Genomic DNA, 72,089 nt, shown 5'->3' with positions numbered 1-72,089 from the left:
GCATGGTGCAGGATTCGTGCCTCATCCCTACCTTCCTTTCCACCGGCAGCTAACAAATATTGATCATGCCCCACTCTTTGCAAGCGGGGAACAAACCATACAGCGCTCTCAAGACCTTTTACAGTCCAGCGCTGCTTGATGGCCAGGTCAGTGGTAAACGAAGGGAGGACAACCTTAGCCGAGCCCCGGCAATGTTTGAACCAGGTCAATTCTTCCGGCCTGGTGCACTGTTTAACTCTTGTGGTAGCTGAACTGTTTGCTAGTCCGGGTGCTCAGTGAGCGCTTGAGAGAGCAGAAGGTTCTGGAAAGAAACCCAGACCCCTGGGCCACTAGGACCAGCATGGTGTTTCTCAGAACCGTGAGGTCTTAGAGCTCAGAGCTAAACATACTGAGGCAAGGTGGGTGGCCCAGCTGGGATCCTGCAGCTTGATTCCTGCTGCTACTCACCGCTAACCCGGTGTGTGGCCTTCGGACAAGTCACTTACCTTTCTGTGCTGTTTCCACTTGTCATTTTCTAATTTTTGTGGAAATAAGATCATAGTCTCAGAAAATTTTGAAATGTGACTTTTGCAGTTTACTAAAAATTCTGCAGGCAGAAGGGAGGGAAATAGCCACCAACCCAAAGTGATAACTACTTTTTCTGTTTTTTGTTTTTTTTTTGGTGAGGAAGATCAGCCTTGAGCTAACATCCATGCTAATCCTCCTCTTTTTGCTGAGGAAGACCAGCTCTGAGCTAACATCTATTGCCAATCCTCCTCCTTTTTTCCCCCAAAGCCCCAGTAGATAGTTGTATGTCATAGCTGCACATCCTTCTAGTTGCTGTATGTGGGACGCGGCCTCAGCATGGCTGGAGAAGCGGTGCATCGGTGCACGCCCGGGATCCGAACCCCGGGCCGCCAGTAGCGGAGCGCACGCACTTAACCGCTAAGCCACGGGGCTGGCACTAAATTTAATTTTAAAAGGGGGTCATGATTGTTAGAGAATTGCAAATTAAAACAACAATGAGATACCATGACACACCTATTACAAAATAGTTAAAATCCAAAACACTGACAACACCAAATGCTGGTGAGGGTGTGGAGCAGCAGGAACTCTCATTCATCGGTGGTGGGAATGTGGGTGGTACAGCCACTTTGGAAGACAGTTTGATGGTTTTTTACAAACCAAACCTACTCTTACCATATAATCCAACGTTCGTGCCCCTTGGTATTTACCTAAATGAGTTGAAAAGTTATGTCCACACAAAAATTACACACAGATGTTTATAGCAGCTTTATTCATAATTGCCCCAACTTGGAAGCAACCAAGATGTCCTTCAGTGGGCGAATGGATAAATGAACTGTGGTACATCCAGACAGTGGAATATTATTCAGCTCTAAAAAGAAATGAGCTAACAAGTCATGAGAAGACATGGAGGAATCTTAAATGCATATTATTAAGTGAAAGAAGCCAATCTGAAAATGCTACATACTGTATGATTCTAATTGTATGGTGTTTGGGAAAAGGCAAAACCATGGAGATAGTAAAAAGATCAGTGGTTGCTAGGGGTTAGCAGGGAGGGAGAGATGAATAGGTGGAGCACGAAGGATTTTTAGAGGAGTGAAACTATTGTGTATAATGCTACAATGGTGGGTACATGTCATTATACATTTGTCAAAACCCATAGAATGTACACCAAGAATGAACCCTAGTGGAAACTATGGACTTTGGGTGATTATGATGTGTCAACGTAAGTTCATCGATTGTAACCAATGTACCACTCTGGTGGGGGATGTTGACAGTAGGGGAGGCTATACATGAGTGGGGACAGTGGGTATATGGGAACTCTCTGTACCTTCCACTCAATTTTTCTGTAAACCTAAAACTGCTCTAAAAAATAAAGTCCATTTAAAAAGGGAGGGTGTCATGATATTCATTCAGAGTTTTTAACTTTTCGAATATCTGACATCAAGTTCTTTCAATTATGGTGTGTGTGGGGGGCTTACTTATTCCCGTCATTACCATGTCTTGCGATACTCTTTTAAAATACTATTTTAGTATAGTATAAATACTATATATTTATATAGTATAAAATGCTAGTGTCTAAATGTACCATGATTTAATTATTTTCCAAATTTTGCATATTTATTTCCTTTGTGTGTGGACGTGTGTTGCTATTATAAATAATAGTGCATTTATAGCTAATACTTACTGAGTCTTCACTGTGTGCCCAGCATTCTGTAAGCACTTTACAAGCATTAACAAATATTTAATCCATATAACAGTGCTAAAACCTCTGACAATGCCCATGTGTGTAGATGGGGAAATTGAGGCCCAGCGAGGTTGAACAGCAGAGTCAGGGTTTGAACCATACAGTCTGGCTCTAGCACCTGTTCTCAAATCCGGCGTGCTAGGTTCAAATGTGTTATTCCTTCTATTCTAGAAGAGGACTTTCCAGATGAAAAGAACATGAACATTCTTCTCGTGGCACTTAATACACGTGTTCAAGCTGCTCTCCAAGAGTGGCACAATTCACCGTCCTTCTGCAAGTTCATCCCAAGCAAGGCCCACATCGAATGTCGTTATTTGTTCATATTTTCTAATCTGATAGCTTGAAAAATGAGATTTCACTATAGTTTGAATTTTCATTTCTTTGATTTCAAGTGCAGCTAAGCATTTTTCTTAGGTCTACTAGCCAGTTGTATTTTTCTGTTTCAGCAAATAATCGGATGTGTCATTTGTCTTTATTTTCTGTTAAGATTTTAATGTTTTTCTTAGGGACTTGAGTAATTCTTTATACATTAAGACTAGCAAACTTTTGCCTGTTATATTTATTGCAATTATTTTTCTCAGCGTATGAACAGTTTCATTTTATTCAAGACATTGTTTCACGTTCAGTCATTTTTTTTGTGTGTGGAGTAAAATCTATTGATTTTCCCCGCACTGTGCTTGCTTTATTCCATTACTCCTTAGAAAGCATTGGGCCAAAAAGGGACAGTTTTCCCCTGGGGGCAGGGCTTGTGAAGCAGGTCTGATCCTCCTCTGGATCCACAGGTCCTCCAAGACTCCACACTAACCTCACACACAACCCTCCTCCAGAGGTTTCCGCGCCCCAGAGAAGCCCATGGTTCTGGCAGTGATGGTGAGCTGTAGGCTCCCTTGGAAGCCAGGTGTTTGTGAGTTGGGAACTGCCTATGTTCTAGAAGGGTTTTAACACAGATATTTGAAATGAAAAGGCATTTCCATCCTCTGAGGACCTGGATAGGCATGAAGGCCAGTTACTCCCCTAACTACAGGAGAGGCTCGGAGAGACAGCCTGACCTCATCAGCGGTCTTCTCCTTCCCTCAAGTGATTTCTGCCTCCCACTCGTGTTGGATGGGATTTCCCGAACCTAGGGAGGGAGTCCGGACACTGGGCAGCCAAAAATTCGACAAATGTCCCTTGAGAACAGAGGTCAGCCCCTCAGTCTCTGAGGCTGTGCTCACCGACCGGAGGTGGAAGGTATTTAAGGGGCGACAGTGGGCCTCCAATTCGGAGTAACAGGGTCTCCAGGAGGCAGCAAAGGGGGCTGGCACAGGAAGCTTTATCCTGGTGATTTCTAATCAGGGACAATTTTGGCAATGCCTCAGGACATTTTGGGTTGTCACAACTCAGCTACTGGCAGCTAGTGGGTAGAGGCCACGGATACTGTTACACCCTGCAATGCACAGGACGCCCCCCCCCAAACAAAGAGTTATCTGAACCAAAATGTCAACAGTGCTGAGGTTGAGAAACTTGCTGTACCCAGAGGTCCTCACAGGTCACGTCAGCTCACCAGGCATGTCTGCTCACAGAGGACAACAGCCAGGCACTTGGCCAGAATTCAGGGCCCAACTCCACTCCTGTGCTGGCCAGGACAGGAGAAATGAACAGTGTTTGGAAAGGGCAAAGTAGGCCCCCCATCCTGAGCGACTGGAGCTCCTGGGCGGGTTACGATGACTGAGACTCAGGAACGAGACTGGATAGGGATTTGCTGCTAACTTAACCAAATACGGGATGCTGGAACAGGCCATGCTAGAGAGGCTGGGGTTGGCTGGGACCAGAGGTGGGGGCCTGTACCTTCATCTCTGAGGAGGAGAGAGACAAGGGGTAAGGACCCAGGTGGGACTGCCGGCTTCCAGTCAGACCTTAAAACCCACCACCGTTCAGTCCTTGAGTCTGATCTCAGTTAAACTGGAATCTCCTTAAACACATCATGGCGGGTGGGGCCTGGAGAACAAATCGAGATCTCTAGAGGGGCAGGAATTTGTATAATTGGGAAACAAGACAAATACCTATTTATTTTCATAACGCAACAGGCAGAAATTAGAGATCAGCCTAATCCTCTTGTTTGGTGGGACATTGCTTAAAAAGTATAGAGAAGCCTGGTATGGACTTAATTTCTCCAGGTTCTCTCTGGTTTCTGATCGATACCCAGACGGTGCTAATTTTAATGGCACACCTTAAACGTTTATAAGATGCTTTTTCAAAAACTCTTTCAGGTTCTTAGCAGTGTTTTGCTTCTCAGCATCCCCATGAGGTGGTTGTTAGCATTCCCATTTGACAGGCAAGGAAACCGAGGTGTGGAAGGCCAGGCGGCTCCCCCACGGCCACAAGGCTGGCGGGTGACTGTTCTCTGCCACGTGGGCCCCCATGCTCTCCTACAGGCAACATTTATGTCAGTTCCAAAGGACTTTTTAGAACACTCAGGCACTGTGGCCTGGGCACTTTTCCTTTTCTGTTGTTCCACTTTGTGGTCCGCCCTCTCCTACTTGGGTTTGGCACTCTTTCCCCTTCAGGGAAAAACAACCTCTTAGCAGCCATCTACTTATAATTTGTCTCACGTGGCCAGGAGCTCCTTAGCAGCTGCTGCTCTTTGTGAAAAGCTGGATTAGACCAAAGCAGCAGTTTGCCTTAGACACAAAGATTCAAATGTGGGGAGAAAGCCCCAGAAATTGGCTTCCATTTAAGGAATTGTAGACTGTCCCAAACTTCATTTTACTAAATTGATGCTAATTGCTATTGGGAACATCTGTTTGTTTCATTTTTTTCTTTTTGAGATATATTTCTTGTAATCCTAGGTTTATTGTTAAACTAATGTATAATTATTGTTTGAAATTATTAATAATCCATTAAAGACTATTCAAGGGGCAAGTATTTTAGCATTGGAAAATATCTATATATGTCTTAAGAGTTTATTATTCTGAAAGAGAGTGCTGAAAATATGGATGGTTTTGGTTAAAGTGGGATGTGGGAATTTGGGAATTCAGAGGTGGTGAGGTTCCTGGTGCTGATGGGTGGAGGGCACAAGGAGGTTGGATGATAGGAATTGGGAAGTGGAGGGAAGTGTCACTGCATGGCTTGAGTCTCAAAAGAGATATTCATTTACTTTTACTTTCTTTGGGGAAAAAACACTGAAATTTAGATGTATTTAGACTATTTCCTATTTTTTTATTCATATTTTACTTTTATTCAATGAAATCTATCAATCTTTTCCTTTATGGTTTTGGGTGATGCTTTAGGGTGATCAACCAGCCCAATTTGCCTGACTCTGTCCCAGTTTCAGCACTGAAAGTCCCACCTTCTGGGTAACCTCTCTGTCCTAGGCAAATCGGGGCAGTTGGTCACCCGAGAAGCCGTGGATTCTCTCTTGCTTCAACAATTACAAATAGCCTCCCAAACAGTTCTCCCCTTTCATTCTCGTCTCTTTCCTCACTCTTGAATTCATTCTGAAGCCCAGCTCTGATTGTTCCACTACTTATTATCTGCAATACAAAAGAACAAACCTCACAGACTGGTAGGAACCTACATCTTCAATCCTAGTTCCCATTACTCCCTTCAGGTACCCAACGTTCTAGCCAAATTGATTTAAATATAATTCCCCAAACACTCCCCACCCCAGGCATCTGTTCAAGGTCTTTTCCTTGCCTGAATTGTCTCTCCTTCTCAGCCTGCCTATATCCATTCTTTCTTTCAGACCCTTCTTTGATGCAACCTGGTCCAGGAAGGCTTTTGTGATCTGAAGTCTTCCTCCTTAGATATTCTTAGCACTTCGAGCTCCTCTATTAATTATAACAAAATAGCAAGTGACAGAACATCTGACACCAACTGGCTCAAACAAACAATTAAGCAAAAAGCAGTCCATGGGTAGATCTACACTCAGGGATGGTTGGATTGTAAGAACTGAACCAAACCATCTAGATTCTCTATCTTTTCTTCCATCTCTCACCTCCAGGTGACCTCTTTCCTCAGGCAGGCTCACCCTTCGTGGCTGTAAGACAGCACCAGCAGCGTCGTGGCCTTCCTTATTCCAAGGAGTGGGAAAAGAGTGAGAGTCATTGTTCCAACACCCCCAGAAGTCCCGAGATGCCCTCTGATTGGACCACCTCATTCCATCCCTGTGGCCAGGAGGACGTGTAGGGTCATGCAGATGCGCAGGTGGTGGTCGTGCACTGCACAACTCTGGGAGGCGCCATTCACATAGACTGCGCTATTAGCTCTGGGACCGAGGAAGTCCTTTCGCCTCTCTGGGTCTTAATTTCTTCATTAGTCAGGCAAGGGTGGCAGATCCCTGAGGTCCCTTCTAGTCCCACAGCTCTACCATTCCATCATTCTGTGACTCAGTTGAAATAGTATTTTATTGGCTTGGCTATGTTTCAATGAAGAGCTCATGCAGAGTCTCTTAAGCTCTATTTGGTCTATGGTCATCCTCTTCCAGAAAAGCAAGTGGGTGTGAGGTCTTTTTTAAAAGAAGAAGCAGAGAAGCCCAAAGAAATTAAGATATGAAAGTAGTACATTGTGAAAATTCTCAGTTCCACATGGCCACTGGTTGTATTCTATTTTGGGCAACGAGTGATGATGTGGCCACCATTTAATGAGTGTTCCTTATGTGCTTGGTGTTAGATGTTCTGTGTGCATTATCTGATCTAGTTTCTCCTGGTGACCCCCATGGAATAGGTACTACTGTATTTGTTGTTCCCATTTTATAGATGAAGAAAAAATAAGGCCTGGAAAGGTTATGGAAGTTGCCCAAGGCCACACATTTATTGCATGGCAGCATCTGGATTCAAACCTATGTTTGCTGGGCTCCAAATTTTTGCTCTGAATCAATATGCCAAATCACCATCTGTCAGAGTCTATACTGGAGCTCATAGATTCTCAACCAGGGCTCCTATCCCTAGGGAGGAATACTTCCATGTGTGCAAGAACATGGGTGTTTTTAAAGGAGGATTCAAGCTGACAACATAATTTTATATTTGGAAAGTGTATTTTTACACCAAAAGTACAGAAAATAAAATTCAACGAAATATTCTTGGCAAATGGATATACAGAGATGAGAGGTACTTCTCGACGTATCATAATCTTGGGTGAGGAGTAACCTCGAGATTTTTATCTTGACCTAAAGAAGATACAGTTTTTTAAAAGTTAAGAAACACAGATCTATACAGTCACTGCCAGGTTTTATTTCAACCACTGTATGTGTTTGCCGTCAGTCTCTATTTCGCTGCCCAGGGCTGTGTGTGCTCTACTAACCTTTCACAGGGAGGCCTGGTCTACCAGGACAGCCGGAGGGAGATTTCAGGGGAGGCTGGCCTCTGGAGGCAGCAGTATGTGGCCTGTGATGCAGGCAGCCTCTCCTTCCAGCTTGGTTTCCTGGTCTTCGTCCAACCCTGGTGTGACAGGAAGCACACAATGCAAAAATGATCAAAGAGACCTACCTCTGAGTCCCTGCAGGAGACAAGAGCTTTTTCATCTGAAAATGTCACGTTAAGGAAGGAAGACCGTGCAAGTCAATGGGTGACTGTTCCCATAGCAAAGAGGAACCAAGGTAGTCCACGTCCCGGGCATGGGGCACCACTTCTTGGTGGTGATAGAATCACGGATAATGTTCTTGTATTTCGGCTCACTGGTCAATGGGTGGTTCACTGACCTCTTTATTTGCAGGCCTAGATTTTTCTGCGTAAAAGTGGAGACTGTATTCTGGCCTTGGCTTGACCTGGTGCTTGCTACCCGTAAATCCCACCTGATTCTGTCTATGAACTTGGTGGGAGTCGTGAGTGTGGCCACCAGATACCTTTAGTCCTCCTCCTGGCACATTGGGAGGATTGTCCTTCCCTGCCCCTTGAAGTCGGGTGTGGCTCCATCACTTGTCTTGGTGAGTGAAAGTGAACAGAACCGAGGTGTGTCAGACAGGTGTGCCAGACAGGAGCTTTAACAGCCAGGGCACGACTGATCAATCTTTCTCACTCTGGCAAAGCAACTGGCAACACCTGAGAGGGGTGGCTCCGTCAGCTTGGGACTCTGAGTGAATGTTACGAGCAGAGCCCCGCCTGCTGACCTCTGAAGGACAAGAGGCATGAGTGAGAAATAAACCTTTGTTCCTTTAGGCCACTGGGACATGGAGATTCTTTGTCACCATAGCATAATCTAGTGAATCCTGACCGATACAAACTCCTACTCACTCCAAGACTGGTAACACCACACACCTCAGTAATTAATTATACACTATTTTCCTTTAATTTGCCGTTATTTCTTGCCTCTACAACTGAATTGCCCAGTTGTTTGAAACCAAGCCTCACATCTTACGCTTCTACGTCCTTCACGATAGTTGAGTGTAATGGTTAAGTGTACTAGCTTTAGAGTCAAGCAGAACTGGGTCCAAATCCCAGATCTACTCAGTGTGACCTTGAGTATGTGATGTAACCCGGCTAAGCCTCAGATTCCTTATCTCTAAAATGGGGATAACAAGGTCTTCCTAGAATTACTGGGTGATTGGGAGCTATTTTGTCTCGGGTGCTTTGCAAGGGGCCTGGCATGCAGCAAGAGCTTAATGATTTAATTATGATGGTGCTGAACACACAGGAGGGGCTGAAATGCTGCCTGACTGGTGCCTCCTTATGATTAGCAGGGCATTCTACCTTTGGGTCAGGATCCATAGCAACTTATAAGTCCTCCCTTACAACTGACAAGTCCTCAAATATTTGGAGACAGCTCTCGTGCACACCCTCAGTCATATTCTTTTAATATAATGGCATCAATCAAAGCCACAAGGAGCTACTACTTCATACCTACTAGGATAGTCACAATCAAAAAGGTAATAACAAGTGTTGATGAGGATGTGGAGAAATTGGAACCCTCATACACCGCTATGGGAATGTAAAATAGTGCAGTAGTTTTGGCAAATAGTCAGACAGTTCCTTAATAAGTTAAACAAAGAGTTACTATATGACCCAACAATTCAACTCCTAGGTACATTCATGCAAGAATTATTCATAACAGTCAAGAAGTATAAACAACTCAAATGTCCATCAACTGATGGATGGATAAACGAAAGGTGGTATCTCTGTACAATCGAATATTATTTGACCATAAAACATAATGAAGTACTGACACATGCTACAATGTGGATAAACCTTGAAAACATTATGCTAAGTGAAAGAAGCCAGACACAAAAGATCACATATTGTATGATTCCATTTATATGAAATGTCCAGAATAGGCAGGTCCATAGAGACAGAAAGTCAATTGCTGGGGGTTGGGGGTAATGGCTAAAGGGTGTGGGGTTTCTTCATGGGGTGATGACAATGTTCTGTGAAATTAGTGGTGATGGTTGCAGATCTCTGTGAATATACTAAAAGCCACTACACTGTATACTTAAAAGGGTGAATTATATAGTATGCAAACTTTATCTCAATTAAAAAAATAACATCCTCATCAGCAGCAGCACAGGTGGGCACCTATCTGTGTGGAAGGCTTTTCTACCTGCCTGACATTTAGTTATTCATGTGGCACATATCTTAGAAGCTTGCAACAGAAGGTAGCAATGAATTCTGCAGACATGGGTGACGGGGTAAGCGGCACTTCTCCAGAAGAACCTGCCTGTCAGAAAGGGGAGCTTAGAGCCTCTCAGAAAAGGTCTGGGGGGAGCAGCCCAGTCCTGACCTCAACTGAAAGTCTATGCAAACACACTCATCGCTCGGCCAGAAGGTTCTGAAGCCAGTTTCTTGTGTGGGCTAAAGAGGAGGGCAGGTGGGCTGTTGGAAGTGGGGGGGTGGCAGGAAGGGCAAAGCCAAACTAGCTGACACATTAGCCACACTGAGGTTGTCTCTGCAAGTCAATGGCGATCACTCGCTGAATAAGCCAGGCAGTGTTCAGTGGCGGACTCACCCCCACTCTGCATATTTCACAGTGCTATACCCCAGGGTGGCAGACAATGCCGGTTGCCAGCAGTTCTCAAAGTGTGCTCCCTGGTCACCAGCATCAACTGGGAAACTGGTGGGGGAGGAGGGGAAGGGACAAAATCGGAGTTTTAACAAGCTCTCCAGGTGATTCTGAGGCATGCTTAAGTTCAAAACCACTGGCTTATGTACCATCTGTTCTCATCTTCTTCCTCACCAACAGAGCCCTGGTTTTGTTTGGGGTGACAGATGTATGGACTGTCTTGCAGCTGGCGTGACCATGACACATAGTTCTGCCTAGTGAGATGCAAATTAAAGTCACTGAGTGGGGTTTCTGAGAAAGCCGTGCTGGCCTGTGGCTTTTCCCATTGTCCTTCCTCCTCTTCCTCCCTGGACTGTGGACAAAATGCTGGAGGGCGTGCAGCCATCTTGAGAGTGGGAATACGAGACCACACGCTCAGGGTGGGGGAGCAGATAGACGGAAGGAGCCAGGGCCGCCAAGAACATGAGGGGTCACTGCACCTGCCCTCACCGCATACCTCTAGGCTAGACTTGTGAGGCTGGGAAATTTAAACCCCTCATTGTGTAAGCCACTATTTCCCAGGTTCCTGTTATGTGCAACTGAACCCAATCTCTAACTGGTGTAGCTGGGGACAGGGAGTTCTGAAAACACCGGTTTGTCCTGGTTGGAGAAGAAGTGTGAGACTTCTCTCTTGTTGAGACCAAGCACATGAGCCGTGCTCGTCTAGGTGAGGTGTCAAGGCTAAGAGCTGGATTTCTGGCTTCAGTTCCTCTGTGGGGCTGGGGGGGAAGTGGGCAAGCCCTGCGCAGGGGTTATCCCTGGTGCCCAGCGCCCCGTCCTTCTGTCTCGGCCTTGGCCGCTTTCCCCTACGTCCTGGCAGTTGGCAACTCTCTCACGTGACAAGAAGTGTGGCCCTGGCTGTTCCAGGGTCAGTTCAGTGGCTCAATAGTAATCATCCAGGACAGTGGCTTTTTCTTTTAATTAATTAATTCATTCAATAAAGATTTGTTGAACAACTACCAGGTGCCAGTGTCGGGGTGGGGGAAAATCCCCTTTCTACCCGTCTTATTTTCTTAGGGCTCGACTAATAATAAAATTGACAAAAGAGTAACAGGAGAAAAACCCAGTTTAATATGTACGTATTGGAAACCATAGAGAAACGATGCTCAGGGAATGAACAAAGCAGGTAGTATACATATCTTTTACACAAAGAAACAATAAAATTGTGAGGAATGACAGGACAAAGAAACTTAGATTTGAGGGACATAATTAGTGAGGAATTTAAGCAGGGGTTCGGCTTGAGGTAGTAAATTAGCAAAGTTTGTTTACACAGGCTTCTCGGCTCTGAATTCCCCAGCTCTGGTGAGAAGGATACAGGGAGAGCATGTTTCTCATGGGAGATTTATTTCCTGCTTTCAGGGGAAACAGACAGGAGGGTCAGAATGCCCTTTTTGCTTCTCAAGTAACTTTAATGCAAAATAATCAATATGCTATTGTGGGGTATTTTGGGGTGGCCAGCCCTGGGCCCCAACACCAGGCACTGTGCTAGGTGCTGAGGAATTAAACAGGGTGCTTCTCTCAGGAAGCTCACATTTGTGTGTGTGTGTGAATAAACAGGTCAGAAATAAGTCCATAAAGTGTGAGGTGCCAATATGTGTTCTGAAGAACAATAAAGCCAGCAAAGAGAACAGGGTGATGAAGGTGGGGATGCATTTAGAAGGAGGGTGGTCAGAGAATGCCTGTCTGATGAGGTGACATCTAAACAGAGAACTGAAGGAAATGAGGGAACAAGCCAGGCATCTGGGCTGAGAGCATCTCAGCAAAGCAGAACAGCCAGGGCAGAGGCTCTGAGGCTGGAATGTGCTGGAAAGATTCAAGAATCAGCAAGGATGCCAGAGACTGCCATGGAGGGATAGGGAGTGTAAAAGGATGAGACGAGAGAGGCAGCAGGGAGCCAGGTCACGCTGGGCTTTATGGACGAGGGTAATGACTTGGAATTTTATTCTTGGAGAGGCAGAAAGCCATTAGAGCGCTTTGAGCAGATGAGCAATGAGACCTGACTTAGGAATAGGATCATCCAACTACTGACATCCTCTGCTCTGCCGTTCTCAGTGTATTGGCTTAGCTCTTAGACTTGTGTCCTCATGGTCACAGGACGGCTGCCACAGCTCCAAGTGTTATATGTAAATACCACTCATATTTAGGCTGCTGAGAGCAGCAGATAAAACCACCAGATAACAGTATAGATTAATGTCACTATGAATTCACTGACCCCGACCTTATCCAGTCCCTCAGCATCGCTTAGAAAACCACCTCTGTTTCTCTGGCAAGATTTTTCCCTTTCTCCACAGCAGCTATTTCCAATCATCTTCATTCTCTTCAAACCTCCAACACAACTTCCTCTCCTCTCCCTCTCGGTCAATGGCCAACCCCTTACTTCACAGAGAAGTCAGAAACCAACAGATGGAAATCCCTCGACTGCCACCAAACCTGTAATTATGATCATGTATGCATCTTCCCATGTCTGTCTCCTTCCCTCAGTGAGAGAGGTGACCCCCCCACTGGTGTAAAGGCAGTCCATCCTGCACTCACCCTCACCCCATCCTCCCCAGCACATTCTCAGGGACGCACTTATTGGTTACCTCCTCTTTGTCTCCTGTGTTTTCAACTTCTCCTTCCTCTACTGGCTCCTTTCCATTGTCTCCTGTCTTAAAGAGAAGCAAACATATGCAAAGTGAAAGAACCAGACACAGAAGGTCACAAAATGCAGGACCCCGTTTATGTGAAATATTCAGAATATGTGAATCCGTAGAAACAGAAAGCAGATTAGAGGTTGCCAGGGGCTGAGGGGAGGGGGGAATGGGAAGTGACTCCTTATTGGTTAAGGCGTCTCCTCTGTGAGTGATGAAATGTTTAGAACTAGATAGAGGTGATGGTTGCACAACATTGTGAATGTACTCAATGCCACTGAATTGTACACTTAAAAATGGTTAATTTTATGTTACATGAATTTCACCCCAATAAAAGAAAAGGAAAAGAAAGAAACAAAAGAAGACTGAATCTCACATTACCTTCAGACACCTCAAACCCAACACGTTTAAAACTCCTCACATCCACCGGCCCCTCTGTCCTCTATTTCAGTCAATGGCGTCTAGACCACCATGTGTCTCTTTGTGGGTTGTGCTGAGCACAGATGTCCTCAGCTGGTGGGGAGTGTGGGCAATGGGATCCAGCTTGTTCCACTCACAGGCCCTCACCTTGGCAAGGGCTGCACCTCCCCTGAGGGCCCTTTTCCTAGCTCTCACAAAGGTATCTGTACTAGTCAGGGTTTTCCAGAGAAACAGAACCAACAGAATGTTGAAATGTTGAAATATGAATGTTGAAATATGTAGAAAGAGATTTATCATAAGGAATTGGGTCACATGATCATGGAGGCTGAGAAGTCCCAAGATCTGCAGTCAGCAAGCTGGAGACCCAGGAGAGCCAGTCCTGTAGTTGCAGTCTGAGTCTGAAGGCCTGAGAACCAAGAGAGCTGATGGTGCAAGTTCCAGTCTGAAAGCCGGCAGGCTCAAGACCCAAGAAGAACCAATGGTTCAGTGCCAGTTGCCTTTTCCAAAGGTAGGAAAAGACTAATGACCCAGCTGAATCAGTCAGAGAGGAGGAGTTCCCTCTTCCTTGCTGGAGGGTCAGACTTTTTGTTCGATTCAGGCCTTCACCTGATTGGATGAGGCCCACCCAAATTAGGGAGAGCAATCTGCTTTACTCAGTCTACCAGTTCAAATGTCAATCTCATCCAAAAACACCCTCACAGACACACTCAAAATAACATTTGACCAGACGTCTGGGCACCCCATGGCCCAGAGAAGTTGCATAAAATTAATCATCACCGTACCTTATGGCCTAGCAGTGGGCTGGAAGTGAAACTGAATGACCCCACCATTCCCCTGCCAGTAAAAAACCTGGGCCTCATCCTAGACCTTTCTGTGAGCACACAGAATCACCCTCCCCCCCGCACTGTCCAGTCAGTTACTAAGTCCTGTCCATTCTCTCTGTCCTCCTCTCTCCAACTCCAACACCACCACCCTGGCCCAGGCTGCCATCCTCTCTCACCTGTGGCAGTGGGGAACACTGGTTGCCCATCCTCCTGCTTCTAAGACTAACACCCATGCCCCCTAACCCATTTACTCTCACCTCGGGTGACAGGCGTCCATTGGGTGGAGCTAAACAATGACAAGACCATAATAAGTGCTGGGCTTCAGCCTCTTCTTCCCCTCCTCATCCTGGACCAGAGTGAGGCAGCAGTTCTGCAGAGGAGACCCAAACTGATGCTTGGGTGGGCTGTCTCCAGGTTGAGACTGAGGGAGCAACTGGCTGGGAGGGCTAGGAAGCCCACTTGGCTCTCATGACCAAGGCACGTTCTCTAACAGCTTGATCAGGAGTAAAGGGGATGTCCTACCTCCACCAGGAGGCCTCCTGCGTCTGTCTCTCAAACTGCTTCAGAACAAGGATGGAGAAAAGAAGGGCACTAGGCTTTAACTCTCTAAACCCCAGCAGCCTGGACCACTGCTCTAGACTTCTAACAGGTTTTGATTTCCGTCAGGCATTTATCGACAGCTTGCTGTGGCCCAGCCATGTTCTATTCCTTCCTGTACCTACTGGGGACACGGTAAGGAATAAAGGGTGGGGAGACCAAGTCCCTGCTCTCATCGAGTCTGCTTTGTAGTGGGTAAAAGGGCAATAAACGTATTTTTCAAAACGGGTCCATAGTACACTAGTGAAGACTGTAAGTACTGTAAAGAAAATAAAGCAGGAGAAGGGTGTAGAATAATGAAGGGGGTGGGTTGGGTGGGGATGTATTAGACAGAAAGATCAGGAAAGGCTCCTTTCGGGGAGGTGACATTTGAGCAGAGTCACAAATAACACAATAACACGAGGGAGTGAGTCATGCAGATATCTGAGGGAAGATCTTTCCAGCCAGGGGAGAGCATTCCAGAGAGCAGGAGGGAGGCTGCTGGGGCAGGTGGCCCTCATATGCGCTCCTGCCACACCTCCTGTGTCCCTAGCAGGGCACACGTGTACTAGTTAACACATGTAGGTTCACTTGTCTGCCTCCCCTCCAGACAGTAACTCTGAGGCCGGGGCCCTGCTTGCCAGGATAACAGGTTAGTTCTATATTCCCCGAGCCCGGCACAATGTCGGGGCTCAGTAACTACTGACACTGAATGTGCAATTACGGTCATAGCTATCTGGTAATTGAGCGCTTAGGCGGGCCTGGCTGTGCACTCAAGGTTCTACTGGTATTTTCTCAATATTCCTAAGAGCGAAGTAGGTAGCTTTGTCGTCCCTGGTGTATACGGCCACAGTGGGCCCCATCATGCTTTCTCTGTAGGCACAGAGAGTTTAAGTCACTCACCATGGCTATACAGTTGGAAATGTATAAAAAGTGTCTAAAAAGGGGTTACGTGGGGCCAGCCCGGTGGCATAATGGTTAATTTCGTGCACTCTGCTTTGGTGGCCCGGGGTTCACAGGTTCAGATCCCAGGCACAGACCTATGCACCGCTCATCAAGCCATGCTATGGCAGGCATCCCACTTATAAAGTAGAGGAAGATGGTCACGGATGTTAGCTCAGGGCCAATCTTCCTCAGCAAGAAGAGGAGGATTGGCAACAGATGTTAGCTCAGGACTAATCTTCCTCACCAACAAAAAGGGGGTTAGGCTTTGAACCCAGCCAGGCCGAGCACTTGGCCATCACAGCGGACGGCCTCTGCCATTTCTAACACGACGTGGTGCTGGAAAAGTGCAGCCAGGCGCCCAGCCCAGACGCAGGGAGCACGGCCCCAGCTCGGTGTGATTCCTAAGATGGGCTTCTGACCAGAGGCTCCCAGAACGGCAGGGTCAGGAGGGACCTTTAGAAGATCCACCCCAACCCTCACATACCAGCACACTGAGCCGCAGGGCTGGGATGATTTCCAGGCTGCCTTGCCGTTTGCTCTTTCCGGCTCCCTAGCCTAAGCTAAAACTTGACAGTGAGGACTGCAAAAGCCATCTGATCAGAGGCCTGGCACTGCCCGGCTGAGAAAACATGTTGCTATAAAGATGGTTATGTAAAGAGGATGCGGTTCATGGCCCAGCACTGCCCACGCCCAGCTGGAGCCCTGCCTCGGTGACCTCAGCGTCCTGGCCACACTGGCGAGCCTGGCAGGCTTGCTTGCTCTTTGCCTCAGCATTGTCGTTCCGCTTGCTGTGATGCCAACTGGCTCCCGTGTGCCCACCACTCCCTGTGCCCTTGGCAGTTTCTCTGGTGCTCCTGGTGGTGCCAGGCACTAGGCCGTGGTACAGAAGACCCAGAGTCACTGCAGTGAGAGAGGCTGCGTCCAGCCCTATTGTTTGACAGAAGTGGAAACTGAGTCCCAGAGAGACGCTGTGACTTGCCCAAGGTCCCAAGGCTAGTTGGTGGCAAAGCCTAAGCAAGATCCCCGTCTGTGGTTTCTTCCTCCTTGTCTGACTGCTGCCTCCTATCCAGCTCCCTTCTCCAGTGACCCTCCATGCTGCTTGCCTCTCCGGACCTGGGAGCCATCCCCCTGTGCTTGCCAAGGTCCCAGCACTAGTCCCGCCCACCGTCACTCACGCCCAACCCCAGCAGCAACCTCCTCAATGCCTCTCAGCCTCCACTCCTGCCCCTCCAATCCATTCTCCACCCTGAAGCCAGAGTGACCTTTCCGAAAACCAAGTCAGGTTATGCCACTGCCCTATTAAAAGCCCCCATGACTCCAGCTCACCCCGTGGAGGGATCCACTTAGCGTGGCATCTGGCCCTCCCCAGCCCAGTCCTGACCTGACTCAGCAGGTTTGTTCCTAGCACATCCCTTAGGCACACCTGACATTCCAAGCCGCACAGCTCACCTAACTCAAAGCTCCTGTGAGAATTAAAGAATCTGATTGTGCACAGTAAGAGCCCAGTAACCATTAGCTGCCCTGTAGGCTGGGCACTTCCCCACCAGCTGGCCTCTAGAGCCCACCTGTGCCAGCTGATGGGAGAGCCCTGTTCTGCTCTCTGAGCCAGGAAACGTGCCCTTAGCTGTGACCCCCGCCAGGCTCTCACTCCCCAGGTCCAGGTTACACACCCCAAGAGAAGGGGTACAATGAAAACACCTGCCCTGCCCACTATTTCTCAGGGATTTTTTTTTTGGTAGAAAAAAATTGGGGTAGTGCATATGGAATGACCACACAATTTATTATTATTTCCCATCCCGTGAGAGCAGGGGAGCCGCTGTCCCCTTGGGTCCCTACAGCCGCAGCTGCAGGTCTCAGCTCAGGACTAGGGAAGGATGCCAGGAATATTCACCCCGTGGCACAGGGGGCTGATTGGCAATAGGTGCTCTTTGTGTTCTAACTACTTATTACCACATGTAGGTACTTGTAGTTTGGCGAAAGCACAAGGGGCCTAGTTTCATGAATGCGTTGTATTACATCCAGAGGTGAGCAGCGAGCACTCCCAAAGCCTCAGGGGACGGCCTCTGTGAGCCTTCATGATGAAGGCATATTCCAACCTGCACCGAGAACCTGACAGCCATTGGTTCATTAGGTTTATTATCCATCCACCCATCCTTCCATCCATCCACCCATCCATCTATCCACCTATCTAGCCATTTATCCAAAGGACATTAATTTTGCCCCTCGCCCTTGTTTATTGCCAAATAAGACACGGTAGAAGAAGAAGATAGACTGAAAGTTTGTATCCCCCCAAAAGTCATATATTGATGTGTGTGTGATGGTATTTGGAGGTGGGGCCTTTGAGGGGGTAATTAGGTTTAGATGGGCTCTTGAGGGTGGGGCCTCCAAGGTGGGATTAGTGCCCTTAGAAGAGGATACAGTAAGATGGTAGCCATCTGCAAACCAGGAAGAGGACCTTCCCCAGACACCTTCCTCTGGCACCTTGACTTTGGACTTCCCAGCCTCCAGAACCGTGACAAATAAATATTGGGTGTTTAAGCAACCCAGTGTCTGGTATTTCATTATAGCAGCCCAAACTGACTAAGACAAAGAATAAGAAAAATCGGAGAAGCAAACTACTCTCCCAAACTCATTTTGATCCTTCCTTCCTTCCTCCCTTTTTCGTTCCCACATTTTTTATACCTGGAGGATGTATAGGGAGTTGCGAAGATGATAAGTTACAAATAAGGTATACTCAGTCCTTTTTCTCTTTATTGTAGTTAATGAACTTACGAAATATTTCAAACATATGGAAAATTATGGAGGATAATGTAACAGTCACCTAAGTACCCATCACCCTCTCCAATGAACATTAACCTTTGCCATATTTGCTTTGAGGTTGTTTTCTTTTTAGGAAACAGATGACACAGATCCAGTTGAAGTTGCCTCCCTCGATGCCATTGCACCTCCCTTCTCTAACAGCTCTCTCCAGCTAATGTGGAGCATTTGGGCAGGTTTTGGGCTTTTACAGCCTAGGTATAGCCCCATAAACAATACATAGTATTGCTTTTTGTAGTTTTGGACTTTATATACATGATATCATACTGTATGCATCCTTTTGCAACTTGCCTTTTAATTTTATTGGATTTTTAAAAATTGTATGTGTAATAGATGCTGGTTGTAACAAGTCAAGCAACACAGAGGTGGATAAAGGAAAGTTAATCATCTGCCCCTCCAACCCCACTGCCTGAGGTAACCACTGTTAACAGGCGTCAAACGTCTTTCTGCATCTTTGCTTCGGCTCGCACAAAACGCACAGTAGCTCCAATGCTGAGGGAAGAGCCAGGGAAGGTTCAGGACAGGCTGGAGCAGCCAGGGGTGGCTGCACCAGCAGATTGAGCGGATTGCCTCTTTCGTGCTGTCACGGTGAAAGGAAGGGCAGTCAGAGGCTGCAGAGGGAGATGCGCAACTTCCCTGGCCGTTAACCCACAGCCTGCCGGTTTCGCAACCCGCACTCCTCTCCTGACATGCCCTGTGGTCTGACGGGCGTCCAGGGTCAGCTGATGAGCAGTGTCCTTTCTTTCTTTTTTTTTTTTTTGTGAGGAAGATCAGCCCTGAGCTAACATCCATGCTAATCCTCCTCTTTTTGCTGAGGAAGACTGGCTCCGAGCTAACACCTATTGCCAATCCTCCTCCTTTCTTCTCCCCAAAGCCCCAGTAGATAGTTGTATGTCGTAGTTGCACATCCTTCTAGTTGCTGTATGTGGGACACGGCCTCAGCATGGCCGGACAAGCGGTGCGCCGGTGCGCGCCTGGGATCCGAACCCGGGCCGCCAGTAGCCGAGCGTGCGCACTTAACGGCTGAGCCACGGGGCCGGCCCAGCAGTGTCCTTTCTATTAAGTGTCGTTGGGCTGGGACATGGGGAGGGTCTGCCACTGGCCAGCTGGGTGACCATGGCAAGCCGTGTAACCTCAATAATGAAGGGACCACATGACCTCTGCAGTCATCCAGATTGTTCTAGCTGAGAGCTGGCCTGCTGGTGGGTCTGAGATGTTGGAGAAGCCTTTGGGAGGCCAAGCTGGCTTTAGCTGTGGTGGAGAAGAGGTTCACAGACGATACGTTTTCTGACCACTCCATGAACCTGGAATGAGGACACGGAACGCCAAGAAAGTTTCCAAGCTTTTTTTCTTTAACTTTTTAAAAGTGCACAGGACCAGACATGTTATGCTTAGAGCTGGGCTGGAATGTTTTTTATTTTCCTTGCCAAAAAAAGAGACAATAATTAGAGTTTAAGTTTTTTTTTTTCAACATGAGTTTCTTGTCACTGCAAAGCAGAAGGGGACCTGAATGTGAGATTGGATGCAGCGCCAGCATGGAGGCCTGAGCGACTTTTGACCCTTGGAGCCACAAGAGCTAGAAGAGAAGTATAAAGCTTGCTGGGGCTTAGAAACCAAGATTTGACACTGACCCTGAGGACCCCTCCAGCTGTTAAATTCTATAGTAGTATGTTTTTTCTTTTTCCCATTCATTCAGTCAACAAAAAAAAATTTTTTTTGATTGCCTACTCTGTGTCAGTCATTGTACTAAGAGCTGGGGAAATCAACGAAAAATCAGATAAACCTCGCCCTCATGGAGTTCAGAACTCCTTACAAACAATCTCAAAACACAGAGACTTCCACTCTTTATCAATATTCCAATAATTCATTCATTCATCTTTCAAAGTGAATTGATTCCCACAACACCCTCATACCAATGGATAGGACAGATATTCCCAGCCCCATTTTCCAAAGGGGCAGACCAAGAACTAATAAATCTGAGAGAGGAGCATCAGCATGAATGTGGTAGCCTTTAAGGAAACACAGACAGAGGGGAAGGACCAGATCTCACTTCTTGAGGCCTCTGTCTAGCTCCTCTCACAGGCTGAGAAAATTTGAATATGCACATCTTCTGATTTTTTTTTTTTTTTGCTGAGGAAGATTGGCCCTGAGTTAACATGTTGCCAATCTTCCTCTTTTTGCTTGAGGAACATTATCCCTGAGCTAATATCTGTGCCAGTCTTCCTCTATTTTGTATGTGGGTCATCACCACAGCATGGCTGACAAGTGGTGTACGTCCCCACACAGGAACAGAACCCAGGCCACTGACAGGGAGCACGCTGAACTTAACCACTAGGCCATGGGGCCGGCCCTAACATCTTCTGATGCAACGCCGAGAAGAAACCTTCGTTTCCAGACCTGACTCAAGAAGCTGGTGATGAAATCTGTAAAAATGATACTGGGGTAAGAGAGGTGAGGATTCCTGATTCCTCAGGCAAATAAACGCTCCCTACCTTGCTCCATTTCTCCAAAATGTTTAAAACCCCATTTGGCATCCTAAAAGTTGAAAATGGCTCTCTCTCTTCAATCTCTTCTTTCTCTCCTTCTCCCTGGCCCAGTGTTAGCCCCAATGACACCCACCTGCAGTCCCCATCCAGGCTGGGGTACTGACACCTCCTCAGGCCCCGGTAGAGGGCCTGGTGGCCATTCATTCCCTTCCGCGGATGCCATTCAATAGCCAAGCCAAGGACTCCCTAAATTGCCCACTGGGACTTTTATACAGTGCACTTAATAACTTACCCATGGCTCTGGTTGTCCCAGCTGCAGGCTCCCAGCCAAGTTTTCCAAATTGTTTTCATTAGCAATGAAAGGGCTTTTTAGCCTTGCAGCAGAATGCAGGGCTTTTCTCTCTCTCCCTCGCAGGGCTGTGAAGTCCCTTTCAGGCTGCTGTTCTCCCCCAGCACAGCCCACCCATCAGGTGTCCACATCCTGAATGTGGGCCTGCTGGGTGACAAGGTGGCTCCCAACAAACTTCCCTGGCAGCCTCAAGTTGGCAGCACAGGCATAATGGATTATCTGAATCCCATCTGTTCCTAAAAATATGCTGGGGAGTTTAGAATAGTGTCTATATTTCATTAGTTAAAATGGGGAAAATGATAATGTATCCCCCACCTATCCAAAAACCTCAACCAATATCCTGTCAATCACTAAAACACTCAAACACATATAACAGTCCACCAAGGAGCTCTGAGTAATAGAAATCAATGGTTTCCAATGTATGATCCCAGGCCAACAAGCATCAGCATCACATGGGAACCCAAAAATGCAAATTTGCAGAAGGCCAGCCTGGTGGCATAATGGTTGGGTTCAAGCGCTCCGCTTTGGCGGCCCAGAGTTAGCAGGTTCAGATCCCCGGCACAGACCTATACCACTCATCAAGCCATGCTGTGGCAGCAACCCACATACAAAAAATAGAAGATTGGCACAGGTGTTAGCTCAGGCACAATCTTCCTCAAGCCAAAAAAAAAAGCAAATTTTCAGACCCCATCCTAAACCTACTAAATCAGAAATTCTGGAATGGGGTCCAGCAATCTGAGTTTTAGCAAGACCTCCAGGGAATTCTGATGCTTGCTAAGGTCTAGGAACCATTGATATAAAGCATTGAACAATTACCTAATTATTTAGCATCTAATGAGCTTATTAGTGGGGACCTTTGTATGCAAGACATAATGATACTGGTTTGGATTATTGGATGTGAATTACGTTTTCCTTCTCCATCACAACAATGTAATACAAATAAATAATTAAATTATTTGTTAAAGATCCAAAATTAATGCACAGAATGCACAGAAATAAACTGCACACATGGTAGACGGGATATGTGCATGGGTTATGTCTTATGTTTTCACCTCTCACAATATACTTTATCATTTCTCAACTTCTAAGTTATGGGTTTTTTAGGCCTCGTAGGCTCAACTACTTAATTCACAGGCTTTTCCACTTTCTTACACCTTCACAATCCATATGAACAATGTAGGCATGTGGGGTGCTTCTACTGGGAGAAGACTGAGATGTGTTTATGGCACACCTTCCACTGGGGATTCCAGAAACCTCAACGTTGTTGTTGGATTGATGACAATTCTATAATGGAATGATTCTTGATTCACATAGTGAGTTTTGAGTAAAAGTGTTGCCAAGTCTTTGTGGCAAACATTTGGAGAGTGAGAGTTCCCATGGTGATGGGTATCAAACGATGGAGAAACGAGGGGTCTCCCTTTTTGAGGAAACCTCTGTGGGATAGACAGATGCGGGCCTCGACTCTGGACCTGCCCGTGTCCAGCGGGCCCATTTTAGGAGCTAACTCCCGCTCCCTGGAAGGATTACAGACACTTCCAACCCATTTGTTCACAAAATTCTCCTGACAGTTGCACACCCTCGCCTTGTTTCAGATGCAAACATCACAAATGCTTCCTCCCCACAGGTCCACAGGGAAATGCCGAGCAAAGGTTTATCTTTCACTTTCACTTGGGCACTTAAATGAAGAACACAGAGCAGAAAGAAGTTAATTCACTGAATCATTATGGAGGCCCGTAGCGTCTGAGTGTGTGAGGGCAGAGGTGATTAAAACTGGGAATGCTAACTTCTGTGCGCTTATAATTTAGAGGAGTTGTAATAGAAACTCTGAAAACCCAAGTCTTTTGTCTCCTGGGGAAGGCTGTACCCTCTATGTAATGCCTCTCATTTATTATGCGTTAAAACAAATAATAACTATGATTTAATACTTAACCATTATAGATAATCATTATAAGGAATGCATTGCGTTCTTAGGATGCTTTTACTTTGTCAAAAAAACTCCTGTGTTCACCACTTCCCATAGGAAGCTGCATAGTGAGGGGGTCCTCACCCTGACACTGCTGCTGTCAGGTGACCTCTGGGGGTGAGGTACTTTGGAGGGGTCTTCCCATTCCACAGTCTGGGGTCTGTGATCTGGGTGGACGCCTTCTCCTTTCTGGGGTAGGAAAACCATGAGGGGCTGTGCAAATGGGTGACTTTGGCAGCTTCTCCTGATGAAGAAATCAATGGTGTCCAGTTTTTAAGGCTCATAGAGGAATATGTGGTACCCACCTTCCCACCTGCTCCCCGCCCCCATGCCTCCGTCCTGGAAGTAGGAGCTTTTCTTGCCTCATAGGACAATTAATAGGCCTTTGTTTTCTAAAGCTCAGGCTCAGGTCGCAGACGGGTGAGGTGAAGCTAAAGATTAAAGAGTGGATATGACCTGCCCAGAGGAGCAAAAAGCACTCTGGAGACGGAGGACCTTGGGAAGGAGGGGACGCCACGGTAGCGAGGCCTGCAGGCACCCCTTGCAGAGCCCTGGGGACCTCGAGACCTGGGAGAGGTTCCTTGTGAGCCCCCTAAGTCATGAAAGGTTTCTCTGAACCCACTCAGGGCAGCAGGTGCTGGGACCAGCTCGGCAGCCCATCCCGCAGCAAAGGGAGCAGCTGCACTGCTGGCCACTCCCCTGGATCAAGAGTCAGGTTCCTCACAGCTCTTGGCATCACGTAAACTCCAGGATCTCCATTGGGTCCCGTGGAAGTGGGGGCCGTCTCCAGTAATGGCCACGTTCGACTTCCATCAGTTGGCAGCTGGGCACTCACAGTTGGAGGGATTAGTTTGATTTTTTTAAAGGAAGAAATATGTTTTTTGCACCTGAATGTTGCAAAGCAAATTTATACCTATTAGACTTGACCATGAATAAATGTGACCCTGCAACTTCCTGGCAACTCAAAGGCATTGCAGGAAGGGCCGCAGGGAAGAGGCCTGCAGAGGCTCAAAGAACAAAGTCGTCTAAGAAGGTGAAGAGACTCTCTCCTTGGCCAAAAATTAACAGAGGGAGACATACAGGGCACAGGTAAAAGGGAAAGGACTCCCTTTATCTCAGGAAAGTCTGCCAGTGCCATGTGGGGTCTGTGGGATTCAGAGAAAGGAAGGCAAGCAGTCAGGACTGTGGACTACAGACTTACAATCTACTGTGCTCCCCTCAGGGCTGGAGCTCGACAGAGGACTGGGCTGGAAACAAAACACTCCAAGAATACTGTCCACTTCTCCAGCCTTTATGAGTGAGGTAACAGGCTCTCCCAAGATGGAGAATTTGGCTGAATAGGAGGAGGAAGTGACCCTGATTCATCTACTAACCACATAATTCTTATCATTGTATATTCTTTTATGTTCACTAAACTTAATGTGACTGCGTGCCAAGAGCTTGAGGGAAGAACATCTGGTTTAGCGTGATAGATATTCCCAAATGTTAAGATACTGTTTGAGGTATATGCTCAGCCACTCCTCTCTCAGAATCAACTGTGTTTGTACCACTCCTTGCCCAGGCCCGATTGGATCAGGGGAGGTCACCTGACCAAGGATGTGCCAATCAGCTTCCCTTTTGTGGGAATATGGAATTGGAAGTGAGAGACTGCAAGTCATTCTCAACATGGGATTATAACATGTCAAGTAAACTCGGGAGCCATGGAGAGAGGAAGGCAATGAGCATATTCCACTTCATGGGCCAGAGAGAAAGAGAAACCAGGCTGTAGAGAGAATGAGGGTGAAGTAGAATCACAGAGAAAAGCAGAGACGAGAAAGAGTCCCAATGGCCTTCCAGTTCCTGATTCTAGTCCTCCCTGAGACCTCTTAGCATTCCTGCTCTTGGGTTCTGAGATACACTCCCGCATCCTTACAATTCTTTTTTGCTCAAGCTAGCTGTTATTGGTTCTGTAACTTACAACCATAGAGTCTTAACTAACAACCAAGAATAATACATGCCAAACTAAGAAAGTCAGTGATCACCATATTGGTTTTTTTTTATTGTGGTAAAATATACATAACATAAAATTTATCATTTTAGCCATTTTAAGAATATAGTTCTGTAGCATTAAGTGCATTCACACTATTCTACAACCATTACCACCATCCTTCTCCAGAACTTCTTGCCATTTTCTTAACCACGGTCTTTCATGATGCAAGGGTTGATCATCTAAGCTTATGAGCATGAGTGAGGTGGTGATATATGCCAGCACTGTGAGATGGCTTTGGGATTCCTTCGTTTTAGTTATATTCCTAATTTGAGTTTTTTGTCAGGAGACTTGCTTATTCCTCATAATTTCAGAGTTTAGAAAAAAGTTGTGATTACTTGGGGGTTCCAGGTAACCTAGTGTTTATTATAAAAATTTTGGCTGTTGTTTGGTAAAATTCATTGACAATGCTTTGATTTAATATCCTTTTGCTAAACATCACAAACGGCTTTACACCTAGATCTACACCCATATGATCCCCATTTTGCATAACACTTTCCCTCAAGGAGTTTATCAGCAGTCCCTTAGTTTTATGCTCCTTAAAACTATGCTAAAATATACAAAATTTGTATATTTCCAGGGATTTCAAAATAATATACAAAAATAATATTTAAATATTCTCAGGGATTTAAAAAGTATAATACCCCTTGTCTTTTGAACATAATTTTGAAGATAGATTTCCACTGTGTGATGGTTAATTTTATGTGTCAACTTGGCTGGGCCATGGTGCCCACATATGTGGTCAAACATTATTCTGGATGTTTCTGTGAGGGTATTGTTGGATGAGATTAACATTGAAATCTGTGGACTTTAAGTAAAGGAGATTACCTGCTATAATGTGAGTGGGCCTCATCTGATCAGTTGAAGGCCTAAATAGAACAAATGATCAATCTTCCTTGAACAAGAGGGAATTCTGCTGGCAGATGGCCTTCAGGCTCGAACTGCAACATTCGCTTTTTCCTGGGCCTCCGGCCTGACAGCCTTCAGACTTGAACTGCAGATTTTGGACTGACCAGTCTCCATAATCTCATGAGCCAATTCCTTAAAATAAATCTCTCTATATACACACATCCTATTGGTTCTGTTTCTCTGGAGAACCCTGACTAATACATCATGTTACACTTTTTTTTTTTCATTTTGCTCTTTTCCTTCACAAACACAAAAGTCAGCTACCATAAATAGAACAAATATCCAAACCGAGGTTAACTATTCCTAGCATTCAGCATGCCTAACGATTTCCATCTTTGCCTTAACTGAATCAAGTTTGAGCTCCTCATTTTTTATCACCAGGATGAGCATATTCATTTTTCCACTTTATATTTGTTTTATAAAATAACCACTGCAGACATAATAAAATATTTAAATAATTGTCCCCAAACTGCCACGCTGACAAAAATGATGCAAATGCAGAAGAGAGCAGTTGGCTGGCAAGCAGCTCTGCTGTGTGAGCTGGAAATGTTCATTTTTGTCAGCTGATGCCCGAGGGCCAGAATTTGGCACATAACTCTCAGCTTGAAAGTGTCAGAATATAAAAAGGAAGTTTAGGTTATTTTAAAGCTCAACCATTAAAGCTGAGAACAAGCTATGCTATGTAGCAGTGAAGTATAATAAGTACACAGCTAACTCTAAAGCCGAATTTGACAAGCAACTGAAAAGGAGAAAAGGCAGGGCAGTGAGAGGGTGGACACATCAGGTCTTCTTCCAGCGGGAGGGGTTCCAGGGAGGGCATTTGGTCTGTGCCTTAAATGAAGGGGGATATTTTGACACATAAATAGGAATTATTGGGGTTTTAGGAAGTCAAAGAAATAATATCCTTTTTTCCCTCCCCCCTGAGTTTTGAACTATTTGAGATGCAGACATAGGAGTCTGCAGACGGAAATTAAAATATCACTCTTATTATCTATAAAGCCGTTAAGATAACATGGCTAAGGTCTATGTCAAGTGGGTTTATGAAGGCTCACCCTCTGAATTAGACACACTCCGCAGTCTGGGGCCCAGTTGGGTGAACGCTTTATACTGCACAGTAGAGGCATCGACCAGAACACAGGCCTATCCCAAAAGAGGAAGAGGCTGGGGCCAGTATGCCCAGGTCTTTCTCTCAGAGCCACCTACCAGATGTCACTTCTGAGGAAGATTGAGAGAGAGGAGGGCAAAAGGCCAGGAGTGTGGCTCTAGGTAGATGCCTCCGCAGGAAACGTGATGAGTGGGGAAAAAGTGTCCCCCATAACAGTATCCAACTATTTGTTCTCCCAACGTGTTGGGTTTCTCCATCAAGTCAGCCATCACCTAGGCATGTGGCAATCTCTCAGGAAAGACGAAGCAGCAAACTACCTAGACGGTCTTGCTCCCACCTTCTGGCACTGTGATCCTCCCAGGACTGCCAACAGGCAGTGTACATTTTACCCCCAGAAGGCTCTGGAGTGGGTCACATGAACACATTAAGTCAACTGTGTTCCAGTTGTGTGTTGCTGCACAATAAACCACTCCAAATTTAGTGTCAAAAAACAACAGTCTATTCTTGCTCACAGTTCTAGAGTTGACAGGGCTCAGCAGGCAGTTCTCACTTGGGGTCTCTCATTTGATCGTCTCTCAGACAGTGGCTGGGGCCAGAGTCATCTCAAAGTCTTCCCACTCACATGACTGGCAGCTGCACTGGGAAAACTCACACAGGTGGGGCTCCTTGGGCATCTCCCTATCTCTGTGTGACCTCCTCACATGGTCTCTCCCGCAAGGTGGCTTCAGCATAGCTCAGGGCTCCAAAGGTGCATGTCGAAATAAACAGAGCACCAGACAGAAGTGGTATCCTCTTCTATGACCGAGTCTTGGAAGTCACCCAGTATCACTTCTGCTGTCCTCTGCTGGTCAAGGCGGTCAAAAGAGCTGTCGCAAGGCAGAACACAAAAAGTTCAAGGGGAGCGGACACAGACTCCACCTCTTAACGGGAGAGTGGCAAGGTTCAGAAAGACTGGAAATAGTGTTATGGGGCCATTTTCTTTCTTTCCTTTTTTTTTAAAAATTGTGGTAAAATATACACAACATAAAATTTACCACTTTAACCACTTTTTTTTTTGGTAAGGAAGAGTAGCCCTGAGTTAACATCTGTTGCCAATCCTCCTCTTTTTGCTGAGAAAGATTGGCCCTGGGCTAACATCTGTGCCCATCTTCCTCTACTTTATATGGGACGCCGCCACAGCATGGCTTGACAAGTGGTGCATCGGTGCACGCCCAGGATCCGAACCTGCGAACCCTGGGCCACCACACCGGAGTGCACGCGCTTAACTGCTACGCCACCGGGCTGGCCCCTTTAACCACTTTTAAGTACACAATTTAGTGGTTAAGTACATTCACGTTGTTGTGGAACCATAACTACCATCTGTATTCAGAACTTTGTCATCTTCCCCAAACTGAAAATCTGCCCCCATTAAACAATAACTCTCCTTTCCCTCCCCATCCCAGACCCTGGTAACCTCTATTCTACTTTCTGTCTGTATAAATTTAACTATTCTAGGTACCTCATATAAGTGAAATCATACGATATTTGTCCTTTTGTGTCTGGTTTACTTCACTGTGGGGTCATTTTTATAAAATATAATTTGCCACATGCTCCAAAGTCAAGTTGTGCCCACAACTTGAAAATTCACTCCTTATTCTATTTCCCATCTAAAATTATGTCTAGTCATGCTGTCTAATACTGCCTATCATTGGTTCTGCAATGAAATGAAATAATCACTAAAAGATGCTCCAATAATAAAATGCCAAAAAGTAAAGAAGGCTCAAATTTGAATTCAACCTTCCTGCCGTTATCAATTGCCTAGGGAAAAATAATTCCCTTAAAAATTGACTCACTTTTGGGGGCTGGCCGGTGGCACAAGTGGTTAAGTGCGCGTGCTCCGCTGCGGCAGCCGGGGTTGCAGGTTCGGATCCCGGCACGCACCCATGCACCGCTTGTCAAGCCATGCTGTGGTGGCGGCGTCCCATATAAAGTGGAGGAAGATGGGCATGGGTGTTAGTGCAGGGCCAGTCTTCCTCAGCAAAAAGTGGAGGATTGGCAGATGTTAGTTCAGGGCCGATCTTCCTCACACACACACACAAAAAATTGACTCACTTTTCAGTCCAAAGAACCTAAGTCCAAAATTGTTAAGCTAACTTCTAAAGGAATTAGAGTCCAAAATCAAATCATCATGCCCTTGTGAATTCAAGTCCAAAATTCTTAAATGAAGTCGAAGTTCAAATAAATCCCTCCTCACTTTTAAACTCTGCTCAAAGTGATTCAGAGACATCCTTGATACCTGGATAAAGCTGGGGTTTCTTCAGTCACTCCAGGCTCAGATGTCTCTCCCAAGAATGGACCTCAGAAGTTAATAAGACACTGGAGATTATTCCAGCACCACCTATAACACTTTGGGCTTTAAAAAATGTTCCTAGAGAGAATGATGTTCCCAGAACCCAATATTTGGTAGAATTTAGACTCAACTACTTTGTCAAAGTCTAGGACAGAAACTCAAGGTGTTCTGAGGGAAGGAGAGTAAACAGAGAGAAGGCCCTCTTGGGTCAGCCTTGCCAGGATGACACTCAGTCATCCTGGGCACTGATACTCCATGGCCTGCAGTGGTGAGACAGTTGTGTAAAATTATTACCTTCAGATACCTGTAATAAAATGTCTATAGAACACAGGGCTCTGGGTGATGCAGTATTTGATGCTGTAGATTATTTTAATGAAATAAGGAATATAATGCTTCTAACTGGGTTGGAGAACATAGGGAAAGAAAATGATGAGTTTGAGACTTCAAATTCCCAGCTCAAGGTCCACATTAAGGATCTGGAAGCACCAATGACTGCCCTGAAAGAAGTCCTAATCTCCTGTAGCAGCAGGGAAACTAAATCCAAAGTCCAGTCCTGTGAGTAGCTAAATTACAACACAAATTGAATTCCCAACCACGTAGTACCTCTTTTGTTAAAGCTAGGGCATTGATTGGGATGGAAAGGGCCCTGAGAACTAGGATGGTGATATATGAGCAGATTCTAGTGAAGCTGGGGCCCCTGAACCCCAAATTCTGTTGAGCCCTCTTTGCCAGTAGAAGCACCCCTTCTACCATCAGAGGAAGCTGGCCCTCCTTGTAATGATCCTGTAATGATCTCCAAAGGACCGACCTGTACCACCTCTCCTTCCTAGATCCATAACTAGACTCAAGTCTCCGAAAGTCCCAGAGGGTGAGGTACAAATTATGATCCATGAGGAGGTGTGATATGCACCGAGAGAATTGTATGATTTTGCCAATTTATATAGAGACAAACTTGGGGGATACGTATGAGAATGAATCTTAAGGATATGGGATCACAGTGGAAAGAGCATAAAATTGGATCAGGTTGAATTTATTGACATAGGCTCAATATACAGAGATTCCAGATTCAATGTTAGCTTGAAGGGCTAGGAATAACTTTAACAATTCATTTGTTTGATTGGATGACCGAAACCTGGACCAAAATATGACCTACACTAAATAAGTAGAAATGCTACAGCTTGCTTAGAATGGTACAGAGCAGGAGTGGGCAAACTTTTTGTAAAGGCTCAGATAATAAATATTTTAGGCTCTGGAGCCAAGAGGCAAAATTGAGGATATTATGTAGGCACTTATATAACAAGAGAGAAAATTTCTGCCTCAGCCCTCCCAGTTTGCCTGGGGTGGGCCCACCCAGGTAGTGAGCAGCTTTGTGCCCATTTGCCAGTTCAACATAGACATTTTGGAAGGAAAAGCTGCTGGCCCAAGGGGGAGGGACCTGGGAGTGGGGAAGGACACGGGGTTGATGCACCATCTGTTTTACTCTATTTCAGTAACACCCAGATTCCTGCCTCTTGGAGAACTGGCCTTGTCACCTGGAATACCTCATGAGGAGCAAGGTGACTTGCCAAGTCATCAGCTCCCAGACTGAGATTCTACTGCTCGTTGCCAGAAATTACCAACAGTAGAGTCCCCAACACATAGATAGTAACCAGTGGGCCCTGGGCAGCAGCAAAGTGTGGCCCCTGGCCAAGGAGGCAGACTCTGGGAGTAGAGTGGGGAACACGGGCAGAGAGGGATGCAGCAGTGGCTGGCTCTAGCAGTCCCCACTGGTATACGGCTGGATTTGGCCCATGGGCGGTAGTTTGCTGGTGCTCATAAGCTCCCAGTTAAATTCTGCACATAAGCGGGAATGGTTAAGAGTTTAGATCTGGAGTCAGATGGGCTGGGTTTGAATCCTGGCTCTACAGTCTACTAGCTGTATGATCTGAAGAAGTTAGTTAATCTCTCCAAGACTCAGTTTTCCCACCTGTAAAATGATGATCATAAAGGTGTCTATCATATAGGATTGTTGGGAGAATTAAGCCATATAAGACTTGGTACCTTGTACACTGTAAGGCCCCTGTGAAAGCTAGTCATTATTATTAATAGCTCTGATATGTGGGTCATATTGGAAAAATGGTTAAGGATTTGCTGTTTTAGGGGACTATATGTCAACATGAAATAATGAATGTGGTAAGATAACTAAATAACAAAGAAAAATAGGTTAAGATGGAACTTTATTCAAATCTTCTTAAATTATTATGGATAATAATTGGATAATAGTTGAAAAATTTAAGAAATTATTCAGCAGAGATTCCTCAGAGGGGCTAAGAACCAAAATATCAACAATGGAATACAGAAAGTTTTCAGCCAAAATCACCATCAGCAGTTTGCAGCTGCTAAGGAACTATAAGGCCTGGTCAACATAACACTCCACTTGGAATCACATCCCGTCATTAAAGAAGCCTGATATTATTAATGATAATGCTTTATATGAAAGGAACAAAATATGAAGGCTCTCTCCATTCCTGCACAAAGTCCCCCACCACTAGGCAGGCCTCCATTTGCCTGGGCCAGGCAGCCATAAGCATCTAGAAGGCCTACAGGACACAGAGCACTGGAGCTGAAGCAAGGACTTGACCAAGCCTTGAACCTCAAACTTGACTGAATCCACTGATGTGCTAAACCCGAAACCCAATGCCAACACTGCCACGCCTCATTTGCCTCTCATTTGGGGAGGAGATGTGATGTGGGATGTAATTTGTAATGTAATTTAGGGCTTTACTCCTTGTAAAGCCCTAAAGCTTAAAAAGAAGGTTCAATCATTTTGGATGAATTTTTTTTCCCTTAAATATCTTTCCTATTTTCTCGCCGTCTCAAATACACCATAAGAAACCTATTCAATTCCTGTTGGCATGGATGTATCATCACCCTGCACGTCCATGCCATCAATATAGGAGGTGAGAGTATTAAGGCTACTTTCCTTTATACTAACGGCCCCAGAATCCTGTTAGTTTAGACATCCTTTTCCTTAGTTTATGCTCACCGTTTTACTGTTTCCTCTTTCATTGACACCAACCAATTATTATTCTCCAACCTAACCAATACCCTGGCTTTCACTCCATCTCATTCCCATATTTCAATAAAATGGTGACATCAGGTTTTATTCCTCTTCATTGAAGATGTATTTGCAGGATCACGACAGACTCCAGGATCCTGATGTAGAAGTGAGGTTTGATCCCAACCCCCATCTCGATAATAACAGCCATGTAACACGGGTGTTAGCTGTTTAGTATTTGCCTTTTTGTTTGTCAAGCCTTGACAAATATTCAGAATTGAACCATTTCTCACCACCTCCTGTGCCACCACCCCGACCTAAGTCACCACCACCTCTCACTTGGATAATTACGATAGCCTCCCAACAGGACTTGCTGCTTTATTCTAGTATCCCCATTGCAGTCTTATTCTTAACACAGCAGATCATTTTAAACCAGTCAAAGCAGACCCCAAGCCCTGCAGCAGCTCTCCGTTTCACTCACGATAAAAGCCAAAGTCTTTATAAGAACCTACGAGGCCCTGTACAAGGTGGTTCTCTGACCACAGCTCCTATTATTCTCTTCTTGGTTCATTTCCTTCCAACCACACTGGCCTCCTTGCTATTCCCTGAATACACCAAGTACATTTCCAAGTTAGGCTTCTGCTGTGGCTAGTCTCTGTGCCTGGGATATTCTTTGCCCAGATACCCACCCGGTTAACCTCCTCATCTCCTCCAAGTTTTTATTCAAATCTCGCTTTCACAATGAGGCCTACCGATTTAATACTGCCCACCTCTGCTTCTCCCGAGCCTTTTTATTCTGTTCTCCTTTTTCTTTTTTCCATAGCATTTACCACCCTCTATGCAGTCTACTTCTTCATTAGGCTTATTGCATACTGAATCTCTTAGCTAAAACATAAGCTTCATGAGGACAGATTTTTTTGTGTTTTATTTTCTTTGCTGTTGTATCCCAGGTGTCTGGAATAATGCACATAATAGGCACCCAATAAATATTTATTGAAATAATTGGCTGAATTACTGAAGACATGAATTACTATTTAGGACTGGAACACAGGATCAGATCTTTCTAGGATAATCTTGTCCCAAGCAAGTATTTGTTGGGCTAAGCTGAATTGTTACTGCCTGGTTTTGACTAACGGTACTTGGGTGCTAACTAAATCTTACTGTTGGGTGCATATGTTTGCTTTGGCATAAAGAACATTTTCTGCAAACATTATCAAAACTGATAATTGCCTTTCCTTGAATGTACTGTATTTTAGTTACTCCTTTTGAGTATCACTATGCACTCATGTTTTGCACAGAAATGTTTTTTTTTTCTTTTCAATGCTTGAGTTGTCACAATCTGGCCAACGAGAGTCCCAGAGATTGTTGCAAGCATTTTTGCTTTTTCACAAGATTTTCTAACCTATTTTGCTTTCTGTGCCGCAAACACAGAGTCATAGAGCCAGCTACTCTCCCAGGAGCCCTGGTTATTTTAGTAGAAAATAATAGTAGAGACCAAAATCAAGCTGATATAGGGATCCATACCAGATTGTTCCCTAGGAACACAGGTGGAGGCAACATCACTACCAGACCACTGTATTGACAGACAGATGTGGTATATCTTTAAAAGATTTCATTAGTCAGGATCCAGTCAGGAAAACAGAAATTATACTAGGAATTTCCACCAGAAGAGAGATAATACAGGCAATTGATTACCAAGGAGTTAGATAGCTGGGGGGAAAAGCAAAAAGGAATGGTGAGGTAAACCAGAGATTAATAACTGAGAGACTAATAATCCAGCAGCTACCACTGGGCTGGGGAGCAAAAGTGAAGAGGTGGTATTACTAGAAACAGGATGTCAGAGGAGGGCTGGGCAGGGCTGATGCCCAGATTTCTCTCCACACGTGAGCTCTTAGTCCCCCATGAGGGATGCAGCTCAGTGGAAGCTCTGGCTTCTGAGGAAGGTGTGGCCTGGCTGACACTGGCACCTCTGAGGGGCTGTGTGAGGCTAGTGTTGGGACTGCAGAAAGAAGCTAGAAGCTAGAAGCTGGAGCTAGAGCTGTCTGCTGCTGCCAGCCATCTCCGGACAGGAGGCAGGAGCGGGAAAGAAGCCCTCTTTCCTTTCTTCCGCCCTCCCATTTCCCACCAGTGCCTCCCAGAACCATAGAAAGCCAGCTGGCAAGGGAATGTGGGAAATGTGGCTCAGCCGCAACATCACAGAACCGAGAAGGGCGGCCTGGAGCGGGACCATAATAGATGGTTAACCAGCACAAAGGTCATGAGGTCACCCAGACTCTCCGATTAAACTCCAACTTCTTTAAGTCCTCTTTTCTAAAAAAAATCTTGTTCTGATATAAAGTATTTCCTGAGTTACCAGTTTCTCCATGGGTCATATCATTTCTTTTCAATTTTAATATGATATCAAATATATATGTACACGCGTTCATATAAACCTATATATTTAAATATCAATATAACATTAATGGAAACTATTATTTAGTAGTATCCATTTATATTTTAATCAGAGTCTGACCTAGGCTGGAATTACATTCCCTTTCTCTCTCTTTCTTTGTTTTATTGTGGTAAAATATACATAACATAAAAACCATTTTAACCCTTTTTAAGTGTACAGTTCAGTAGTGTTAAGTATATTCATATTGTTGTGCAACCAATCTCCAGAACTCTTTGTATCTTGCAAAACTGAAAATCTATACCTATTAAAAAACAACTCACCATTCCTCCTCCCCCCAGCCCCTAGCAACCACCATTCTATATTCTGTCTTGACGAATTTGCCTACTCTAGGTACCTCCTATAAGTGGAATCATACAGTACCTGTCTTTTTGTGACTGGCTTATTTCACTTAGCATAATGTCTTCAAGGTTCATCCCTGTGGTAGCATGTCAGAATTTCCTTCCTTTTTAAGGATTTTTAGTATTCGGTTGTATATATATATACCACATTTTGTTTATCCATTCATTTGTCAATGGACACTTGGGTTGCTTCCACCCTTTTGGCTATTGTGAATAATGCTGCTATGGATACGAGTGTACATTTCCCTTCTCTTTTATAATCTTTCTATAGCTTTTTGGCCCTCATTCTACAGGAGTGGTTCTTAACCATGTCAGACCTAGCAACTTCTTTCATCCTAAAATGAGGTTTGTAAGTAATATAGCCTACCTACCACATAATTTCAGGAAAATTAATATAATAAAACCACATGTGTTTCACTATGAGCAAATACCTGGGAATGACCACCCAGGGAATATAATGAAATAATCGAATGTTTACATACCGTATATGGTGGCCACAGCTACAAATGTAGACTATCTTAGGAGCATTGTATTGGTGATTCACATACCACAAGTAGTGTTGCCTATGGCATGATTTCCGAATATGGGTAACCAACACTCAGTAAAGTTTGAAACAAAGAAATCTTTCTTGAATGTCCACAACAATTGTAATCTTAGAAATGCAGTGCATATTCATATTGGGCAAAAAATATTTGATGTTTCTGTGTAAAACAGAATTAGCTTCTTGGCTTAAATAATTCTGAACAGATTATTCCCCTTGTGGATATCATATAGGATAGTGAAAAGTTGTGAAGGACCTGGGATGGTTTGTTGTGCAAGATGGTCCAGTGCATTGCAGGACGTCTGGCATCTTTGGCCCATGCCCACTAAATGCCAGTAGCACCCCCCAACATGATGACAGCCAAGAAATGCCCCCAGACATTTCCAGAATGTCCCCTAGGAGGAAGTACCGCCCATATTAAGAACTGCTGTTCTACAGTAATAGAGACTCTATGCCTTTATCAGTTAAGTCTTACCACAATAACGCTGTGTAACTGTGGCAGCCATGAGAAAAAAACCTCGCAGACGTATTAGTCTAGTCGGCCAGTTAGCGTGCTCTGAAATCCACTGCCCAGTTTGTGCCAAGGCCATGCTTCCCACAGGTTGCTCCCAGGCAACGGTTGAGTGTAGTGGAGATGCTATGGCAGACCTGTTCCTGGAAAGCTCAAGTCTCCTCTGATAGCCAGCTTTGGCTTGAGGTTCACTAGTAGCCTTGCTGAACCTTCCTTAGACTGCACCACAGTCCAGGATGTTTCTAACCAACCTTCCTTCCCTCTCTCCTTCACTTGGGGTCAGACTTGCATTGGCTTCTGACAGCTCACTCCCCATTTTCTCTCACATAGGGATTTCCCAAATACAATCCTTGTATGTTTTATCCCATCTTGGCAGTGGCTTCTTAGAGGACTTGGACGAACACAGTAACAAAGAACCACAAACCTTTTGTGGCACGCAACAATAAATGTTTACTGCTCACGTTTCTGGAGGGGCCGACTAGACAGCTCTGCTGATCTTGGCTGGGCTTGCTCTCATATCTGGGGTTGAATGGCTGGTAGTTGATGCAGGATGACCTCCACTACGATGACTGGGGACTCAGCTGTGCTCCACGTGTCTCTCATCCTCCAGCAGTCTAGCCCAGGCATGTTCTGAGGGCAAAGGCATGGGCACAAGAGAAAAGCCCAATGTATACGCCTATTTCAAACCTCTGCTTGCCTCGAGTCAGCTATACCCATTAACTAAAGAAAATCCTATGGCTGAGCCCAGACAGAGTTGGAGGGCCCTGAAAGTAACGGGACAGAGGGTCAGGACACAGGGAGAAGTGAAGAATGGGACTATTTTCATAATCTGCCACAATGTCCATGCATTCTTCTTATTAGTGAAGCACCACTCTTTCTTGTTTTTTTTTAAAAAATTGTAACTTCTCTTAAATTTTTCTATAATGACATCATTGCAGAGTCACTTACTGATAGAGAGGAAGTCTGAAATGCTGAGTATTTACCAAAAGACTCTGAATTATCCACATGAGGCTATTTAAACTGGAAAAGCCTTCCATTACATTCTCTGTCAAGTTAAAGCCATTTTCTCCCTGCAATAACCCAGTGCTGTGACTGCCCATGACGAAGATGGGATCAGTTACAGATAGCAAACAATCTACATTTTCTTTGTACAACAGAGTGATTTATTGAATTTTCAAACCCCTCCCACACAAAAGTAGAGAAGTTCAGACATTATTATTTTTAAAATAAATCTGAATGAATTAGAAGTTATCCTTATGATAATGTCACTTACTTGCAGGTCAACATTCTTTCTTAAGTAGGAGGGAAATCTGTTGTGCTACAGGTGGGTAGCCAGGAATTACATCAAAGCCTAGGTCCACCTGTGGCTGTGGGCACTGTGTATAAGCATTATTTGTCATGTGTGTCCTAGCAGAAGGTGAGTGGAGAACCACAGTTCTAGCCACAGTGATCTCTCATGGCTCCAAACTTCTGTAATCCATATCTTTCTACTAAGGTTGCTCAAATCTGTTGTGCAACAAAACCAAAGTTGGAGGCTGTTCCCCTCATGATTTATTCTCTCTTGTAAAAAAAAATAATGTTTTGTAATTTTGAAAAATTTTTAGCCTACGGAAAGATTTCAAGAACAAAACAATGAACACCCATATACTCCTCATCCAGTTTTACCAGCCATTAACATTCTGCATTGCTCTCTATATTTACACACATTTCCCCTTTAGCAAGCCATCCAAGAGTCGTGTGCAGACACCATGACACGTCACCTCTAAATACTTCTCCATACTCTCCCAAAAATGAGGTCATTGTCCTATTATGCAGAACATTGTTGCCACACCTAAGAAACTCAACATTAAGTTCAACATACAATCCCCATGAAATTTCCCTAGTAGTCTCAAAATTATCCTTTATTTTTCTTTTAATCCAGATGCCGTTACATTTGGTTATTATATTTTATTAATCTATTAACTGGAAGAATTAAAAAAATATGGATGCATACCTGGGTTCCTACCCCAGAGCTACAAAACCAAAGTTTCTAGGGTTGGAGTCCTAGAATCTATCCTTTTTAAACTCTTTCTTGATGACTCTGATGGGAGTCAAGTTTGGGGACCACTGAGTTCTACTTGTAAGGTTAGTTATCTTTTCAGGAGTCCAGGGCTGTTTCCCAAACAGACTTCAGTGAATTCTAGTGCCAGGCATAATAAATTCTTGAGAGAACTATAACTCATTCTAGTTGATATCCACTTCGCTACCCTCGCCAATCCCCCTCCCCGCCAATCACACCTGCTTCCACCACTTAGCATTGTACTCAGTAAGGAGGACTTGATTGACAGGTTTTGAAGGTCTAGCCTAGATCTTATCTTGAACTTCTTTAATTCTAAACTCTGTGAATTCAATGCCCTTGTAAATACTTTTGATTGAGTAATCTGGGGGGTTGGGGGGGTGGTTGGGTGGGAATGCAGGAAGGGAGGATTGGTTTGTTGAAATGCAGGTTCCTAGGCCCTCCTCCAGGCTCAGGAATATGCATTTTAATCAGCTCCCCAAGTAATCCATGCTCCCCTTTTTTGTATTTCACTCTATGGGCCTTGCAGAGTGATTTACTCTTAGTAAGAAACTCAGTAAACATCTGGTTGTGTCGATGACTTAAATCACTATCCTTAGAACCCTTGCCCACAAAACAGAGACACCAAACTAACTGATATTCTCATCTTTGAACTCATCTTTTTCGATGCTTCTATTTTACCAGTCCTCTCTAAGAAGAAAATATCAGTTAATATAGCTTTAGCTTTTCTCTAAAACCATAGAAACAGACATCGTAGTTCTGTTTCATCCTGCCTTTTACTCCCACTCTGACCAAATTCCCTTTCAGTATTGACTCAAATTGTTTATCTGAGTCTGGGCCTGACCTTTTGGTTCTTGGGGCATTTATGGCCCCCTTTCTTTTCTTTTTTTGTCTTTTTGGTGGGTAGAGATGATACTGGGGGGAGCCTAGGGGAAGGATTGCAGACTACACACTCACCAGTATTTTGATTCCGGTATGCTACTATGCACCAAGTTGGCCACCACAGAAGAAAAAGAACTTTATTATTTTGGATTTTCACCTTGTTTGCTCTGTTTGCTCAGTAACCTGATCTATTTGAAAGACAAATATTCGTTTTTAAAAATCACATTGCATTGTCTGCAAAGCTGTCTTTTGCTGACATGGAAAGAAGTAAACTGAAGTTTAACCTTTTAATATGATTGTTAAACTACCTGGTGTCTCTCAGGAAAGGTAAGGAAGTACTCTAGAATCCAAATTTGCCTGTGATGAAGGATACAATTTTCCTTTTTCAGTCTATGCATGGCAGAAAACAATTCCTACTATGTGATTCTAGTGATGCCACAAGTGATTCTAGTGAAATAATGTGGAACATACCAAACTGTCATCAGATGTGAAGTTAGAACTGAGATAAGCAGAAGCCAGCATTTGTGTATAATACAAACCATCCACAGTACGTAAGTACATGGGGAGTGATAAACAGCCACTTTGATAAGGCAGGGAAAACACCATTCTTATCACTTCATAAGTAAAAAATCCATAGGATTGCTTTAATGAGGGAAACTGATTCTTCTTTACCATGGATGATGCAGTCATGGTTTTAAAAACATGACTAAATAATGCCAAAGGAACTTTCTAATAGTGTCTTCCAAAGAGACACTAGAGCTTGGGCACTTCTGGAAGTGGCGACTTATGTGTGCTGCTCTGGTCTAGAACCCATGCACATTTAAGATTTAAGGATGTTACTGTGGATCAAAGACAGCTGCAAATTCTTTGCTACTCCCTCCTCTTAGAGGTGGAGTCTAATTCTCCTCCTTTGAATTTGGGCTGCCTTAGTGACTTGCTTGACTAACAGAATGTGAAAGAAGTGATGTTCTGGAACGTCAGAGGCCAGATCAGACGTCTTGCAGCTTCTACCTAGATTTCTTAGAACACTCATTCTGAGAGAAGTCAACTACTATGTAAGAAGTTTGACTACACTGAAATCACCATGCTGTGAGGAAGCCCAAGCTAGCCACATTGAGAGAGAGAGAGGTGCCCAGCCAGCCCCAGCTCTCCCAGCCACACTAGCCCAGGTACCAGGTGTGTGAATGAAAGAGTCATGTTGGATATTCCAGCCTCAGTAGATGCAATGTGTAACAGAACCAACGATCCCAGAGGATAGCCAGAATCGAGACCACAGGCATATGGCCCCAGTTGAGCTATGTCAGCCACCTCCAGCCATTAAGCCACCCCAGCTGACGCTCTAGTCATTGAGGAGCAGAGATGAGACCCCATGCTGTGTTCTCTCTGAATTCCTAGCCTACAAATCATGAGTGTAAGAAAATGGTTGTTATTTTATGCCACTACTTTTTGGAGCGCTTTGTTATGCAGTAATAGATAACTGGAACAGATGCTGAAGAGAGAATAATGCAGGGTAACGCATGCCTTGAAAACTCAGTGGGTTTCAACAGCAGCACTTCTTTTTCTCACTCATGGGTCTGGGCACTGCATGGGGTGCCCTTCTTTAGGGCTGTGAGGGAGCCGGGCTTGCTCAAGGCTGCAGGCTGGATTCAGACACACTCCTCTGTCTTTGTTCTGGTGCCAGGCTGAAGGGACAACGTCTACCTGGGGCACGCTGAATCACACATATGCAGGAGCCCAAGCGCAACTCTGCAAAAACATTTTGATGTCTCTGCTTGCTTCACATCCACTTATTCCATTGGCCAAGTTGGTCACGTGGTCAAGCTCAAAGTCAAAGTGGTGAGTAAGTGCACTCCCATCCAGGTGGGAGGAAGAAGAGAGGAAATACTTGCTGAACGATACTTTAACCTATCGACAGATTCAAGCATCAGATGATGGTGGTGGTGATGGTGAGTGGTGTCAGACTGGACCATTTTTAAGGTATTTCTAGTGGTATAATGATAAGATATAAGGTATGTTTTAAGGTATAATTTGGTACTTATACATCTAGAACCTAGACAGAACACATACAAGTGTGGTGGGGGAAGGTATCTAAATACAGGAATCGATAATTTTTTTTTGTACCAAATACCTACAAGCAGGAGGCATGTAAAATTATGAAAAGACAGAAGAAATGTGATGGAAAAGCAAAAGGAGAGGGATTTGAAAAAGGAAGAAGGAGAGAAAAAGAAGGCAGAAAGTGAAACGCTTTACCCACTGTTGGGGAGGCCAAGAGTGAACACCTTTTTCCTGGTTTGCCTCACATGTAGGCAGAGCAGCCACAGGGCAGGCTAGTCCCCGAAAGAAGCCCCAAGAGACCAGCTCCTCCTTAAAGAGAGGTTTTGCTAGTTCAATGACAAATACATTTGGCATGGCATAAGGCACCCCCAAACACCGCTCTCCCACTCAGCACCACACTTATGTCCAATGAAAGTGCCAATAGCGCAGGGAGTTCTCCACTCCCAATTGAGGGTTAACTATTAACACAGCTCCGGGGTGCACGGGAACAGCACAAAAAGCTATAGGCAGCAAACAGAGTTGGAGCAAGGGGGATTAAGAAAGGCTTTGGGAGAGAAGAGGTATCTGAACTGGGACTGCATGGAGGAGCCAGAAAATGCGAAAGCAGCACACGGCCCCATTTATGTCGCACGCATAGAGGGCACAAGGCTGGAGAGTGAGCTGAGGCCAGATCACGGTAGGTCTTGAATGCCACGCTGAAGAGCATATTCTTAATGCAGTGCGAGCCACTGAAAGCTTTTGAACGGTAAGTAATATGAAGGACTTGTCCTTCAATATCATTCTTTCCTGCTTCTTTAGTAACAGAAGCCCCAATTTTTAACTGTGTATATGCCTGTGCATAATAAAGATCACATTTCCTAATTTCTCTTGCAGCTAGGTGTGGTCACATGACTAAATTCTGGTTAATGAAATATAAAGGAAATGGTGTATGCAACTTTTAGGAAGTGTTCCTAAAGGGAGAGGGCATTGCTCCTTTTTTCCTTGCTGGATGGAAGCTGAACCTAATCCTGACATGCATATTATTCATTAGGAAGATTGGCCTGGGGCAAGGCAAAATACAGGATGGTTGGAACAAGAGGAACAATGGAAGTGTGAAGGCTAATTAGAACATTTTGATAGTCAAGATAAGAAGGGAGGAAATGAGAACTGAGCCAGTATGGCAGCAGTGGGAATGGATAGGAGGGGTGGATGTGATAAATATTGCGAAAGGAGTGTCTGTGGGTCTTGGCAATTCATCAGATGAGAGGAGACACTAGAGAAGGAAGACTCAAAGGTCACTTTGAGGTTTCAAACAGAGGTGACTGGGAGGTCAATGATGTTGATAACAGAAATAGGGGAGTCAGAAGGATGAGCAGTCTTCAAGAAGGCAAGCGTGTGTTCAGTTTCGGACATGATGAATTGGGATCCCTGCCCAATATCCAGGTGGAGATGTAAAGCAGGCAAATGGAGATTCATTTCTGGAGCATGATTTGAGAGTCCTTTGCATAAAAGTGGTAGTCAAAACAAAGGGAGGGGCTGGTTGGCCAAATAGAGTGTGTCCTGGAAATTCCTCTTCGGTGCCCACAGAGTAACAAACCTCTTTCTGCAAAACCAGATAAAAATATGTACACCTTTTCACCGGACACTAGCTCCCTCCTTCCCTCAAAAAATCCTACAAGCTCCAGCCAATGGCTGGCTTGCTGGCTTCAAACAACTAATCCTCACTGTCTCAAGATTTGGACAGCTCCTCAAGTTCCTTACCAAGGCATTTTGATTTGCACAAATATCTGTCGTGGCATGTTTTAAGATGACTCCTTTTCAGTAAGACATCTATAGTAAATTGCCTTCCTTCTCAGTTCAGGTTAGCCACACACAAAGAAGACTTCCCTTTCACAGAAGTCTTAAAAGAACAATTTCTTTCAAAAGCAGAATGAGAAAATATAAAAATCTAATAAATGTGACAGAGTAAAACGACTCTGCAGAGGTTTCTCTTATATCTGCGGTGACCAGAGCAGATATTAAATAAAAGTTGAAATAAAAAGGAAGTGAGTCGAATGTGAACATTAAGGAACCATCTTTGCAAGCTGACTAAACAGCTGTCTACACTGTTTTCAGGCGACGGTTGAGGGCCGAGGGATGGAACAGGTTCAACTCCAGTTGCTTGTGTGTTTCAGCTGAAGTTACATGGTAGAAACACAACTATAAGCGGTGGAGAGAGAACTTCGTTTCTTCTAGAAGAGTTTTGCGTCTTCAGCCCACATACCGCAGACAGCTGCCAGGCAGCCCCAAGCATGCGCCTCGTAGTGCACTAGTGGGCCCGGACGTCGGGTTTGGAGCCACTGGGGACCCCGTTTCACTTAGGGGTGAAACTTCGTCAGAGCCCTTAATGAGCGTGATTCATCCATCCATCCACCCAGCCACCCACCCATCCATCCTTTGTCTAAGGGCTAGGGCCTGCGCTGAACACCCCTGCGTCCTTTACCGCACGCAACCCCACGGGACTCCTGGAGGAGGGGATTTTACGCAGGAGGGGGATGAGACAGGAGGACGGCCCTGGGCCCCTTCACCGCGCGAGGCCCCTTCGTGAGAGGCCGGCGAGCTCTGGAGCCGCCGCCGGCCGCGGGGGGGCGAAGGCACCAACCCTGGAGTGAACCCTTCCCCTCCCCCAATCCCCAGGACAAGGAACACAGCCGCGTTCCACATTCTCCCGGGCTCTCTGACTCCAAGGCCCCAGACCCCGGCCGGCCTGAGCGGCCACGGCAGGTGCCAACGAGCCGAGGCCGCCGCTCGGGCCGCGCCTCCCTGTGGTCGCCGGGAGCCGACCCCGGTCAGCTGGGCCTGGAGGAGGCGCAGGCGCCGGGATTGGCCGGCTCCGCCCGCGCCCCAGCGGCCTCAGACAGCGCCCCCGGCCCAGCCGCTCCTCCCCGGCACCGGAGGCCAGGGGCGGGCCGAGGGGGGCGCGCGGCCGCGGCTCCCGGGAGCTGATTGGCCGGAGCGGCGGGGGCGGGACTGCGAGTGTGAAGGGGTCTGGCTCAGGCAGCTGGCTGCTCTTTCCTTCCTCCCATCTGCGTCCTCGCTAACTGCTCCCGCGTTGCATCATCTGCAGCCTGCGGCCGCTGTGGGACAACTGGGCGCGGCGCGATCCACTCAGCCCGGCGCTCCAGCCCGCTCTCCCGCGCCTCTCTTGGCCCTCTCTGCACCTGCTTCTGTGCCCAGACCGGGAGCCCCCCGCGGGCCGGCTCCCAGAACCCGCGGGGCACAGCTGGCGAGCCTCGCAAGCTCCGCCTGATCCATTCATTGAGAGCCCTGTCTTCTTCCAGAGCCCAAGTACCCCGCGTCCTCCAGCTCCGAGCGGCGGGCAGCGCCATGGAGAAGAGCAGCGAAACCAACGGCTACCTAGACAGCGCCCAGGCGGGGCCTGCAGCGGGGTCTGCCGCGGCCGGGACCGCTGCGGGACGCGCGCGGCGCTGCGCCGGCTTCCTGCGGCGCCATGCGCTGGTGCTGCTCACCGTGTCCGGGGTGGTGGCGGGCGCAGGCCTGGGCGCGGCGCTGCGCGGGCTCGAGTTGAGCCGCACGCAGGTCACCTACCTGGCCTTCCCCGGCGAGATGCTTCTCCGCATGCTGCGCATGATCATCCTGCCGCTGGTGGTCTGCAGCCTGGTTTCGGGCGCCGCCTCCCTTGACGCCAGCTCCCTCGGGCGCCTGGGCGGCATCGCCATCGCCTACTTCGGCCTCACCACGCTAGGCGCCTCATCGCTCGCCGTTGCTTTGGCGTTCATCATCAAGCCTGGGTCTGGCGCGCAGACCCTTCAGTCCAGCGACCTGGGCCTGGAGGAGTCGGGGCCCCCTCCGGTCCCCAAAGAGACAGTGGACTCTTTCCTCGACCTGGCCAGGTAACGCTCCCCGACCTCGCCGAGTGCGCAGTGGGAGACGCCCGCTCAAATACACTCCAGATCGTACGCACACACATACCCTCATATACTCCTAGGAGTTAATTCTTAATTGGCTGCTAGTCGCCTTTAACGTTTTTTAAAATGCTGACCACACCTTTGCAAACATCAGCCGGGGCGCACCGGACAATCTCAAGGAGCGGGACTGCATCTTTTAGCGAGAACCAGTCCTAACGTTAGGTGGGAGTGTGTCTTAGGGAAGATTGCAGCCGTCTCACCCGTACTTCACTCCTTATATTCTCTGGCTGCCCTCGCCAGTAAAAACGTTACTCCACGCTCTGGTATCTTCATCCCATTTTCTTCCCACAATCCCCGAAAGCTTGTGAGAGCATTGGTTGAATTTTGCCTGTTGGGCCATCCTCACCTGTAATCTATGGTCGTCTCTGTTTCAGCCCTTTAGGAGAAAGCTGGCAATTTTTTGAAGTGTTGTCAGTGGACCCAAGGATAACAAGGCTGGGGATAGTTGTGTGGGGCCCATTGCCCAGAAACATGCCTCTCTTCCAGGCGTGGGGTGTGTTGCTGGCCACCCCACAGTCAAGATCACTGTAGAGCACTGTGAGTTTCAAGGGGCTTTATTTGTGGGAAGGTGTGTTTTAGAGGGGAGGGGAGAGAAGCATATTCACTAAGCTTTGCCTGGTTTTTGTGATTCTCAGAAGTTGCACTTCATCCCTTGAAATGTAGTGTAGTTTCTGTGGATTATTTAAAGCCTCGGCCTGGGCTTTTCTTGGTTTCTCCACTAGCCCAGAGTTCACAGATGGGAAAACAGCAGCCTGGAGGCATCTACTGACCTGGCCAGGTTCAGCTGAGTGAGGAGCTCAGCTGGCTCCCCCTCCAGGTTTCCGATAATTCTGGATTCCGAGCCTTGGAAGTATGTTTTGTCTCGAGTCACTGAGGCAAAGCTCCTCATTCCTGAGGCTGTGAAAAACAGCAAACCCTGGGCAAAATAACTTGACTTCCTGCTATTTCCATTTCTCCCTCTGGAAAATGTGATGACTGTCTGCCACTTAAGAGAGAGAGTGTTCATCTAAAACTACAACAACCAAGGCATTTACAGTGGAAAAAAAGAATCTCTGATGAGGAGGACCAAAAAGTTCTTACCAAAAAAGGCAGATGGAGGTGGTGTATTAGGACTTGGATGAGATCACAGTATTTGTTTAGTGTCTGGCAGCTTGATATTTGGAGTCTTTAGAGATCCTTAAAGTTTTGGGACTCACTTTTAGGTGGGTGCTGAAAACAAAGTCTACTGAGTTTGAGACAGCCTTTCGCTTATTACTTTCAGTGTATCAGTCAGCTCTCCTTAGGAGGGAAGGTGATTATGGGGTTAAAGGATTCTTTTTTACAGGGGTCTGTGGTCTAGGGGAGTGTGGATGCCCAGCCCTCCCATAGGGAGGCTCAGTAGCATTCTTTTATCCCCAGGAGAGGGGCAGTGGCCCAAAAACAGGGGGCAGGGGGTGAGGTGAGGGGATACCTTATTACCACCAGCCCTGGAAGAGACATCTTATTTCCTGATCATGGGTTTCTAGTTTTAGATCCGAGTCTCTTCAGCTCCTGCTTCTGAAGTGAATGATGACCCAGCCTCATGGCTTAGCGTTCAGTGTAGGTGCAGACTTTTCAGTGACTTGGGCTGCAGATACAGGGAAGGACTAAGAGAACCTTTGTCGTGGTTTGTTGGGAATAGGTAGCATTTCTTGCTTCCAATGGCCAACCTCATTTAATCCAGCAGCTCACGGATAAAGGTAGGGCAGGTGGTATGATCCTATTTTATGACTGAGGAAACCGAGACATGGAGAGATTGATTTGCTCAAGGTCACAGAGTGGTTTATCAAAAGAGGGATTAGAAAGTTCAGAGCTCTGTTTCTCCCACTCTCCTCTCCCCCAAGTCACCATGCCATGGTAGTGATGCCATGCTGCTGGGCTAGTCTGACGGTCCCAGAAATGTTTGCTCTGGGCCCAAAGAAGAACCGGGTAAGGGTATGATTGCATCAGCAGAGATGCTATTTCCTCTAAGCAGAGAAGTTGAGCCCCTTCAGTGAAAGAAAGCCTGTGTGCAGCTGCTCAGACTTGGCTTTCACGTTGAGCAGCTTGTGAGAGGAAACTGAGTTCTGAGCCACGTGGAAGTGCTTCCTAGGTCTGGAGACTCTCTAGGTAAAAATTTTAAAGTTGGTTCCTTCAAAGAAACCCCACGGGTGCCAATTTTATGTGACTCTGGGCATGTTCTTTAGCAAAGGCTGGGCACAGTCCTTTCTGCCTGTGGGCACTTGAGTGAAATGAGACTTGGCCAGTGAACACCGCAGTTGTCTAGCAGGCCCTCACCTGGTCTCTGCCCAGAACTTAAACATCTGGAAGGAGTGGGAAAAGTCTCTGGTGACCTAGTGCAGCTGCCACCAAGGCTTTGCTACAAGTCCATGACCTTTCCTGGTGGTGGAGTGCCCCAGAACTCCCACAGGGTTTCTCTGCCATGATTTCTAATTTATTTTTTCAAGATGGAACCACAAGTAAGGAAGAAATGAAGCTAATAGATATTCATTATGCCTTTTAGAAAATTCAGAATGCAGTTGCCAAGTGATTTGATTTCCCAACGCACAAGGGATTAGAAATAACGTAGTAGACTGGGGAGTGGGTGTGAGGCACTGGCACCAGAAGCAGGCCCTTTGATTGCTGAGGAGTGATGGTGGAGAGCAACCGGTGGGTGGGCAAGTCACAGACAGTCTCCTCCTGAGCAGCCCGGACTCTACGCCTGGGAACCTGGAACAGTACAGGACTCTCAGAGCTGGTGTGACCCAAGTGATTTTTCATCAGCAATGAAATGGTTTGGGCACCAAAGAGAGAGACACAGATTGTCAGAAACCCAGTCATTGTGGGACTTCTGGGTCCCCAACAATGCTTACTGATTGTGGGTCCTAGGGCGTGTCCATAGCTTTCTGTGCCTTGGCCTCCTCATATTTATAATGGGGATCATGAGAGCACCTACCTCCTACAGGATGGTTTTGAGGGTTAAATGAGTTATGTCTGTAAAGCTCTTAGAACAGGGCTGGCCCAATATGTGCTTGCTCTTGTTATAAATGATTGGGTTTTTCTGGTTCACGTGAGCTAATGTCAATGACTCTTTTCATAGTCTGAAATACACGAGAGTAAATGGGAATAAAAAGGAATGTTTGGGTGAACCCAAGATGACTTGCAGCTAGTGTCGTCTTTAGGTATATTGGGAACCATGTGTGAGTCGGAGAAAAAGAAGTGAATGGTGACTGACTACGTTTTGGACTAATAGAATCACCACTCTGGGAAATTTGGAAAATGGAGAAAAGTCCAAACTAAACACAGAAGAGCCTTCCGTTCTGAAATGGGGCAGAAGTCCTCACACATCCTCCCTGACATTGCAGTTTCTTTTCCCCTGCTTTACGTGTTTATGGTCTCCAAAGTTGACCTCAGTTTTCTTCAGCTGTAAATGGAAAGGATTGGGGCAACCAGCTTCTAACATTCCTCTGGATGCTAAAATTTGTAGTTTTTGAATGGAAACCCAGAGGCTTATTTGCGAAGGAGGCAGGTAGGGTCAGCTCCTGGACTAGGGCTCTGTGCACTGGCAGCCAGAAGTGACCCTGGGCCACTGTCTTTCGCAGAAGGTAGCAGGGTTCTGCCGTGTGCTTGGTAAACACAATTGAGATTTTGCCTGTTGCCCAATTTTCTAGGCTTTATTGTTTTTTCTTGTGCTCATTTTGTCAACAGTGGACAGTGCTATGAGCCTTTCCCTTCACTGAAGGAGATGTGAGGGACTTACTTTCCTCCCCAAGGACTGGCCTGAATGGGATGCCTCTCAAGCTGCAAAGAACACGTTTCTTTAATAGGTGCAAAGAAACCTAGCGGAGACTGAGAGCTACTATCAGCCCCTAGATCGCAGTCAGAGAGAGAATAGTGAATAATTTCTTTTAAATGTTGGCCATGGCAGGAGATTTGACCTAGGCCTAGGTCAAATCTTGCCTCTTCTGTAGGCAAGATGAAGACTCTTAGCAAATCTGACAAGGATCCAAATTAATGGAGGTTTCTCAGCCTAACTAGTCACTAAAGGGAAAAAATGGCAGCTTGTAATTAAAAAAATGAAAAAGTGGGGCCGGCCTGGTAGTGCAAGTGGTTAGGTACGCGCTCCGCTGCGGCGGCCTGGGGTTCGCCGGTTCGGATCCCGGGCGCACACCGACGCACCGCTTGTCAAGCCATGCTGTGGTGGTGTCCCATGTAAAGTGGAGGCAGCTAAGAATGGTAGCTGCGAATGTTAGCCCAGGGCCAGTCTTCCTGAGCAAAAAAAGAGGAGGATTGGCAGATGTTAGCTCAGGCCTGATCTCCTCACAAAAAAAAAAAAAAAATAATAAGAAAAAGTTTTTAACTTGACACCGTTTCTTCTACCACCCAGGAGAATACCTGAATAGTTCAGAGACTGAAAAGAGCGTAAACCCAGAGAGGCAGCATGGTAGTGACTAAGAGCAGACACTGCAGGCAACTACCCGGGTTTGAATTCGGCTCTACTGCTTACAGCTGAATGGACAAGTCATTTAACCTCTCTGTGCCTCAGTTTCCTTAGCTGTAAAAAACGGCTAATGATAGTATCTACTACCTAGACTTGTTAGGAGGATTAAATGAGTTAATATTTGAGTGTCTTGCTAATATTCTAATGTGTCCCAGCCTCTCAGGGACAGCTGAGGGCTACTTGGTACAGAGAACGAGAGCTCTTCTTAGACTTATTTCCTAAAATGTCCCCCGCCCCAGGGGCTGACGTTAGCTTTTCTGGCTGGAATCTAAAACTGGATATGGGCCTTAAAAAGAGGGTAGATTCCTCCCCCACCCCCACCATCACCGTCGCATGAGCCCACCACCCTCTGCCCTTCCTCTGCCAGCCTTGAAGTGAGTGCCAAGATCCGGAGGGGCACATCCCTGTTAACCGACTCTATCCCAATAAACACTAGGGATAATAAATGTTTATCAGGTGGGCCATATCCTGTTCTGAAGAGTCTTTGAAATTTTCATAAATTCGGTAAAGAATTTTTAAACTTAAATAAAAGGAAATACTTCTGGAACAAAAAATATACATAAGCGAAAGTAAATTGTTTTACATTCTTCTTGTATAGAACAGGGAAATGCATACCACCCTTGACAATAGGATCAGAAGAACAAACAGTACCAGATGTGTAAAGAAGGAACATTTTAGAAGTTTTTCATCGTGTGAGCTGCATGAATCTGGACAGTACCACTAACAGAAGTTCTGCCTTCACCACTTCAACCTGGGCTCATACCAGTTTTTCTGTTTGTTTTAAGTAATGTATCCAAAGATTCCTATAGCACTGGAAAGCTTGTCCATTCTCTCCCAATTTGGATCTCTGGATTCAGTAGTATGGTCTTGGCATTTTTGCAAATGTTTTTGACTTAGAATCATGATAAGAAATACATTTTAAATTATGGCATCCCCACATATACAACTTGAAACATAAATTCCACAAAACAACATTTTAAATGTGATATATGCTGATATTTTCTATTCTGTCTAATGTTTGACATCTTTTATAAAATGCTGGTTAGAGCCAAGAAATTGATTTCATGGCCTAGTAATGTTTGAGAAACTTTGGTCTAATGTATACCTGGTATTATGTAATTCAAGTAAATTTCTCAGAATCAAATAAGAGAAAAAGGAAATATTTGAGGATTTGAATAAGATGGAGAGCTCAGTGGTTAAAAGCACCCTAACACCCAGTGAAATTGATGCTATGCAGAGGTAAACATGAGGAGACCATTGCTCCTTCTGATTTCCAGACTCTGGATCTCAAAACTCCAGATCTGCACTGTCCAATGTGATAGAACTAGTCATAAGTGGCTATTTAAATTTAACTATTTTATTATTATTTTTTTTTTTGTGAGGAAGATCAGCCCTGAGCTAACATCCATGCCAATCCTCCTCTTTTTGCTGAGGAAGACCGGGCCTGAGCTAACATCTATTGCCAGTCCTCCTCTTTTTCTTCCCCAAAGCCCCAGTAGATAGTTGTATGTTATAGTTCCACATCCTTCTAGTTGCTGTATGTGGGACGCAGCCTCAGCACGGCCCGACAGGCGGTGCGTCGGTGCACGCCCGGGATCCGAACCTGGGCCGCCAGTAGCAGAGCGCGCGCTCTTAACCGCTAAGCCACAGGGCCGGCCCCAAATTTAACTAGTTTAAATGTAAATAAAATTAAAAATTCAGATCCTCAGTAGCACTAGCCATATTTCAAGTGCTCAGTAGCCACATGGCTACTGTATTGGACAGCACAAATATAGAAAGTTCTATTGGCCAGTGTTGGTCTAGATGGAGCATGAATGGGAGATGTATCAACTCAATGTCTCTAGGCCTTGGTGTCACCATGGGCTAAATGAGGGGGTTGAACTTGATCACCTCTAAAATCCCTTCCAGCTCAAATGTACCTAATTTTGAAAGCCCACAAAGTTACTGTGTGAATGTGAGGATTTGGGAAAAGTGCCTGAAGACAGAGCTCTGAGAAGCAAAACTGCTTGCATGTTGAGCAACTGATCCCTGAATACAGGAGAGCTCAGGAGTAAGAAAAAACACCGCAGCGTCAGTGTTTAAAAGCCAAAGGAGGGAGGGGTAAGATGAGTGCAGAGAGAAGAACAAAGTTGGAGGACTGACACTGCCTGATTATAAGACTTACCATAGAGCTACAGTGATCAAGACTGTTGGGCCGGCCCCGTGGCTTAGCGCTTAAGTGCACGCGCTCCGCTGCTGGCAGCCCGGGTTCGGATCCCGGGCGCGCACCGACGCACCACTTTTCCGGCCATGCTGAGGCCACGTCCCACATGCAGCAACTAGAAGGATGTGCAGCTTTGACATACAACTATCTACTGGGGCTTTGGGGGAAAAATTTAAAAAAATTAAAAAAAAAAGACTGTAGTACTGATGAAAGAATAGACAGATCAATGGAACAGAATAGAGAGCCCGGAAATAGATCCACATCAATATCAGTGTCAACTGATCTTTGGCAAAGGAGCAAAAGCAACACAATGGAGCAAAGATAATCTTTTCAACAAATGGTGCTGGAACAGCTGGACGCCCACATGTAAAAAAAAATGAATCTAGACACAGACCTTGCCCCCTTCACAAGAATTAACTCAAAATGGATCATAGACCTAAATGTAAAACGCAAAACTATAAAACTCCCGGAAGAGAACACTGGAGAAAACCTAAGTGCCCTTGGGTATGGCAATGCCTTTTTTGATACAACACCAAAGATACCATCCATTGAAGAGTGCAGAGAAATCTTTTGCTTTGCTCCCACAGCCTCAGCTCCTTGTCCCTTGGAGCAGGCGGGAGGGGACTGGTCCTGCTCCCGGGCTGTCTGGCGACCAGAGGGACCAAAGGAAAGGAGTGGGATTTTGTGGGTGGTTGGAGCTTCAGCTCACTGCCCCCAGGCAATTCCTTCCCAGGGATTAACATCTGAGAGCTGAGCTAAAGAAAGTTCAGTCATCCCATTGAAGGTTTTTTTATTTTGGTTATAAAATCTCCTTTCCAGTTAGCACTGCATCTTTTCTTTTTCACTTTTTAAGCAATTTTGAGATATGATTTAGGTACAGTAAAATGCATCCAGTGCAACTATGACGTACAACTATCTACTGGGGCTTTGGGGAGAAAAAGGGAAAAAAAAGAAGGATTGGCAATAGATGTTAGGTCAGGGCCAGTTTCCTCAGCAAAAAGAGGAGGATTGGCATGGATGTTAGCTCAGGGCTGATCTTCCTCACAAAAATAAATAACTAAATAAACAAATAAATAAATAAATGTTAAAAAAAAATGCATCCATTTTAGGTATACAGTTCAATGAGTTTTGACAAATAGATAACTCATTTAACCCGCACCACAATCCAGACACTGAACATCTCTGTCACTCATGACCCTTCTCAGCAATCCTCACTCTCTACCCCTGGCCCCAGGAGGTTTTGGAGAGAAAGTTTTGCTTTCTGTCACTATAGATTAGTTTTGCTTTTTCTAGAGTTTCACATCAATGGAATCATTCAGCATGTACTTGTCTTTGTCTGGCTTCTTTTGCTCAGCACGATGTGGCTGAGATTACCCATGTTGTGTCTATCAGTAGCTGCTTCCTTTTTATTGCCAGATAAGATTCCATTGTATGGATTTATCATAATCTGTTCATTCATCTGTTCATGGATGTTTGAGTTTCGGGCTGTTATGAATAATGCTATTATACATACAGGTCCTTTTTGCAGACATATATTTTCATTTCTCTTGGATAAATATCTAGGAATGGAATTGCTGGGTCGTATGGTAAGTGTATGTTTAACTTTATAGGAACCTGCCAGAATACATCATGTTCTTCTTAGGAACTTGATTTTTTTGGCAGGGGTTGCTATTTTGCCTCTAGTATTATTTGTATCCCTCTACTCCCCTTAAATTTCGTAGACTACATACTGCAGACTATCTGAAAACAGGTGGGTGTGTCCATGGCTGTTTGGTCTAGAATTTCTGGGTTAGGGTCAGGGTCCATTCTGGGTGAGAAGATATTGGGTTATTGCTCATGCTAAAGAGACCAGGCAGGCCAGATAGAAGAGTTTAAACAAATAATGTGTGCTCTTTGGAAGAGTGCTTTTCAAGGCTGTGGGAAAGGCTGTGCTTGCGCCAATTGAGGAAATGGCTAATCCCTGAAGGATGCAAGATATTTGCAGGAGAAATTGTTCCCTGTGGGGAATATGGAGGGCTTCTAACCCAGCTCTTTCCTTAACTTCCCTGCCCTCTTATGGAGAGAACCCAGTGGCCAGCTCAGTCTGGGAACTACTGAGAGCTGTGATACGGTCAATGTAGAACAGGGAGACGTTGGCTCACAGCCTGTTTCTGCTTCTAACTAGTATAGCAAATGGAAATGAGATACCAAACCACAGGATTGAAATATGTAAGAAAGGTGCTTTGTAGTGGAAATAATAGGCAAATGTAAGTTGCTATTCCTTTATACACTGAAGAACAGCCAATGCAAATTGCTAGTCTGTTTCTACCTTTCTTTTTAAGTAAATATGTTTGTGATAGGAATCAAATTTCTGACCGCCATTTTGCAATGGTTAATTCAACTGAAGATCACATTTCATCTGCTTAAATGCAGACGTGTACTTGCTGGTATTCTCTAAGTATGTTCTAAGCAATTCCGGTTTCATAGACAAGTAACTTTGGGAAACGCCATGTTGCAGTCTCTAGATGCTGGCTGTCTTGTGGAAGTACCCTAAGTGTTCTAATGATGTCGTTTTTGCATCTCATTAACCGTCTTGGTTGGTGTATTAGTTATCTATTGCTGTATAACAAATTACCAACAATTTAGCAGCTTAAAATCACACACATTAATTATCTCACCGTTTCGGTGGGGTCAGGACTCCTGGCATGGCTTAGCTGGGTCTTCTGCTTCTGTGTCTTACAAAGCTACAATTAAGGTGTTGGCCATGGCTGAGGTCTCATCGAAAGGCTTAACTGGGGAAGGATACACTTGAGGTCACATGGTTGTTGGCAGAATTCGGTTCCTTGAAGTTTAGACTGGGAGCCTCAGTTTCTAGTTGGCTATTGGCCAGCGGCCACCCTCAGTTTCTTGCCATATGGGCCTTTCCAACATCAAACATGTAAGCCCAGAAGGAATAAAGAGAGTTTTCTAGCAAGACGGAAGCCACAGTTTTACGTAACCAAATCACGGAAGTGATATCCCATCACCCTTGCTGTATTCTGTTGGCTAAAAGCAAGTCATAGGCCCCACCCACACTCAAGGGGAGGGTATTACACAAAGGTGTGACTACCAGGAGGCCATCTTAGACTCTGTTTGCCAAGCTGGGTTGTAGTCAGACCCACCTACCTCTGAAACTGAATGCACTGCAAACAGTTGCCTGGAGATTCTAGTGCTAGGTGAACAACTCAACCACCAAAGTAAGAATTCGTGGATAAATTTGGCACAAATTATAAAGGATGATCCAGAGTCTTTTATTCTTCTAGACTTATTTTTACAGGAAGTGGGTAGAACAAATGGACTGTCAGTGGGATTTTCCTGTATATCAAGACCAGCATCCTGCACAGAGTTTGACCCAAAGAAGGCCTTCAGTAAAAACTGCATGAATAGTTTTTGGCTTCAAAATATAGCTTCACTTGAACAGCTCTATTGTCATGCTTTTGTAACAAATATTTCATAATATCCTACATCCTGAAATGAAATCCATAAATAGAATTTATCTACACACATAATTTCAAAACATCAATGACTTAACTGTAATATCAAAGACAAAAGGGGAGTAATTTATAATAAAAAATAATGTGTTTCAATACGTAAATGCTCTAAAACAAAGTGGTTAGGTGCTTGCTTCTGAATTTAGATTCACCATTAACGAGACAGCTGTAAATGCAGATGTGTGATACTGGTGTGTGCAATTAAGGACCCAGGTCTTACAATTTGCCATTGGCGATGTGATTTTTCCATAAAGATGAACAATTCTTGGAAACATTCTGAACAAAACAAAAAAATAATCATCCCGCTTTTTACACACAAGTTGCATACCTAGAAAATTCAGTATATGTTCAAATTGTGCAAAAATTACCTTGTTTTGGAGTTAGTTTAGGCTCAGGTAATTATAAATAGGGCTTTCATCTACAGGTGTGTCACACAGGACATTGGAAAGCATGAGGGACTTGAGACCATTCATTGTACAGGACTTGGCCGCACTCAGCAGAACAAATGGCTGGGACCTGGCACTTCTCCCTGTACACACTCCCCCAGTTCCAGGAATGCCCCCCACTTATTGCAACAACAAGAACATTCCCTTGGATTTCACTATGGGCAGCACCGCTCTCCACTGAAAGCCACTGCAGTGGGGCTTACCATCTTGGGGAGAGGAAAGTGATGCAGTTATTCTGATTTGGTTGGACCCAGTTAAGCCTAAATATCAAGGAGTACCATGAGAAAGAGGAGGATAAAAATCGGTGCATTCAAAGTCTCTATTGTGGCCCAGCAGCCGAGGCGTAGTTGGGTGCTTGGATCAAGCAAAAGAACCAGTAACTGCTGAGGTGGAGGGAGAGGGAACACTTTATTAGGCTGTCAGGATGTGCGTCTTAAAGCAGACACTTAGGGGGCCGGCCTGGTGGCGCAGCGGTTAAGTGAGCGTGCTCTGCTGCGGCAGCCCGGGGTTCACAGGTTCGGATCCCAGGCGCGCACCGATGCACCGCTTGTCAAGCCATGCTGTGGTGGCGTCCCATATAAAGTAGAGGAAGATGGGCACGGATGTTAGTCCAGGGCCAATCTTCCTCAGCAAAAAGAGGAGGACTGACATCGCATGTTAGCTCAGGGCTAGTCTTCCTCACCAAAATAACTGGACGCTTTGAAAGCTGAATTTTAAGAATACTGATGAAATGTTCTCTTTTCCAACAGAAACCTGTTTCCCTCAAATCTTGTGGTTGCAGCTTTCCGTACGGTAAGGTTTGATGCTTTGCTAAACATACAAAACATCGATGTGGGGGTGGTGTATAAATTGCTGCTATCAAGTTAGATAAGGTAGAACCGTGTGGGGGAGGGGGATAGCGTCATTAACAAAACTTGGCAACATTGGCCTAAATTTTTATAGATGGGTCCCTGGAGTAAAAACAAACAAAACAAAACAACAAAAAATCCCCAAATTTTTCTAAAATATCCCACTGGTTCCAACATCTTTTCATATCACCTGAGAAATACCCTCAAATCACATTTTAGGGATCTGTTAAATATTTTAGAATTTTAAAAAAATAGACTGATATGTTTTTTTCTGATTATAAAGGTAATATATGCTCATTGTAAAAAAATAAAGTACAAACAGTGGAAGATAAAAATTACCCATAATCGCTACCTAGAGGCACCCGTTAACATTTTGGTATACATCCTTCGGATATGTTTTTTCTATGCATGTGCACACACATGTTTTAAAAATAATTATACACACATATTAGTATATACACATACTACACACATTGTTTTGTCACCTGCTCTTTTTTAAGACAATATATTGTGAACATTTTCTCATATCGGTAAATATCCTGCAGAATGTTATTGGCTATATTCCACTGTATGAGCAGACCGTAATTTTACTCTCTCAGCCCCTTCTTGCTGGATATTCAGGTTGTTTCTAGTTTTTCCCTAATTTTAGCAATGCTGCAAGTAATGTCCCGGTTACACAGACAAGGAATATAAAGGTCTAGATTAGATGGACTAATCTGATTGCCTTTTTCAAGCAAAGACTTTTCTGTTTCTGCTCACAGCCTCTCTCTCTTTAAAAATCTGCATATAAGCCAAGCTGTGGCTTGTATATATAATATGAAGTAGGAGAAAAATAAAAGGTTTACGGGGCTTTCAGTGCCTGTAATAGAAAGTGTGGGGTGGATTTTGTTTCCCCTGCCACCCTTGATCACAGGACATCTGAACACCTGTGCCTGTCTGAAAGCTTGGCAAATCAAAGCCGAGAGAGACCAGAGCTACTCAAAGGCAGGCATAAAGCAGGCCTCCAGGGCTGTACCCCACAATGGGCTTCCACTGACAGTTCAGAAGCCAGGTGTCCTTAGAAGGGGTCGGGAGGGGGGTTTTATAACAGACTGCACTGGATAGAGCATCCTGCCACAGGGAGACACCTGTGTGCCTTGTGCAGAAGTATGTGAAGTCAACCGTCGGACCAAAGTTTGCAGAGGCGGTTCACTTCTAATAAGCAAATCTCCCAGAAGACTCAGCCCGAAAATGCCGTCTTGCCTCACATCATGTGCTTGGGAGAGGGAAGGCTCTGGCAGATTAGAAACAGTTGGTGAAAAGCAGTCAAACTCAAGTAAGTTCTGGAACAAGGTGGAGCACAAATGAATGAAAATAAAATGACACATTGGAAAGTGAACTTTGGCATTATGGAATTAATACCAAGATTCTCCAAATAGTATCAAACTATGAGCATGAAATCGTGCAGACTTTCTCCTCCAAATCATTGTCCAAGGGACAGAAGGAAATTCTCCCTGCTTTCTTGGGTCCCTAAATAACCCAGAGGCCTCTTAGAGTGCATGCTGTCTCGGTCTTAAGAAATTATTGTACAGTTCTCAGAGGTCCTTGTCAGGCCAACCAAGTGAGGAACACCTAGAACCCTCGGAGTGGACAATGACGAGTAGCAAGAGGCCCAGCAGTGCTCTCAGTTCCTCTGGGTCAGTCTTCACCTGTGAACTGACGGTGGGTTTTTCTTTCTCTTGCTCACAGTATGCAACCGATTATAGAGAGGTGACTCACAACACGAGCTCTGGAAACATAACCTATGAAAAGGTAAAGCTCTTTGTAAGATCACTTGTGACAAACGCTTATAAAGTAAATGATGCTTCTTCATTGAAGGAGCATCCACAATGCATCTTTTTCTCAGCAGTGCTGAAAACTTTGGGATTTGAATGGACTATTTGAAGCACACGAGTTAGGTTGGCTCCTTGCGCTGTTTACCAGGATGGCCAGAGGCCAGTGTCTGTAGCACTGGAATCTTTAGTGAATCCATTTCATCGAATTGGAACTAATGTCCCCTTTCTTCAAAAAATATAACACCCTTCTGCTACCCTGAGATATAATTAATAGATGATTTAACCTACCCCTACACATAGAACTTGTCTTAGGGCTTAACTCACTATAGCCGTCATTCATTCCACATATTTTTTGAGTACGTATTGTTTTCCAGACGCTGGGCTAGGTCCCAGCCTTCATGATAGAGCTGGAAGGGACGAGGGACCTCAAGGATCATTCAGTCCAGCCACAGAGCTGTCGTGGGAAGAGGAGGTACTTGGCCCTTCCCCCACCCCCATACGTACACCTCCCCAGGGCTGAAGGGCTCTGAGTTCTACCAGCCTTTCTTTGATGGAAGGAAAAGTTCCTCAGACTCCATCTCCCTGTGAGTTTCCTACTCCTTGGTTTATGAAATGGCTGAAGGTTAAAGAAAATATGAACCTTTTCTCATTCTGGGTGTAGTGTTTCAGTCTGGTGGAGACACCAAGCAAATGCATCTTTAATTTTCACTCATCTGTTGTAAACTTAGACCCTCTGTCCCCTCTGATCCTACAGATCCCCATTGGCACCGAGATTGAAGGGATGAACATTTTAGGATTGGTCCTTTTTGCCCTGGTGTTAGGAGTGGCCCTAAAGAAACTCGGCTCTGAAGGAGAAGAGCTCATCCGTTTCTTCAATGCCCTCAATGAGGCAACGATGGTGCTGGTGTCGTGGATTATGTGGTGAGTGTCGCCCTGCTGCCTACTCTCCTTCTCATTTCTCCTGCCATCCAGACAAGAACCCGACTCTGCTGTTCTAGATTAACCCTGTGGGGCCACCTGGCTCAGTGCTCCATATGTGGTTGATGTACCACGGGCCAGTCTTGGTACAGTGGGTGGTGGAGATGGAGACAGTTTCTCCTCTTGTCCAGGGCCTCAGAGAATCAGTCACTTCCCCAGCACCCACAGTGACCCCTTAAGGTTCTAACATCGATGATTTATTTATGAGTTCCCACCATCATCTCATATTATATGGGGTGCCCATATCGTCTTGTGGGGCAATGAATTCCATAAGTCCCTAAATCTGCTGTATAAAATAAGTCTCATTTATCTCAAAACAATAGACTTTAAGCTTCAAAGGGGCCCCTTGCTATAGTATTTTACATCATGGAGGACAAACCCAGCCTCACTCCATGCATATATAAACTGGAATGGTCTTTTTTTACATAAATGTTTCATTATGTAATATCAATGAAAGGATGATTGTTTAATAAAAACCATTCAATTGAAAACTTGACCAGATCTCTCAAAGTAACTTCTCAGAAATCATACCAATTCCAGTTCCAATGCCTCATAAGCTTTATCCTGCTGTTTTGCTGAAGCCTAACTTCTGTGGGTTTTAGCTTCTACCCCTTTGTTGTTGAGAAACTAGTTTATCCTTTCATGCACAAAGCGTTTTCTTTATTGTTGAGCCTTAAACATCCCAGAACTTCTCTCTCTCAGGTGGCATTGGGGAGGCAGCAGGACTGATTTTAAGGGAGAAGCCTGAAATTTGGTAAGAAAGTTTGGAATTGAGTGGGAGGCAAGTGCTGAGCCCCCACTGGTGGTGGTGATCTTGCTCAACCAAATTTTCTTGCTCAACCAAAAATTCCAGAGTCTAACTCTCTACCATTGCAAACACAGCTCTTCTTATGACTGTTGTTGTTCTGGGGAGAGAAATATTTTCAGAAAGGAAAAAGTGTTTTCATCACATCAAGTTCTTTTCCTGGCTTATTTTTTTAGTCTAAAATCCTCCCAAAGTTTGTATTAAAGGAAACTCTTTGCAAGAAAGTGATGTTCCTATGTTAAGACATTCATTTTCAATCTGGAAACCAATCTACAATTGGATGTACTAGTTACATAGGCAGGTATTCATTCGGTAAGGCAGACCCTGCTGAGGGTCTAACTGCAGTGGGAGATCTGTTGCCCAGAAAGTGCATCTCACACAGAATTGAGGTTTAAAATGCCTTAACTGGTGAAAGAATCTCAACCAGGTGTGGGCGGGATCTTCAGTACTAGCTTTTTGCTTTCGTTCCTTCTCTCCCTACTCTAATGTCAAAGCACCTGCCCACCTTGCACTATTCACAGAAATAGCTTCTCGATGGATTAAATACAGGGTCGGCAAACTTTGCAGGCCATATGGTCTCTATCACAACTACAACTCTGCCGTTGCAAGACAAAAACAACCAGAGACAATTTGTAATCAAATGAGCATGGCTCTGTTCCATGCATTAAACTATCCAGGGAGGAAGAAAGGAAGAAGGAAGAGAGTCCTCTAAAAGTATTAGAAGAAAATATAGGAGTAAGGAGTCTTCCTCAACAAAATACAAAAAGTAAAAGCCATAAAAAGCTGCTATGACTACATCAAAATAGAAAATGTTTGTATGCAAAAGTACCTTGAACAAAGTTAAAGATAAGACACTTATTGAAGAGGCCGGCCCGGTGGCGCAAGCAGTTGGGTGTGCGCACTCCACTGTGGCGGCCCCGGGTTCGCCAGTTCAGATCCTGGGCGTGCACCAACGCTCTGCTTGGCAAGCCATGCTGTGGCGGTATCCCATATAAAGTGGAGGAAGGTGGGCACGGATGTTAGCCCAGGGCCGATCTTCCTCAAAAAAAAAAAAAAAAGACACTTATTGAAAAAAATTGATATATATTTACATATAGTATGTGTGTTCCCACACACACGATCTAGAGGCGTTAGTATCCAAAGGACTGGTACCAGTTCGCAAACTGTTTATCTGTCTGCAATGAGATTTATAGGGAAAATTGAGAATAAGTGTTTAGAAACTTTTATTGCAATTTCGTATTGCTGCAAAATTCAAGCCCATGATCATTTTTCTAATATTTTATTTTTATTGTCTTTTATAAGAATATTGGTCCATGACCGACTGCATAGAAATAAACTGGTCTTTCACCAAAGAGAGTTTAAAAAAAAAGCAAAGAGTTTAAAAGAAGCACTAATAAAAAGAGTTCTGATTACTGAAAAAGAAACAATACTGAATAAACGATTAGAAAATGGGCAAAGTATGTGAGCAGACAATTCATAGAAGAGGAAATCTGAATGACCAGTAAACGTTTTAAGAGATGCCCAACTTATTAGAAATCAGGAAAATGAAAAGTTTGGTTTTATCAGGCATTGATAACAGTGAGGATAGGGTCTCTCAACAGAAAGGCTAGTGACATTTTGGGCTGGATCATTCTTTGTTGTGGGGGGCTGTCTTGTGCACTGTAGGATGTTTATTAGCATTATCCCTGGCTCCACCCACTATATGCCAGCAGCACCCCCTCCCCAAAGTTGTGACAACCAAAAATGTCTGCAGACATTGCCAAATGTCCCCTGGGGGCAAAATCATCCATGGATGAGAAACAGTGGTGCAGGGAAAGGATTATTCTCCTAGACAGCTGGCGGGAATGTGAATTGTAACAGCCATTTTGGAGAACAGTTTGTCGGTAAGTACTAAAATTTAAAATATGTGCACCCCATAACTCAGCAGTTCCACTTCTTGGTGTCTCTCCCTCGAGAACACAGGCATGTGGGCACGAAGAGGCCTGCTTGCAGCATGGTTTGCAGTGATGAAAACCTGGGGACAATCTAAGTATCCATCAGCAGGGCAATGGCAGAATAATCTATAGTATTTCAGTTCTGAGGCTGATATTTAAAAAGAATGAGGTAAAGGTGGAAACACCCAACATGTCCATTGACAAACGAATGGATAAACAAAATGTGGTCTATCCATACAATGGAATATTATTCAGCCTTAAGAAGGAATGAAATTCTGACACATGCTACGACATGGATGAACCTTAAAGACATTACGCTAAGTGAAATAAAGCCAGCCACAAAAGGGCAAATATTGTATGATTCCACTTATAGGAGGTGCCTAGAATAGGTAAATTCATAGAGACAGAAAGTAGAATAGAGGCCACCAGGACAGGGGGAGGGGAGAACAGGGGGTCATTGTTTAATGAGTACAAAGTTTCAGTATGGGATGATGAAAAGTTCTGGAGATGGATAGTGGTGATGGTTGCACAACAATATGAATATACTTAATGCCACTAAACTGTACACTTAAAAAAGGTTAAAATGGTAAATTTTATGTTATACATATTTTACCACAATTAAAACAGAATGAGATAGTTTTCTATGTATTGACATGAAAAGATCTCAAAGATATAATGTGGGGTTAAAAATAAACATACAAATTTAAATACATACCTAGGTATCTAAATGCACAGGAAGTAGGAGTGGTTATTGAGGAAGGGTCTGGCTTGAGGATGGTGCCTAAAGGGGATTTTGGCCTAATCTATAATGTTTTATTTTTTTGAAAGAAGAATGTATTCATGTATTGCTATGGGATTTAAAATTAATAATACTGCTTAGAATATCTCTGGAAAGAAAACTCAAGAAACCAGTGACATTGGCTATCTCCAGGGAAGGAAACTGGGTGCTTGGGGGGCAGAGGTGGGAGGGAGACTTACCCTATTCACCCTTTTGTACCCTTTGAAATTTGAACTATGCGACATTATCATCTATATAATTAAAATTTACAAATAAAGTCAATGGTTGCAAAATTCTTTCTCAATTTATATTAAATTCAAAACAACTGACTTTTGTTCTTTGTAGCTCCCATGGCTCGTTCCTTCCCTTCCTTCTTCCTGTCCTGCCATTAAAAAAATCCTCACGCTCCAGGAGTGTTCCCAGAGGGTCATTGTTTATGACTTTTTCCCACGGAATCATGTTTTCCAAGCCACAAAGAATTTAAAACTTCACAAAAGTCCCAGCTTTGGTTCAATTTTGTATCACAGCAATTCTGCGTAATAGGTGTTAGTCTTTTGTGTTTCTAAGTTCTCAGAACAAACCTGAGCAAAGTTGAAAGTCAAGCTCACAGCCTCAGAGGCTTTGATCCTGAAGAGCTCCTTGCCTTTCCGCTTTGGAGGAGCCCATGGGGTTGGTAGCATCTATGTGTTAAGAACATAATATATCCAAGGGGAAAGAAGTCTGGGTTCTGGTCCTGACACCATTACCCCTGGTGACTTATCATGTTAATTTTACTCAGTTTCACAGCCTGTAAAATAGGCCTATCCTTTTCTACTCCTCAGGGTCATGCTAGGGAGAGACGAAGACCGTCTAGTTGAAAGTCGCTGTTTTCTGTATCGGGAAGGGCCTGCATCTCCCAACCCCATCACACCACTCTTATTGACAAATACCCTTGCTCATGCTCTAGGTATGTGCCTGTGGGCATCATGTTCCTGGTTGGAAGCAAGATAGTGGAAATGAAGGACATCATCGTGCTGGTGACCAGCCTTGGGAAATACATCTTCACGTCTATATTGGGCCATTTCATTCACGGAGGAATTGTTCTGCCACTTATTTATTTTGTTTTTACACGAAAAAACCCATTCAGGTTCCTCCTGGGCCTCCTCACACCGTTTGCAACAGCATTTGCCACCTGCTCCAGGTGAGTGGGTTTTGGGTGCCCTTGGCCGCTCTGAGCCATATTAATGTGGAACCAGGTAAGCCCAGTGGTGGATGCACAGCTAGTATCTTGACATGTTTTAATTCCTTGAAAACTCTAAAAATTGGTCTCATCTGATTTTTTTCTATTACCAGCCTCATAGCTCTTATGGAGGTAGATTTCTGGGATTGCCTTGCCAGAATGAGGGATTGCCTCATTCCCTTCTCCTTCTCGCCCCTTGGAAGTCAGTCAGATCATTATTTAGCCCAGCTGTGGGTCTTCACTCTAATTACTAAGACCTTTGCGGAGTAAAAGAAGGCAACCATTTAACTCAAAATGCATCGCAGGAAAGTTTCTAGAATGACACCTATCCAATTTTCCCTCTGGATGCGTGCATTAGAAAATAAGACCAAGACATCATGAGGAGGGATGCGTGCTCAGCTCTCTAGGAGTCCTCATATTGTGGGATTATCTAATTTAGCACAAAAGATGCACCTTGTCCTTCTTAGAAATCCTTCAAAAAAACATTGGGCTTTCCAAATACGTTAAAGAAAACTCTCAAAGGATGGCAACACATCGTTTCATGCACACATTTAGTTTTTGCCTCTCTACTGGGTGTTTCCTTCCATCCTGAATGGCTATTTATATGACAAGATAGTGGTGGTGAAAAGAATTAGGGAGGTAAGTTTTTCTGGCTTAGACAGAAATGAACCTACTTCTGAGCTGCGCCAGCCACCCTCCGCGGAGCCCGCAGAGCTGGCTGGAGAGAGCAGGTCTTGTTCTCCAATTATCAATAAATAGTTACTCTTTCCAAACTTTCAGAGCCATTTTGTGTGTGTGTGTGTGTGTGTGAGGAAGATCAGCCCTGAGCTAACATCCGTGCTAATCCTCCTCTTTTTGCTGAGGAAGACCGGCTCTGAGCTAACATCTATTGCCAATCCTCCTCCTTTTTTTTTCCTGAAAGCCCTAGTAGATAATTGTATGTCATAGTTGCACATCCTTCTAGTTGCTGTATGTGGGATGCGGCCTTAGCATGGCTGGAGAAGCGGTGCATCGGTTTGCGCCCGGGATCCAAACCCGGGCTGCCAGCAGCAGAGCGCGTGCACCTAACCGCTAAGCCACGGGGCTGGCCCTCTCAGAGCCATTTCTGCTTCTTGGCCTCAAAGGAAAAAAAATCATAGTTTGCCTTGTACATTTGGGGGAAAAACACCATTCAAGAGAGGAGATGCACATAAAAGGTAAATAGTTCTTTGTTCTCTTGAGAACATTTTACATCACGAGGCAATGTGTGGTTCTTGAGAAATTTGGAACAGGTGTATCCGGGTAAATAACATAACAGGTAAATCTAGGGAGTCAGATTGTGAATATGGGAGTTGACAAAACCCCTTGTTGTAACAAACTTTGAAACAATCAGATTTTTCTCTTATTTCAAGGGGAGAAAGCCAAAAACTAGGATGGTGCTAATTGCTCTGTTCTTAGGTCTGAGCTGAGTAATATGTTAGCCTGGCTGGGAAGGACGATTCTCATAGTTGGTTGTTTTTCCATTTCTAGTTCAGCAACTCTTCCCTCTATGATGAAGTGCATTGAAGAAAACAATGGTGTAGACAAGAGGATCAGCAGGTTCATTCTCCCCATCGGGGCCACCGTGAACATGGACGGAGCAGCCATCTTCCAATGTGTGGCCGCAGTGTTCATTGCCCAGCTCAACAACATAGAGCTGAAAGCAGGACAGATTTTCACGATTCTGTAAGTTCATTTTTCTTTCCTTCATCTGTAAAATGAGGACAATGTGACTTCATTGCTTGAAGAGAGCGAATCATTTCTCTAGGGCTCAGCTGGCAGAATCTAGGGTTGTGTGGTTTTCAGTTCCCAAGCTGTGGCCGCCATGTTCTGCATTTCTCTGTGCCCACTCCATGCTCTGTGTTAATTGCTGACCCCGCTGTGCCATCCCCTAGAGTGACGGCCACGGCGTCCAGTGTTGGAGCAGCGGGAGTGCCAGCTGGAGGAGTCCTCACTATCGCCATTATCCTGGAGGCCATTGGGCTGCCCACTCATGACCTCTCTCTGATCCTGGCTGTGGACTGGATTGTGTAAGTAGCAGGTCCTAAGGGCACTGAATAAAACAAAGTCTGTATTGAGTTCCCTGGGAGCTTGGCACTCCACTGGGCCTGGGGCATGTGGAGAAACTAAACATGCTCCCTGCCTGGTGAAGGAGCCTACACACAAGACATTTGCCATTTACTAGTTGTGTGATAGGAGCTGTTCTGTGCTTTGGTCTGCTCCTCTGTGAAATGGGAATAATAAGAGAACCTACACCAGTGTTGTGGTGGAGATTAAGTGAGTTAGCACATGCACAGCACATAGAAGAGTTCTCAGCACATGGTAAAACGTTCAGTAAACATTATTGAAGAAAGACACTCCTGGCCAGGCTAGTCAGAGCGAGGCACAGGATGACCTGAACACTGGAGCCTGGCACTGGGCTTGTAGCTGTGCCCCCTGTGGTTGGGAAAGGTGGTTTCCAACCTTTTTTTTTAAGCCCTAGAAACTTGAAAGGGCTTCTCAGAATCCTTATGGCAACTCAGAGCAATGAAGGTGAAATGTACAGCATTGTCCAGACAACTCGTCAGGGGGAACTCAGTCCCTGAGCTGGTGAGTTAGACAGGACTGGAGCAGAGAGCCAGAGGCCCCGTCTCCTTCCTGAGCCAGTTGCCTCCTCTGCATGGGGAAGGCGGGCATCTAAGAGGCACTTAGCCAGGAATAGGGAAACAAGGCACCAGCGGGCTGCCCAGTGGAGACCTGAGGTCACATGAGCCCTCCACCACCCTGTGGCCTCTGATTCCACTGCCCTCAGCTTCTCCAGTGCCCTCAGGCAAGTGCACATTTTTTCCCCTCTCTTCAAAATGGGCACAATGCTTCCTCTGAGCTCCAGGGACGAAGGATGTTTATTGGGCCAATCTATGGGAAGACGAGCTTCTGGAAAGGACAGTGCTATTTTCTGTGAGATGATGTTTGCCAACAGCCATGGAATGCATATGAAGATTAATATTCAGTAGAGATGCAGTATGGAAATGAGTAAAAGAAGGGAAGCTCCCACACCGTAACAGTGAGTAGGAGAAAACTGGACACAAAACCATGTGTACGTTATCATCCCAGTTACCTGTGATTTTTATATGATGGGGTCTATTACACATAAAATACATGCATAGAAAGTGACTGGAAGGAAACAGATCAAAACATTAATACTGATTCGCTCAGAGTTGTGGAGTATGGGTGCGGCACTTTTGTTTCTTCTTTAAGCTTCTTTTCCTAAGTTTTCTACAATGAAGGTCTATTACTTTCTTAAGAATAAAACATATTTAAAGAAAATCAATTTAGAGTAAAATGAGGCCTTATGCCCTCAGTAGCGTGCTCTGCAGGAAACAGCACGGCCCCTCAGGGTCACAGCTTTGCCAGTGGCTGGTCAGCCTGCTGTGACAGGCTGCCGCCCTGGTAGCTGCAGGCAGCATCGGCTGTAACACTTGCCTTTTTCTTTCTTTCTTTTTTTTGTTTTCTTGAGGTCATATGGCTTATAACATTGTGTAAATTTCAGGTGTACGTTATTATGTGTCAGTTTCTGTATAGACTGCATCATGTTCACTACCAACAGTCCAGTTTTTATCCATCACCATACAGATGTGCCTCTTTACCCCTTTCACCCTCCCCCACCCCCTTCTCCTCTGGTAACCACTAATCTGTTCTCTTTATCCATGTGTTTATCTTCTACATATGAGTGAAATCATAGGTATTTGTCTTTCTCTGTCTGGCTTATTTCACTTAGCATAATACCCTCAAGGTCCATCCCTGTTGTCGCAAATGGGACAATTTTGTCTTTTTTATGGCTGAGTAGTACTCCATTGTATATATATATATACACCACATCTTCTTTATCCGTTCATCCATTGATGGGCACTTGGGTTGCTTCCACGTCTTGGCTGTTGTGAATAATGCTGCGACGAACATAGGGGTGCGTAAATCCTTTGAACTGTTGATTTCATGTTCTTTGGATAAATACCCAGTGGTGGAATAGCTGGATCATATGGTATTTCTACTTGCCTTTTTTTTTTTCCTCCCAGGGACCGCACCACCACCGTGGTGAATGTGGAAGGGGATGCCCTGGGTGCCGGCATTCTCCACCACCTGAATCAGAAGGCTGTGAAGAAAGGGGAGGAGGAACTGAGCGAGGTGAAAGTGGAAGCCATCCCCAACTGCAAGTCGGAGGAGGAGACGTCGCCTCTGGTGACCCACCAGAACCCCACTGGCCCTGCAGCCAGCGCCCCAGAACTGGAATCCAAGGAGTCGGTTCTGTGATGCGGCTGGGCTTCGGGCTTGCCTGCCCACGGTGGTGCCCCGCCCTGTTAGTGCAGTCGCAGGACACTGGCACGCCCTCTCCGACTTTTAGCCTCCCGAGCAATGCTTTGGCCCCGTCACCGGTTTGAGGATTACTTCTCCGCACAGGCATTGGGCTTCCCAGTGGGAACTGGTTACCGAGGACCAAGACACTCTGACGTTTGGCCCGATCCATGTCCAGGTGCAACTGTGTGTGCACCAGGGCTCTGTTTGGAAACACGCCCTTGGGCTGCCAGGCTTGTGGAGATAACAAGTCACGGGAACCTGGTGGTTAAAGCTTGGGAAAATACTGGTGTACTCCTCATTGTACCCAGTCAGCTCTGCACTGGGCGCTTTCCTGGCAAACCTAGTGGGTTTGCAGTCATCTGTCACATTGCCTTGTGAGCTGAAGTAATTGGAAAAGTTCCTAAATTCTTAGCCTTGGCTGGAATTTGCTGAGCTGGGACTGAGGTGTTTAGTTTGTGCTACAGCTAGGTGTGGCTGGCTTCTGGGTCCCTGGTTGCAGGTGGTGGGCTGGAGGCACGTGCTGCACATTGTCAAGTTAGAAATACTCCAGATGGTGTTAGCACTGCGAGGGTCTCTGGTCAGTGGCATTAAGTAAACAATGTAGATTCTGAGGTAAAAGGAAGGATGGGGAGCACAGCCTGCAGTGGGAAGGGAGCACCATAATCAAGACAGGATGACAGGACACACACACACACAATTGTCCCCGCTCTCCTCCCGGCCCTGGCGATGTTTTCTGCTTCCATGACCGGGGCCTCTGACAACGCTGTGGCTTTATCCCCATCCACTCTGATTCGGCAACAGGCCAGAGAAAGGTCTCTTCTTCCGGGGAGGTGTGATGTGGTCATCACATTCAGGACCCTTGTTGGTTTATCAATCTATTATTTTAATTCAACTAGACCCTCCCTAAAATGCTGCATTGCAGCAAAAAATAAAAATAATAAAAATTAAAAAACATGAACCTACCCACTAATTGGGGTGGGGTGCCCCCATCCCCAGATCCCCAAGCTTTGGCTGATTTCCATGGACTTGGTTTCCTTTCCTGCCAGTAATCAGTGTTTAGAATTAGAAGCCCAATGTCCATGTGCCCCCAGATACCTGTGGACTTGGTTTGAATCTAGGTGAAGGGGCGTTGTAGAGAAGACCAGCGTTGCCAGTGACAGGGAAGACCTAAAAGGCACAAGACAGCTGTTTCACTGTGGTTGTTGGTGTGTCTCCGTGGTATGACCTGCAGCAAGTCCTGGGCCTCACTTTACCCCATGTGTAAAATGGAGCCGATGTCACCTGTCTCTTACCTACCTCAGAGGGATTCGGTGAGGCGAACTGAGTGAATCCGTGAGAACAACCATCTCACTTCTTGGATATCACCCCCATGCTCTTCTGATTTTGTACCTAAGTGATACCTTTCTCCCAGAGGCCTTGTTCTCCTGGTCAAGACAGCTTTGATGAGCAGGGCTTTGTCCTCAGTGTGCATTAGCAATGTTATCATGCCACTCATTCTCCTTGTAGTTATGTGAGAGCATCAGATGCAGCCTCTTCCTGATGTCCTTCAAGTGTTGGTGAGTTGACTACCCCGCCTTCCACCACGTGTCCCGGTACCTGACTTCCATGACTCCCAGACCCAGGCAGTGTGTCTGCCACCCCACAACAGGCCATTAAAGCTCCCACACTTTCAGCCTCATTCGTTCCCTTGTTTTCCCTGTTGCTGTGGTTTTGCTGTCACCCAGGCCCTACAGAAGGGGAGTACACTATTGAGCTGTATGCCCCATTGCAATGAGAATGGGTGGACAGGACAGAGACAGTCAAGCTCCTCCATTTTAAAATTAGGGGCCCGCGCCTGAGCAGAGCGGTGGAGAAGAGCCAAGGGCACAGAGCTGACCCGGCCAGTGGGAAGGCCCAACTCCCTCCAACCCTAAACCAGCTAAGCCACTCCCATCTCCTGTGAAGCCAGGAGGGACCAGGAACTGAGCCGAGAGGTGCCTGGAATCAGCCTCCGGTAGAGCTGGTTGCTGATGCCCTTCTGTTTTCAAAGGGGAAACAATCTCGTTGTTTGATTCCAAACTGCAAATGAACACTCACTGTTTTTCAGGTTTCAGTACCTCTTATCTTTCCTTCTTCCACATATATTTTGCTCTATAGGCACACACACACATATATATGTATACATATGTGTGTGTGTGTGTATATATTGTTTTAGCTCCAATCCGAGCAAGTTTGAGTGTGACCAGAGGTGAACTAACTCTAGGTTGTGTGGCTTGGGTATCCTGAATTTCCTGTTTCTAAAGGTGAATTTCACAAAATGTGGAAATTAGAGCTGAACAACGAGACCCAGTGACTGCACATCCTCTTTCCTGGACCTGGAAATGCAGTGAGGCGAGCACAGGGGCCTGGAGAAGGGACCTTCGGTATAAAATCCCGATGATGAGGAGCACGCCCCTTCCCCTGGGAGGGACGAGGTGCCGTTTTTCAGCCCACAGGAGGAATCAGACCCAGCTGGGGAAAATCCCAGTTTCTCATTGTCTCCCCCACTATTCTCTTCTAACATGTCGTAAATACTGTTGAGTACTGTTCATCTCTGTTTTGTATGTGTGACATTTGCCTTAAAACATAGCAGTCCTCAAAAATGAATATAGTATTTCTACTAGGATCTGCGTGTTCCTTTATTTCTTGCTTGTGTTTTGAAGTGGTGTTTGCTGAGGGAGCTCTACTAGGGGATGGCCTACGGGTGACTGAGTTGATTTTTTCTAGCTGCTTTTAGCCAGCATGACCCTGAGGCGGAGTAGGCCTGCTCAGGTGGCAGAGCTGCTGTGGGACCGTCAGTGGTGTGGCTTCCTGCTGGTGAACATCCAGCTGCTTGTGGGCTCCTGTTCAGCACTGGCAGGGCTCTTGCAAAAGTGAGTGGTTTTGCCACAAACCTCCATAAAGTTAAGTCTTGTTAGAACAACTAGGTGAACAGGCCCTAATTGAGCCTCCCCTGTAAGCCAAAAGCCAAGCTGGCAGAATGCCCCAGTCATAGAATTGCTGAGAAAATCCCTGCATAACGCGGTTGCCCGTGCCTCTACCATCGTCACCCCCACACCCTGCCCATTCTTTTATATAATCTCATTTAAAGTGACACCACATTCCAGCAAAATTAGGGAATTTAGAAGCCTCTTATAATAGGATTATCCTACACGCTCACACTGGAAGCCGAGTTTCCAGACCCTGGAGCCTCTGAAGAAACAGGTCCCTGTTCTGACCTGGACATTTCCAGC

General features: G+C 45.4%; 1 protein-coding gene across 2 annotated transcripts; it reads left to right on the top strand.

The window, feature by feature from the left end:
• Nucleotides 1-44,526: 44,526 nt before the first annotated feature.
• On the top strand, nt 44,527-71,482 carry SLC1A4 (solute carrier family 1 member 4). 2 transcript variants are annotated; one of them, XM_004435619.3, is made up of 8 exons: nt 44,527-45,381; nt 56,862-56,904; nt 58,689-58,751; nt 59,529-59,695; nt 64,216-64,449; nt 65,998-66,192; nt 66,402-66,536; nt 68,559-71,482. In XM_004435619.3, exons 1-8 carry the CDS (start codon nt 44,855-44,857, stop codon nt 68,791-68,793), a joined length of 1,599 nt encoding a protein of 532 aa, XP_004435676.2. In that variant the 5' UTR covers nt 44,527-44,854; the 3' UTR covers nt 68,794-71,482. The 2 variants fall into 2 exon arrangements, with proteins under 2 accessions (XP_004435676.2, XP_087292781.1); XM_087436655.1 differs by lacking the exons at nt 44,527-45,381; nt 56,862-56,904; nt 58,689-58,751 and adding an exon at nt 58,784-59,246.
• Nucleotides 71,483-72,089: the final 607 nt, after the last annotated feature.

Source organism: Ceratotherium simum, chromosome 11 (assembly GCF_057802395.1).
Source record: "Ceratotherium simum simum isolate JZ-2026a chromosome 11, ASM5780239v1, whole genome shotgun sequence".
Classification (NCBI taxonomy): Eukaryota; Metazoa; Chordata; class Mammalia; order Perissodactyla; family Rhinocerotidae; genus Ceratotherium; species Ceratotherium simum.
The sequence above is the reverse complement of the archived record's forward strand: the minus strand, read 5'-3'. Positions and strand labels throughout refer to the sequence as shown.

Excerpts from the sequence above, each read along its gene's own strand:
- SLC1A4 (XM_004435619.3), top strand. The coding sequence starts at position 44,855 with ATGGAGAAGAGCAGCGAAACCAACGGCTACCTAGACAGCGCCCAGGCG. Across the intron at positions 59,696-64,215 it reads CTGGTGTCGTGGATTATGTG|GTATGTGCCTGTGGGCATCA; the intron begins GTGAGTGTCGCC and ends CTCATGCTCTAG. Across the intron at positions 64,450-65,997 it reads GCATTTGCCACCTGCTCCAG|TTCAGCAACTCTTCCCTCTA; the intron begins GTGAGTGGGTTT and ends TTCCATTTCTAG.